This window comes from Polyodon spathula, chromosome 4 (genome assembly GCF_017654505.1).
Source record: "Polyodon spathula isolate WHYD16114869_AA chromosome 4, ASM1765450v1, whole genome shotgun sequence".
In the NCBI taxonomy this organism is placed as follows: domain Eukaryota; kingdom Metazoa; phylum Chordata; class Actinopteri; order Acipenseriformes; family Polyodontidae; genus Polyodon; species Polyodon spathula.
The window spans coordinates 88,979,452-89,036,699 of record NC_054537.1 but is presented as its reverse complement, the minus strand read 5'-3'; the positions used below and the strand labels follow the sequence as shown (position 1 = coordinate 89,036,699).

The 57,248-nt window shown below is 38.2% G+C and overlaps 1 pseudogene; it reads left to right on the top strand.

Moving 5' to 3' along the window:
- The first annotated feature begins 9,173 nt into the window (after positions 1 to 9,173).
- On the top strand, positions 9,174 to 53,933 carry LOC121314004 (annotated as a pseudogene).
- Positions 53,934 to 57,248: the final 3,315 nt, after the last annotated feature.

The following is a 57,248-nucleotide window of genomic DNA, read 5'->3' as shown; positions in this document are numbered from 1 at the left end:
ACATTATCATTACCAATGCTGTCTGTAGAATGAACTGTAACAGATGTCAGATATATATATATATATATATATATATATATATATATATATATATATATATATATATATATATATATCAGTTCTAATTTAACGGGCCCTTGCAATGCCTGTATTAAATGTCTCACAGTTTTTGCAGACTGTTTGGCACTTTTCCATATGGTCTTGCCTGTTGTCTGATACAGATATAAAACTGTATATGGCTAATTAGGTACGGGTCATGGCTGCTGAATGCAAGTCAAGAGTTAACATCCAGAAGTTTGACTTATTCGACTGGATCTTGAAAATACTGTATTGTATGTTTTTACTGTTTGAGACTTAAAAAAAGACAACAATATTTCATCTCTACAGTGCAAGCCAACTGAAAAAAATACACAGTAATGCAATTCAAGTTTCTGTACTGCCAGGTGTATCTTGCAATATCTTGGATCTTCTACAAAATAGCGTGCCAGAATTCTACTGTCCAATAATTGAGAAAGAGCCGATGACAGCAAACAGGAATATGGATACATTCATATTTGAGACGAGAAAAGCCAGAGCCCAGTTTCTCTTTTTATGACACTGTTATCTGCATTTATTTGTAGCTGGGCGGTAATCCAATGTACTTCGACATACTAATAAATATATTGAACAGGCAGGTAATTCTGATATCCAAGCAACAATAACACTTAACATATCCAAACACATACTAGAAACCATATAATACAAAATGTACCTTTCAAAGCAAATGTGGCTGTTTCCCATATAAATGAATTTAGCATTTTTGGGCATTGATTACATTTTAGCAGGGTTGGCCATGCTACAGCTCTGGGGCTTGGAGCTGGAGTGGAGTTTGCCAGTTTTCTGAGCTGAGCTCCGGAGCCCAGAGCAGAGCCAGAACAGACCCGGAGCAGAGCTGGAGTTGGAGTCACTGAAGCGCTCCAGAGCAGAGCTGGAGCTGAGCTGGAGCTGGGTCCCTGGATCGCTCTGGAGCAGAGCCGGTGTAGAGCTGGAGCAGAGTTGGAGCTGAGCTGGAGCTGTGTCCCTGGAGCGTTCCGGAGCAGAGCCAGTGCAGAGCTGGAGCTGAGTCCCTGGAGCGCTCCGGAGCAGAGCCGGTGCAGAGCTGGAGCTGAGTTGGAGCTGGGTCCCTGGAGCGCTCTGGAGCAGACCCGGAACAGAGCTGGAGCTGGAGCAGCTGGAGCTGGGTCCCTGGAGCGCTCTGGAGCAGACCCGGAACAGAGCTGGAGCTGGAGCAGCTGGAGCTGGGTCCCTGGAGCGCTCTGGAGCAGAGCCGGTGCAGAGCTGGAGCTGAGCTGGAGCTGGGTCCCTGGAGCGCTCTGGAGCAGAGCCGGTACCCTCCTCTATCTCCATAAATTTAACACAATACTTGGACAAGGCTTGAGTCATCTTATTTCGACTAACTGGTGTTATATGAAGTCCATGTATAATGCTATACTGCATCTCTTTTGCTATATTAGAAGCCAGACAACGAAAAAGACTAGACCAAATATTATCCCAGTCCTCTTTTTTCTAAAATTAATCTGCGATCACTTTTCCATATTGATTTGGTCGTATTTTCCTTGTCAGATGTGGAGAGAGCAGTAACCTTATTCATGTCTTTATTTTCTTTAAAAATCTGTTCCACAGGAGAAATAGACCCCCCCCCCCCCCCCCCCCATATTTTTGTCTTATTTGTTCAAAAGACATTAGTACATTGTCTTTGACATCTCCTACACAGTTAACTCCTTTCTCAGACCAAAAGGAAAACTCTGCATGGAGGAAAATCAGGATTAAAATGCATCTGAGTCAAAGGTGACACATTGTTCTCTTGTCCTTCCAATTTCTTGGCTATTCTCCAAATCTTGAATGTATTTTGAAGAAGAAAGTTCCCTTTTACCTTTACTTGTAACACAATTCAGTGAAATATACAATAAATTATGGAAAGTTATAGGCTCAGTGTCTAACCATGCGGACTCAGGGTCCTCTCTAAACCATTCCAGAATAAATCTAAATAGTGCTACAAGTTGGTAGCGTCTAATATTAGGGACCGCTAGGCCACCCAAACTCAAAGGTAGTAAACACGACAGCCTAAGCCTGGGTCTTCCATTTTTTCATAGAAAAGATGACAGAGCACTATTTAATTCTGAAACTGCTTTTCTAGCTAATATTATAGGAATCATTTGAAATGGATACAATAATCTAGACAAAATGTTCATTTTAAATAAGTGGATCCGACCCAACCAAGTCAGAGGAAGATTAGTCCAATGAGCAAGGTCCTCCTTAATACGACAAATTAAAGAGATACAATTTGCCCTATATAAGTTAGGGAGAGATGGACTAATGCGAATACCCAAATACACAAACCCAGATGGGGACCAATGAAAAGGGGACGAGACAGTAGGGAGCCAAGCCCTTGACTGATCCAATGGCATTGCCTCCGATTTAGTAGAATTCATTTTATACCCTGAAAGACTGCCGAATATGTTTATGATACCTAATACCCTAGCAATGGATGATTCAGGGTTACTTAAATAAAGCAGGATATTGTCAGCATATAGAGAAATGTTATGTCTCTTCTTTATCTGAATGCCTTTTACGTCAGGATCACTTCTGATCGCTTCAGTGAGAGGTTCAATTCCATGAGCAAACAAAAGCGGCGATAGAGGGCAACCTTGCCTTGTCCCCCTTCCAAGAGAAAAGGTGTCACTGCCTAAGGCAGGAAAAAAACAGAGTGAATATTGTGAAGCAAAGCTTGTGAAAAAAAAGAAAAACAAACACTTTGTAATAAACGTCATGCTTCAAGTGACCAGCTCCCCTCCCCAGCTTCCCAATCCCTATAGTACAACCAAAATATAACTAAATAACACTATTTAAAAAAATTAATAAAAGAAGAAGAAGAAGAAGAAGAAGAAGAAGAAGAAGAAGAAGAAGAAGAAGAAGAAGAAGAAGAAGAAGAAGAAGAAGAAGAAGAAGAAGAAGAAGAAGAAGAAGAAGAAGAAGAAGAAGAATGATGATGATAATAACAATGAACTAACTTGAGAAAAAAAAAATATTGATACACAGTCAAAGTCTGGCTGAATCAAAGTCTCAATCATTTTTCATTTTTTTCAGAACTTACTTCTTTAGTACTGTGGGTAGGTCAATAAAAGTAGCTGTGTAGTTTTAAATGTATAGGTTTCAATGTATAAAAAATCAACTCTGAGGTTGACACCTCTATGAAACATCCAGCTCACTTGAGGCTGCGGCTAATTTATGTGTGACATCACACCAGGACAAGCTCGCCATCCCGCCTGCTGCTTTCCTGCATTACCGCTCACCAAAACCTCACGCCAAAACACAACGCACCCAGGGGAGAGATACCATGGTAAATAAGTCTGTAGTATATGGTTGCTCCAGCACAGCAGGGTCATTGGTATCTCTCCATGAGGTTCCTAAAGAGCTGGTATGATGCCAGCAATGGGTGAAGTTCATGAGGAGGACCAGGGATTGGGACGTTAAGCCCAACAGCACCCACTTTACCGAAGTCAGCTTTATTCATTTAATGATGTTCAAGATGGGTGCTATTAAAAAAGTTAAATTAAATAAGGATGCCGTACCATCCATGTATCCGGATGGTACCTGCAGGACAATATCATCATCTTCTAGTAAAAAAAGGAAAATCACCAGGATTCGAACCGCTGCCAGGAAAACAGAGATGCACAGAGGGTAAGGGCATGATCTTATCATTTCATTATAATTATCTTTTACTGTTGATGAAAAAGTAATGCAATTATAGCCAACAACCTCCAGTGTATATTATTAATATGATAAAATGATCACGTTATGTCACGTTCACGTATGTATTCCTGTGAAGTCTCCCAAGTTCGTCGGGACACTCCTGCATAAGATCTTCTGCCTCTGGATTATTTAGATCGCCAATCTTAACGTAAACTTCAACTTTATTTATTTATTATTATTTTCTCCATCTGACCTGAGGAAATTGTCTTCGGCTACTTTATGATGTTAGTGTAGGTTATATCAGATTCTAATAGGCTACAAGTTAAGAATACATTATTCTTTACTGTGTATGTAAGAATTATTATATTCTTTTGTTCAGAGAAAGTTGTGCATTAAGTCTGTAAAAGGAGACCTCTGGTTCTCATATTTTCATAAGTTGACCGGTATTATTGTACTTGTTTTGCATGTTAAATTGCAGCTGATCTGTTGTAACAGAGCGCCGACACACTCTGTGTCTATTACTTGGCTTTTAAAAAGCCTACAGTAAAGAGACTGGCTATTTTGTATGGAGTTTCTGAGCTGGGAGAACGTACCTTTTTTTGTTCTTTTTGTCTTGAAACAAAGACGGTAGAGTCTGTATTATTTTTTGGTAATTTATTTATGTTTAAAGGGTGTCAGCCAACTGAATGACTAAGAACCTTTGCAACAAGACCGTGAAAGTCTTAAAGAATTAAATGCATATGAGAGTCTTTGTAGTCATAATCCAGAGTCTCTAGTAATAGTAAATTAACGCTTGCATGTTCTTATTTATTCAAAAGTTATTCAAAATATAAATACATAGCTAACTGGAAAAAAGGATATAGACACCTTTGTCCAAATGTTTCATAAATGTTTATATTTTAAAATTAATAATCGTTTGCCATATAATAATTAACTACAATCGTACCAGCAGCACAGTCTCCAGCGGCACCTCCAGAAAAAGCAGTATATTTTCAACCTTCTTCTGCCATTAGGACCTAAGGACCACGTGGCAAAGTGCCCTGCCCCAGGGCTATTTATTTGTGTTGTATGTTACATGTAGCGTGTTAATGTTGGTGTATAGTCATTGGTACACAGGATATAAATGGGTCTGTGTATCACAATTGGGTTTAAAATGTATATTTGTATTTAGGCACGAGGATTGTACAGCACTTTACGTGCAGGTAAAATGTAGTAATATGTGAGCATGGGGAATTGCACTTTTAATTCACATGCAGTTGCACTAAGACTCCAGTTGAATGATTGATTAGCAATCGATTCTCGGTACAGCTGCATAAAAGCAGCATGTTTTCACTCACTCGAGGTTGTGTGTTTGGTGAGTGGAGAACGGGTGTGTAGAGGAGAAAGTAAAAAAGTAAAGTAAATGATTGATTTAAACTCACCGTGTTTGTCTGTTCGTCCGCTGTTGGTTAGTGTCTGTTTCGTGTCGTGTTAATCCGTTTTCTTTGTCTGTTTATTTTGGCTTCAAGTTCCGTGTCCTGTGTTTTGTTTGTCTTGCAACCTTTTATTTTCTGCTCTGTCTAATTATTAAATGCTGAGTGAAAACAATCGCTCAGCTTCACCAAACTCCACCGCTCTGTTTATTCTGTGTTGGTTCCTATTTCTAGTCTGACGTCACCCACTGCAGCCGTCCTTGTGACAGACCGTCAGTTATCCCCTCCAAGAAAGACTTCCCACGGGGACTTAAACATTTTTACTGAGCCTCTGTAAAAGACCCGAATAGAAGCATGGTAAAGCTTTGTGTAGGGGATGCCCTGTTCTCTCAGCTCGCGGCGAACTTTTTCTGCACAGCAACAGAAATGCCCTTAAAAATAAAGATCCTGCTTTTCTCAAAAAACAGCTCCTTCTTTGCTCTTGCTGCTTGGAGGATTTTAACTTTGTCCTGGTATTTGTGCAGATGGATTATAATGGCTCAATGGTTTTCATTGGGTCTGGGCTTCCTAGTGAGAGCTCTGTGATTTTTCTCCATCTTGAAGCATCCCCGTTTAATTTATAGACCCAGGAAGTCTGGTAGCCGTTTTTTTTTAAACTCAACCGGTCGGTCTCCTTCAGTACGTTCAGCATCCATTTTTTTCTCCAACTCCGATATTTTATCCAAAGTAGCACCGTCTACAAACCCCAAAATACACTGTTCTGCCTTTTCAGTTTTACCCTCAATGCTTGTCATGGATCAATGGTTTTGGCTCTTGGCGAAAGGCGAAACCAGAGAATATTTTGACCTATTTGCCAATCACAGATTTACTTCAAACTTAATAGGAAACAAATTTATACCTAGCTGTTTAATTCTAAAATTAAGTATCCAAATCCAATCAATAATTATAAATTTCAGCGATATATAAGCTATATATATATCATATATATATATATATATATATATATATATATATATATATATATATCATAAAGTGGTACACTGTTGCTTTGACTTTGTAAACTGGTTTCCTGGTAAAATTATTGTTTAGATCAAAATCCAACCTAATATTCTATACAGAACATTCTTCTGCCTGGCATTTAGCCATCTGTACATTTTTTAAAAACATAAAAAAGCGAGGTATCTGCAGTGGTTGACAGATTAGTGCGTGTTATGAAGAGGACACCGAGAACACTCTGTTTATTATAAACATCTAACACAACGGAACAGTGATGATCCAGGGCAGCGAGGACAGCCTGAGAAACTTTGAAGAGCTATAAGAGACTCTCACACAGAAAGCCCATGAAAACAAATGTGATACACAAACAGCACAACCGTCTGAGAACAACAGAGCTAAAGAGAACACAACCTCCAGCACACACATACACACAAACACAGCCCGGCACAGACACAACACATACAGCTGGAGACAAAACACCCAGGAATGGGGGAAGATTCTGCTATGTGGGGATCTAAATGTATGGACAGGGAGACAGGGATTTCCTTCATACTGAGGGACAATGAAATATACTCCAACCATTTCCTTGAACAAAGAAATAGCTTTGACCATGTTATAAATAATAAAAAGAAAAAAATACAAAATCTTTGTAAAAGACTTGGTTTCTCAATTGTAAATGGTAGAACTAAAGGTGACTCACTAGGTCAGTATACTTTCCACTCTCCTTTTGGCAGTAGTGTAGTAGATTACACAATAACCAACATGGACCCTACAAGCATCAAAGCTTTTATTGTTAAACCTTAAACATATCTATTGGATCACACCCAAACAGTGCTGTTCTTTGAACACTCTGTTAAAACAGTAAAAGATAATAAGACTCCCCACTACTTACACACACTCCCTTCCAAATTCAAATGGACACAAGACAGCAAGACACATTATGAGATGGCTTTAAATAGCAATGAAATCACAACCTTAATAAATTATATCCTTCAGAAAAAATGTGTCCAAACTACAGAAAACATCAATCTGACTATTGAAGATATTAATAACATTTTAAAAACCACAGCAAATAAATAATTGACACATAATAAAAAATACAAAGAACATTGTAAAAAACAAACTGAGACACAAGAATGTTGGTTTGATAGTCAGTGTAAATCTCTCCACAAACAGCTACGAAATATCAAACCAGAACACAGAGACCTTGACAACCCAGCACTCAGAGCTGCTTACCAGCATACACTGTGACAGTCCAAATCAACCGCCAGGCAGAAAAAAACAAGAGTCTAAACAAAACACTGGATAGTAACTCTTTCTAGAGCAAGTGGAACAAACTCCATGATTTACTGATCTACCTATTCACTGTGGCTTCACTTGGAAAAACTGTAAACAACTGTTCAGAGCAATACCCAAAGCAGGGTTCGTAGACAAACTTCACACACTAGAATCGACCATCAAAGACTACTAAGTCATCTTGGGACACTCCTATAACTCTACAAGAGATCAAAGAACAGCTACATAAACTACAGCCAGGGAAATCATAAGGGACAGACATGATCCTAAATGAGATGCTGAAATACAGCACACTCAGACTGCAGCGGGCATTGATAAAAATATTCAATTTAGTTTTCTAATCTGGACACTTTCCAAAAATATGGTCTGAAGGTCTCAAATATAAAATAGTGGTAATCAATTAGACCCAAACAATTACAGAGGTGTGTGTGTGTGTGTGTCAGCAGCAACATGGGTAAATTATATTGTGCCATCAAAAACTATATATTACAGTTCCTAAAGATAAACATATACTACATAAAAGACAAATAAGATTCCTGCCTAACTACAGACCATATTTACACCTTAAACCATCTTCTAGACAATACCTACAAAAAACTAAAAAGGGTAAGATCTCTACTATGCACCTGCGATTCTGTACAGAAATGCTTCAAACAATGCTTGTAGAGCTGAGCTTGGGCGATATCCATTACTGCTCGACATTCAAATAATCAGTCTTTATTTTCTATAGCACCTTTCATAGTGGACCACCATCACAAAGCGCTTTACAAGATGCAGTAAATACATAATACTTAAAAAGCAGAGAAATGCATAATACAAGATATACAGTAAAAAAAAAAAAACTTTGAGAGACGAGTCGTGAGGTTCTGGTTACACCTGAAACCGAGACTTTGACTTTTAAGGTCCTTTATTTTCATATTAAAATCTGTCACAAATTCAAACAATTGGGGTAAACCCACAAAAGATGAAATTAAGATTCGTGCTTGCTTCGGGGATCAGCCAAAACCTCTCTAGCACATCAGCAAAAAACCCTAAAAAACACTATTTTTACCTTAAAAAAACTGATTTTAAAACAAAAAGCAAACGAAAACAACTGTCGGAAATACATTAAAACACACAAAAAGTTTTTAAATTAAATCAAAACAGCTTTTCCTTCCTCACTCACCAAACAGACAGCTTCTTCCATACACAATTTCTCCTGGAAGCCTTGTAGGTCACTAATTAATTTAAAATAGGTGAAATCCACCCTGAGCCTGCTCACCACCTGCACTCTGAACAGCCTCACTACCTATCAGCCCTTAGCCTGCAGTCTGTTTTTTCGGGACGTCAGAAAAGCTGGCTTTGCCTGCCCTAGAAGAAAATTAATTAGTATACAGACATTGCTGTGCTTCTGCTTGTAGGAGACCCCAAAAATGAACATCACCCAAGTAAAAGGTACTCCCAGCATCTGCAACAGGTTGCTGAGGACTTGGAATAGAGGCTTTAGCCTCTCACAGTCACTGTACGCATGGAACAGTTTCCTCCTACAAACAGAAAACGCAATACGATCTGATGCTGTGGTCAATTGTATGGAGGAGTCTGCCTGTGGCCAGGATGCCATGAGTGAGTCTACTGCAGATCTCCTGCTCTCTTATCCAGGGGAGGCTTGTACAGCACCCTCCATTCTGGGGTAAGGGGCAGATTCGATTTTTTTGTCAGCATTACACTCTGGATGCAACCAGGTCACGGAATGCAGCCATGACAGAACTGGAGAGAGAGATTGTTGTGTTAGAGAGCCAAACAAATAGTGACTCAAGTGAGACAGCACAAGATACCCTGAGGCAGCGGAGATCCACCTTGAGCAGCTTGCTGGAGGAGAGAATGCTGGGAGCACAGGTGCACTCCCAGTTCACAGAGCTGAGAGACATGGACGCCCCGAGCAAATTCTTCTTCGACTTAGAGAAAAAGAAAGCCAATAGTAAGCGGCTGCTCTGTTTCTGACTGCCCTGTGGCAAATAACTGTTCAGCAAGGAGGACATTAGTGTGGCGGTTTTGAACTTTTACCAGGACCTGTACAATAAAGAACAGTGCGGCTCAGCAGACCTGGAGATGCTGCTGCAGGACCTGCCCAGGCTGAGCAAAGAGGAGCAGTAGGACCTGGAGGGAAACATCACACTGCAGTTCTGTTGTCTCCCAGGTACATTGAAAAATAAGCAACTAGGCTTTCACTGAGTTGGCATCTTGACAAATCCACAATCATGGCAATCTAATCTAGTCAGTCTACAAACAAAGGTTTGAAATAAAAAAAAATAAAGATAAAAAATGTGTGCTAGGAGGAGGAGGCATGTCTAGAATATTTTATGTTATATTAAAAAAAAGACACGTATTGTAATGCATGGGTCACATTGACCCACATGGCGGTTCTGGGTAGAACTGTTTATAACTTTATCATTTTTGCGATTCTGGCTATCAAACGCCGTCAGGATGTTAAATTCATATATTTAGGAAAAGTAAAAAATGTACATACACATACAATTTACAACGGAAGAGTAATTAACATTTTAAATGCAAAATTGGCGGTTCTAATGTTAATTAAAGAAAGAGAGTGACTGCTTCTTGATTCCTTAATAAATATTGGGTGTGTTGTTTGTAGCAAATACAAGTACATTGGGCCTTGATTTGTTGTTTTAAGATGTTAAACATTGGCTTTTTCAGTCCTGTGCCTCACAATAGGCACACTGCTTCCTTAGTCAATACATGTGCTTGTTATTGGACAGTAAGCATTTTTAATGGCTATAAACTTTTTTGCATGAGATGGAACAATGCATTAAAGTGTCATAATTAAAACCCAGGCATGGTTGTAATAACCCATTTTTATTACAGAATAAATTGCAAGAACGTATGGTGTTTTAGTGAGATAAATAATGTTTAACATCTTGTGATTATTTGCTTCTGAAAACCAGTTTTGGAATGATCCCAGTTTAGTCCAGATTTTGGGTGGGGATGTTCAGAAAAGCACAAGAAGTTATTGCAGAATCGGCTGTAGATGTATACAATATTGTAGTCTCTACAGCATCAATCCTAATCCTTTTTTAATGTACTGTACAGTACGATCGAAAGGCTAACATTATTTCTACAATCTGTATGCTTCTGTAAGTGTACTAGGAAACAATACACATTTCCAATTAGGTAAAATCAAACTGGAAATCTTGCAGATTAGTTTAACTTTTTTTTTTCTTTTTCTTAATGAAAAAAATAAGATACGTGACACATAAACTGTTTTCTAATGTTTGCATTAAGATTGTAATGTTACATTCACTCTAGATTAATTCTTCTTCTATAAAATATGCATTATACCTAAGGACATGTACAGTTTAATTTGTTTCTTTTTTTTGCATTCTATTGTAAACAAGTACTTCTTTTTGTTGTTGAAGAAATTCAACTGGGAATACAGCTGCATAAATTACAAATAATTTTAACTTATTGCCAAATAAGATGCATCCGTTTAAGTTACAGGCTCTTCTACATGCCATTATTGAATTGGGAAAAAACTAAAATGTTTTAATATGTTAAATTACAGCAATTGACTGTAATTGCATTTGACCGGTGGTTGCAGCTGAACATGTACTACAGCTGAATGCCTTTGGTGAGTGCATTACGTAAGAAATTCTAATATTGCGCATCAATTAAATGTTTCTAGACAAGACATTAAATGACAAGTAGAATCTTTCTGTAATTGACGTTCGTTTCAAATGGCCATATTCTGCGATATACTTTCCACTTCTGATATACAGGGACTTTACAAAGGCTTGCATTGACAGCATTCCACAGCAGCTTGTCACTGAAAGCCTGATTCTACTGAAGCAAGAGGTTTGAAGTAAAACACAGACAGAAATCTGTCTTTCTTGCTATTGGGCCTCATTTTGACTACAGGGCAAAGAACTAACTTTAAGGGAAAGGTTGCTAGTGCCTGATTATGGGGCACTAAGTGGGCACAATCAGATTTTGTCTTATAAAGGGATTTTAGCTCCATGTCTTGCCCCAATCATTTTTGAAGATGGGGCACAGGTTTCAAACTAACCCTAGTGCAGTAATCCCATCTCTATAATGTTTTCTTTATGAATAGCTTAATATACAGCACACTACCTTTATTCCCTATATCTGGAAAAAACAAGTGCAAGAACATCTGCTGTACATCTGTTGTACTCTGCCATGCAAAGCCTCATTCAAAGCTCACAGTTTCTCAAAATCTCCTGACCATTTTTTTTAGAGCATAATATGTATTTATTGGATGTTTCAGAACAGTGTCTTTTAGTTTAACTTAGGTTGCAGAACTATGAGTATCTATCAGCACTCAACTATCAGCAAAGCCAGTTTTATATGAAGACCCAGTGACAGAGAAAGGATTCAAACTGTAAATTTCCCTCCCGACCAGAAAGGGCACTGTGTAAGGTTGGTGGTAGGCTTCCTCCTAGATGGACCACTTTGACGGTAGGCAGAAACTGGAAGGTGACCATATTAGGGGGAGTGTGTTGTTGTACGTACCTGAAAGGACTCTATTGCAATCAGCTGTGGGGCAGCTCTCTAGAGGACAAACCGTGGCGACGGGTTGATTGCAGGAAGTTTCCGGGTACAAAGGGGAAGCATCTACATCAGTGCTCCGCCTTCCGCTGGGTAAACACAGTCAGCCAGAGTATATATATTATTGTTTGGGATCCTGTCTGGACATTGTGTTTGTTGCACCGCAACCACTCACATCCTGTCACAGACCCGTGAACTCTTTAAAAAAATGTGTGCAGTATTGGACACAGAAAAACAGGTACTCCAGACTTGTTTTCTTGTACTGTAGAATAAGACTGCTCTATTACAAACATATCTAGTTTAAATGCATTACAGAATACAAGCTGTTTATTTTCTTGTGTTAATCATATATTACTGTGTTTTCTTCTAGGCTATCCCTTTCTTTATCGAAATGGTGGCCCCTTGAGTTCTTCCTGAGCTGGGTTAAGAATGAGCAGCCTGCCATCAGGGTTAATGATGGAATCACTTCATTTTCTGCAGGTGACCGATCCAGACTAAGTATTGCTGTTAATCTCTCTCTCTCTCTCTCTCTCTCTCTCTCTCTCTCTCTCTCTCTCTCTCTCTCTCTCTCTCTCTCTCTCTCGGAGGTATTTTACAGTATAAAACTCTCCTGTAAAACTATCTTAAAAGTGGATTGACATCTGATATTACGGGCCTTATTTATAAAAGGTGGTGGTAATTTCCGGCCATTAAAAAAAAAAAAAATACCTGGCAGTATTTAACACATAATCTACAGTATAAAACTACTGATTGGTTATTTTACCGGACAATAATTGGTGTAGATGTGATTTGCCATCACAGATTGTTACCGAGAGATTGTGTCTAACCAAATGTCAGACGTATGCAAATGAGCCGTGTCCCCTACTTAAGACGTCAATGGCATATAACGGTTGTCTGGAGACAGGCAGGTTGTCCGAAATATGGAGATGTCAGTTTTAAAAATAATAATAATTGCACACACAGGTATTGGACGCGAGTGAGATGTTAGGGTAGGCGCAATATACGATTTGATTAAAAAAATATGTAATTTTTTATATAACTTATATGCACATGCCTTCTTGAAATTAGAAATGTAATGTGTTGTCACAGTTCGTGATATTTTACTTTTGGTGGAGGAAAAAAAGGATTATCACACATTTCCTTTGTAGAGCACAAGAAAGTATTGTAACGTTTCACCTGAGGCATGAAATGGAGAAGACACGCTGCTTTCAGTTTAATTCTTTTTGCTCATCGGACACTATCTCCACATCCACTCAGAGACCACTGCTCTTTCTGCTTCTCTGCATGTCAGGAACCACACCATTGAACGGCACTGCAACCCTCCTTATAGGCTTAGCCCACCCCAATGGAAACAGACTAGGGCAGACAAACTAACAGCAGGTTAAATGGTACAGGAAGACACACAAAAGTTAAACAAGCAATGGCAGAGGGAATAACACAAAGGGTATGCAAACACTAAATGGTACTGTGGAAGGGGTGTGGGTAATTCACTGACTAGGAGACAGACAGGTGTACTTGAAAACACCACACAGGTGCCCAGTTTTATTTGCAAACAGTTCTTGCTTTTTCCGGCAGAGGGCACCGTTGACCGTGGGCTGCCTATCAACAATGATAGACAGCACCACGGAAATACCACAGCTGGTACGTGAACAGCAAGTGCACTCGCAGGTGCTCAAAGAAATAATATTGAAAACAGAAGGCGAAAAGAACAATGGAAAATAAAACAGTAATAAAACTACAAATAAAAGGTGCTGCACTCTGCAGCGTTATCCCGGTCGTCGCTACCCGCACGACCCGGATCACCGTCCTACTCTGTAGGCTAACTAGCCTGTTCTTTCACAATACGCTGGGGTCTGCCCAAGGGTTCCCCGCTCTCTCTGTCTCGCTATGAAACTCTTTGTTTCGCCTGATTCCCGGTCCTGGATCAGAGCTTCCGCACTCTCGTTGCGTCTAAGTGGGCAGACCTGAGGAAACAGCAGAGCACTTCTTTACAGGGCTAGCAATCTGCCAAGACTCGCCTCTCAGCCATTCAGAGAGGGGAAAAGTCCACACACCCACTTTCCCACCTCCCCGTGTCACTGCCATGACTCACAGGCGGTTGTTAGACGACTGTCGCCCTCTTCCTGCAGCCCGTGAACATGCCAGCAGAGTCAGCACAGATCTCTCCCTTTTACAGGTACATAAACACAAATGCATAGATCGCTACGGTATAGAGCAGCGCTTTTCAACCTTTTTGATTCTGTGGGCTGGCTTTTAAATTAGTCAGCTCTCTACGGCCCAGCCCCTATTAAGTTTTAAAAAAAATACAATTAAGATAACTTTGAAGTACATTTTTATTTGCTAATCAAAAAACAATATTAACTTTGAAACTTACTGTAACTCACCACAATTCTTTGGTGAATTAATACGAAACTTGAGCTTGTTTTCTTGTTGCTAAAAGCTCGATTCTTGGTTGAATTGTGGACAGAGCCACTCGCACAGGATTTTGGATGTCCACACAGTTTCTGTCCTTTGTTTTAATTGCTGTCATAGCTGAGAACCTAGCCTCACAACGATATGTTGATGTGAAGTATGACCAGGTGTTTCAGCTTGTTGTCACTTAGCTCTGGAAATTCAAGCTGCACTCTGATCCAAAATGCAGCCAGCGAGCTGTGTTGCTCAGAGATTGCCTTCAGGCCGTCGTCATTGAACAATTCAATTAGTTTGTCACCAGGCCTTTTGGGGGCCCTAAGCAGGATTTGATTTGGGCCCCCCCCCCCCCCCTCACTGTAGCCCACTCCACTTGGCACGACATCAAACCAACATAGGCTTAAGCCTACTGTCTTGAAACATTTGTATGAGCGCACATATGTACAAGCAAACATACAATGTACAAATAAACATTTAGATTTTTACTGAGATAAAAAAAAAAAAAAAAAAAAAAAAAACAGTTGAACAAACCTCTTGCAGATCCTGTTCATGTTACAAAGGTAAAAGTTGTCATCTTATAAAGCCTGGAGACTGTTCATGCAAACTGCAAAGCAATATTAAGTGATGTTAATTTTAAAATTTGATGGCCCATATTATTTCAAAGATTAAAACTGTTTCCCAGCAAAACCACAAAAACCTAAAATGACCATATTCACGCTGTCAGAAATATGTGATTTTAAAAGGGCAAGAATATAACATCAGTATTAATAAGTAGATGGGTTCATACCTTTATTGACTTGCATTTGGTTCACTCCTACTTAAGTTGCCTTACACTGCTGGGACTGGTAACTGCTGCTGACTGATAGGACTGGTGCTAACACTGACTCATGCATTGAATGAGTTTAGCACATAGTTTCTCATTCAATTCTGATATTCTTTTGTCAATATAAATCGCTGATAGGAAGCAGTACAGTACTTCAGGCAGGGGAAACTGGTCGCAGAGGCCCTGGTGCTGCTTAGCGCACAGGCTGGGTCGCTATAGATGCAAATACACAGCCACTATGCTATAATAAAATGCAATGCTATGGCAGGTAGGGCGATACTTGGATGAGCTGACTGTCTAGTTAAAGTTACGAAAAAAAAAAAAAAAAAAACATACAGCCAGCTATCCCAGTTTAGCCACACATTTAATGTCATCATAAAAATAGGTATTTGGATTTTTGCTGTGCTGGCGTCAAAACATTCTACATGAAAACAAAAAAGATTTATCAAAATGTATTGCAGCTAAACATCACATTGCACAGGGGGAAAATAACAGCATAAATGATAAATTCACTTAACATTGATTCTTACCAAGAGTTGGCTTCTTCAGAAAGAAATGTGTAATTGGTTATTTTTTTCTCCATTTCATGTTAGTGCTGCACTGCAAACCAGAGTACAGAGTAACCTAAGAAACTGACTAATGAGAAACTTCTTTGTGGCACGAATTTGACATACTCTTAAAAAAAAAAGTGGGGAGTTATTTTACTATTATTTTGGTCTTCACAATTAAGAATTGAGCCAATTTTTACCGAGGGCCTCGGCTACCTCAATGGACGCTATGTCTGGACATGGCCAGTATGCAAGCAAGCTACAGCAATAAAAACGAAGCAAATATATAAAATAATAATACAAATAATACAATACCTTTCTCTTGTTGTTTTCCTTCAGTTTTTCTCATTTTACGCTTCTTCACACCAGATTGGTATTGGTATTTATCTTTTTCAATCGCAATCCTCAAAGAAGCTACCAGAGGCTGATCTTTTCTCCCACATCCAAACATTACCAGGCAAACCAAACGCAATGCAGCCACAGGTGGCAGATGTCCAGCGCATGCATGAATGATGCATGATACCATGATGGCTCTGGGCCATCTCACAAACAAAATCTGTAAATTCTTTGAAAACTGATCACTGTGATCATTTATGAAAATCAATTTAAAAGAACATTTATTTATTTATTTATTTATTTGCTAGGGGCCCCCCTAGCGGCCCGGGGCACTAAGCAGTCTCTTATGCCTAGAAACGGCACTGCTTGTCCAAATGACAAAACGATGTTCTCGTGCATGATGAAAGGGTTGCATATCCATTCGCTTCCGATGTGATGGTCTTCAGCTTTTGGAAAGTACTTATTGAATTTCAAGAGGGAAGAGGGAAGCAAGATGGTTCGGCACAGTGCACGTCAACATTGCTCTTTTATCTGGCTCAAGTGTTCCTTCTCCCATTGCCTCAGCTAAAAAATATCAGCAAGATATGCAACCATATAAATTCGATCACCACTTAACACTTCTGCCAGGACAGATTTCTTTTGTAACAGAAACACTGAGCTGATTTTGAAGTTCACAGACACGATTGAGAACCTTTTCTCTTGATAGCCACCGAACCTCCATGTGAACACTTCAGGTATACATTTGCTTGCTTCCCGAGGGGTGTTCTCTTAACCAGAGAAGAGTGCAAAACTCACCAACATCAGAATCCTTATCATGCACTGATTTAATACTCATTAATACAAGGACCGCCTTGTTTCTAGCAGTTCAACTCCTCAGTACATTTTAATTCTCCAAAAAGGTGAATAATTGTGCTCCTCTTAAATCAATACATGCCATGAATCACATCATCAGAATAATACAGAGCAAGTCACAGATTAAATCTGCAGGGTTTTCTCACTTTTCTGGGAGGATCATGTTCCACACAAGCACACTGAAGCCTGACATTTTCTTAGAGCAACGAATAGGTTACAATTGTGATTTGTTTTCCTGTTCAGACGAGTTAACAATGCAATTTAATGTGCGTTACAAATAACAAAATACTTAAATTACTTAATTATTAGATCATTAAACAAACTTTTTTTTGGAAAAAAAAATTATTACCATTGGCTTAAATACATGTACACATTTCCTTCTCTGCCTGGTCTGAGGCAAGTGTCAATTATGATGCTGGTAATTAGGTTATGAATCAGACGAATAATATGCTAAGGAGAAAACTGGTCTCTAAAGGCAAATTATTCTAACTTTGCGATGAGCAATGTTTTTTGACGGTAAATGACGTTTATGCATCACCCACTGAAATACTGTGATGTTAAACACTATTACTGGCACAATAAAGAAGATAGTAAGTTTTATGAGTATGGGCCTATTTGTCTATTACAGAAGTACAGTATATTAGTTCTAATCAGACAGCACAACACATGCTCAACTTGGTAGTATTTACATGGATGTCAGTGCAGCTCCTGCTTGTGGGAGTTTCATCTTTAAGGAGTCACACAAAATCGAAATCCAGAATTTTTGTGGGGTTCCAGGAAGGCACAGTGAAATCGTCTCGTTCTATAACCTTAGGGCAGGGAGCATTGTAAGCACTCTACCTAAGGGAAAAAAAAAGGTACCATGAAATTCAAGAAAAGCCCCAAATTATCTGGAAGGATCCAGCAGAGGTCCCATGTCTCATAAAATAAAAGTGAAACTGACATTGCACTGCATGTACCGTTAGGTGCTGTTTTCTGTCACTTCCAGTATGCAGTAACTTGATGACGGGGAATTAAATTGGGAGTCTGTGCATAGGTTTGCACCTGTACAGGAAACTGAGCTGGATTTCAAACAAAACCTTTTTAGCTGAAAGTTTTTATATGATTTCCCACTTTTATTGATGCCCTATTTGCAAAGTGTTTTGTAATAGGCCGCCATTTTGTACTTAACTAGTGCCACACTTAGGTACATTGCTGTTAGGAACAGACCCCTCACCTGTTCTTGATACAGTATTTGCAATTTATTATTATTATTATTATTATTATTATTATTATTATTATTATTATTTATTATTATTATTATGCTTAATGCTGTCTGGGTTATAGATATTGACAGTAAATGCATCTCCACTCTTTAGGTTGCCAATACAAATAAATTCCAGTGTTTTACCCGGCAAGGACAAAATATAATTAAAGAGTTGGAACATTCGGTATGTAAATGGTTGATAGCTTATCTCTGTGAATAGGAGAGAATAACAGGTGATCTTTGGAGAGCTTAACCAGTTTGCTGAATATCTTCCAGTGTGACACCTTTCTGGCGAGTCACTGCTTCAAAACATTAGCTAATGTGCAGTGTCCGATCATTTTCACTGTAGTATTTAGTTCTAAGTTGTTCAAAATACAAGTGCGTGAGTAAACAAGTTTTTCTTCAAACAATAAAAAAGAAAAACTTATGACAATTTACATGCCCCTAAAAAAAGTATCTATTTTGTTTACTACAGTATATGTTTTAGTACTGTAAGTAACTTATTTGGTGCTTTTTTTGTTAAATTGAAGTGAAAGGCTTTGAGACAAATCTACAGTAACCCAATGTGTTATTATAACAACAACATTGCAATTATATAGCACCTTTCACAACCAAAAAAGGATGTCCTACATCCATTTTTAATATTTCTAGACATTGTTAAATGTCTTCAAAGTAAAACAAAAACCTCTTTCATTGTTTTTAGAGTCTTGGCAAAACATTTGGAGCTGTCTATATAGATCTATGTTTGGAACAACTAAAGAGGACTCCCCTTGGACTTGGTGGCTGACCTTCCTTGGAGTGAGCTTCAGCTATTACTGGGTTCACAGTTTGTCCCACGGTACAGTGTTTATTTCCCATGCTATGTTGCTTTTTATACTGTAGTACTTTTATAGTACAGTACAAAAAAAAAATAATGCCATCCTGGCGGTCCAACACCATAGCAAATTTTTTTTTTTTTTAATCCAATTACCCTGTATATTACAATTCTAAGGTTGTTATTGAGAGAGAATTATTTCACTCTTCACTTTGCACTTGACAGTGTACATCAATTCATATTAAAAGTAATTGGACAGAAAAAAATGAGCCATCCAAATGGAGGTCAATGTGAAGTACAGAGAAGAGATTACAGTGGTAGCCATGGTGAAGTATAGCGAGAAAATGGAGGTCGATATGATACGAATTTCAGTAGACCTGTCCCATACTTGCCAACATTTGGAAACTGTTCAGCGGGATGCTTCCCACAGGGGGGGGGGGGGGGGGGGGGGGGGGGGTCATAGGCATCATACACATGGGAGGAGAATACAGAATTACAATGATTCATATTTAAATACAGTATAGTTTACAGTAAGTGCAATCATACTACTAGAATACAATGTGAACTAGGGTGTTAGGATTACAACAAGTTATATCTGCACTGATTTAGTAGTGCAATAGTGCATTATGCCTGTAATAAGTATGAGACTTGGAAGATGTATCGGACCTTGCTGTGCTGTTTCCTATCTTCCTGGATCAAGTAACCTAACTTTCAGTACTTTTTCGGCATTATGAACTGTTTCAGGCAATTCTATCCCAAAGCTAGGTTGTCTTGTTTACATTTTTGGCTGCATCCTTGGAATTAGCATCTTCATTCTTTCCTGTAAGGTGTTCCCCAATAAAAGTCACCTATTATTATTCCCAGAGTTAACTTTTACAGACAGTAGCTACTTATGTTGTCTGCCTGGCGTCACATACAGCAGTGTTATCTGGGATAAATTAACCCAATGGCTTATCGGTTTTTGACAATGATACTAGATCTTTAAAATGCCCAATTCACAAACATTCCCATATATATTTTAATGTGTTGTCTCATGCATGAAGCCAACTGACAAAATGACACATACCAGGAACAACAGGGTGACTTAAGTCTTGGAATAAACCCTTAAAGTTTCCAGGGGGTTTCAGCGGTGAACCCGGATACAAATAACAATTGGGCATTCCAAAGTGGGGGGAATACCAGGATAAAAAAAAAAAAAAAACCTAACATTGGTGACGACAACTACATTTTTTATAAAAAATAAATAAATAAAATGCATCCCTTGCCTAAATGGACTTCATCGGAAATACCTGTGGAGACAACATAGAAGATCAATTTTTGTTCCCTCCACTGGCATTTCCTGAATATGGTCCACTACATATTTTGTTACTTTCTGATGTGTTTATGTACATATACACACTTTGAAATGATATACAGTACTGTGCAAAAGTTTTAGGCAGATGTGAAAAAATGCTGTAAAGTAAGAATGCTTTCAAAAATAGACATGTTAATAGATTATATTTATCAATTAACTAAATGCAAAGTGAGTGAAAAGAAGAAAAATCTACATCAAATCAATATTTGGTGTGACCACCCTTTGCCTTCAAAACAGCATCAATTCTTCTAGGTGCACTTGCGCACAGTTTTTGAAGGAACTTGGCAGGTAGGTTGGCCCAAACATCTTGGAGAACTAACCACAGTTCTTCTGTGGATTTAGGTAGCCTCAGTTGCTTCTCTCTCTTCATGTAATCCCAGACAAACTCGATGATGTTGATATCAGGGCTCTGTGGGGGCCATACCATCACTTCCAGGACTCCTTGTTCTTCTTTACGCTGAAGATAGTTCTTAATGACTTTCGCTGTATGTTTGGGGTCGTTGTCATGCTGCAGAATAAATTTGGGGCCAATCAGATGCCTCCTGATGGTATTGCATGATGGATAAGTATCTGCCTGTACTTCTCAGCATTGAGGAGACCATTAATTCTGACCAAATCTCCAACTCCATTTGCAGAAATGCAGCCCCAAACTTGCAAGGAACCTCCACCATGCTTCACTGTTGTCTGCAGACACTCATTCGTGTACCGCTCTCGAGCCCTTCGGTGAACAAACTGCCTTCTGCTACAGCCAGATATTTCAAATTTTGACTCATCTGTCCAGAGCACCTGCTGCCATTTTTCTGCACCCCAGTTCCTGTGTTTTCGTGCATAGTTGAGTCTCTTGGCCTTGTTTCCACGTCGGAGGTATGGCTTTTTGGCTGCAAGTCTTCCATGATGGCCACTTCTGACCAGACTTCTCCGGACAGTAGAGGGGTGTACCAGGGTCCCACTGTTTTCTGCCAATTCTGAGCTGATGGCACTGCTGGACATCTTCTGATTATGAAGGGAAGTAAGCATGATGTGTCTTTCATCTGCTGCAGTAAGTTTCCTTGGCTGACCACTGCATCTACGGTCCTCAACGTTGCCCGTTTCTTTGTGCTTCTTCAAAAGAGGACAGTACATCTGGAAACCCCCGTCTGCCTTGAAATTTCTACCTGGGAGAGACCTTGCTGATGCAGTATAACTACCTTGTGTCTTGTTGCTGTGCTCAGTCTTGCCATGGTGTATGACTTTTGATAGTAAACTGTCTTCAGCAACCTCACCTTGTTAGCTGAGTTTGGCTGTTCCTCACCCAGTTTTATTCCTCCTATACAGCTGTTTCTGTTTCAGTTAATGATTGTGTTTCAACCTACATATTGAATTGATCAGCTTTACTAAGCCACTACTTGAGCACTTACACTCTTTATAATGAATTTAATTGGTGTGTCCTTCTGCTGTTTTAAAAAAGAATAATCAGGTGACCGGTGCTGTGTGTGTGAGCTACTATTACATTACAAATAGTAATAATAACTATTGATCCCATGTGTATTTTAATTAAGCAATAGAACCCTATGAAGGGGGCTTTCCATCAATTAAGGCCCGCTTTGTGCCATTAAATGTCCTTTTTTTAAATGAATACTGTTTCTGGAATGAAAATGAAAACTGATTTGGAACAGTGATTAAATATAGTTTGAACTATAACGATAATTAAGGACCTCATATTAACTAATACATTTTCTAATAGAATACAATTTTACTGGAGAATATTGGATTGCTTATTAAGAACTGTTGCTAAACATGTATATGCATTATTTCCAGTGAGTAGGTGATGCTGTCGGAGGTGCAGAGGATATAATTAAAAAACATGTACATTTTCTGGTATTATGTTTATTTTTCTAGTGAAAGTACAGCACAGAGTGGATTACTAAAATCCTTGTTCATAATTCTACAATTTCTTTGTTTCAATATGGGAGTTATGATTTTAGTTTTTTTTTTCGCAGAATTTTAGCGTTGTATATCCTTTTCCTGACTCGTTGTTTTTATTGAAAAGTCGTCAGGTGTACCTGCTTTATTGTAATGGGAGGGGTGCAAGGACTCCCCATTTTCTTCAGTTCCACCATCTCCTTTTTGTTTCTATTTACCCTTTGGTGTACTCATTTAATTATTGATATTTTGTAGTGACACTCCAGCAGTGCTGATCTTGTAAACAATTTCAATGGATGGAATGTGTGATTGACCAATCAGAGAGCAGCATCTCTGTTTGGTGTTTTATAAGTTTAAATAAATGTGCCATTGAGCCTAACAGCATATTGATCTTGAGAAACGTACATCATAGTTTATGTGCTATGTCAAACTCATGATCTATATTACAGATGTTGTTATCTTCCATTCTGCCTGGTCCTATTGGGCTAGTGGTAAATAACTTTTAGTCTACATTCTTTTATCTTTGGAAACTTCTAGAACCACCCCCTTAAGTACTGATGAGTAGTTTTTTCCCCCGATAAATAATGCTTGATTTATAGGTTTCAGTGAAATGGGTGATCATGTCATCAACGTTTTTCCCAAAAGTGGTCATATTGCTGTAAATCATCTTTTGGCAATATCCTTCCTTGTTGACTTTGAAAATAGTTCAAAACTAATATTTTAAAAGATATTATTCTGTCTGGGTGCGTAACACCATTTAATTTACTTTTACAGTTCCGTTGTCATACTGTGATAGTATCTAAGACCTAAATATTTTCATTGACCCTTTGTTAAAGATTTTTTTAGACATTTTGTCTGTGCATGTGCCGTATCCAAATAAGCATTCCAGAATACACAGGCAGGACAACCCTGAAGAATAACTACTGCTGCCATTAATCTTTGGTTTCTAGGCAATATATATATTTTACAATTCAGTTAGCAGCTCCAGCCCTTCAGCTTATAGAAGGGTTAAGTAGAAACAGGTTAGTTTTTTATCTTATTTGTATGCGAACAGAGGCCTTTAGGGGTTTCTCTGAGCTGAAAAGGCACACAACTTTTTGGATTTACAAAAGGAAATGATGATCTATGATAAATTTCCAGATGTGCTCTGCAAATGTATTGGGTTACAGTTTGTAAGAGCTGTTTGTTCTACCTGTGTCTTCTAAGAGGAAGTTGTCCATAGTAAACACATTAACTTCATGCTCACAGCAGGAGGCATTGTCAGCACTCAGTACTATTTTTCAAACTCCTTCCTCTGTCTGTCTTGACGGCCTGCAGTTTGGTTCCTCCACCGGTCTTTCTAATCTCCCTTCTGTCCCATTCACATGCAAAAATCTTCGTTCTGCTTCGCCCGAGCCCAGAATCACTGAGTCTCTAATTCAAGGGTAGGCGGAAAAAGAAATCATGGCTGGCCCCTTCTCAGCTCCACCATTCCCCATCTTCAGGATTAGCCCTATCTGAATAGAGACCAGCAAAATATCAGGAAAAAAAGTACCTAATCATCCATCTTTCTGTCCCAAGAGGCAGTTCCATTTCCAGTCTCAAAGCCCTTATTCCCTACGATCAATTCTAGCTTCATTATATTACGGTTTCTGACACTATTAAATCCATCAACACAGCAGGCCACGGTGCCTGGCTCACAAAAGCAGATATTTCAGATGCTTTTAAAGTCATGCTCAATCTTCCCTCCCTCCGCCACCTGTTCAGGATCTGTGGGGAAGACAAATACTATTTTGCCATCCAACTTACCTTTGGGTGACCCAGCAGCCCCAAAATATTTGACACCTTGTCCGAAGCCCTCTACTGGATCCATCTTAACACATACCAAGTGCCTTTTCTTCTCCATCACCTTGACAACTTTCTGATTATATCCCCTCCTTCAGAACCCCCTGCTCAAGCAATCTCCAATTTGTGTTTTCTTCAGTAGGTGTCCCACTCTGAAGATAAAACCATCAGCCCAGCAACCTGACTAGAATTCCTCGAAATCACCCTGGACACCATCAAATTCAACGTCAGCTCACTAACAATTTCCAAGTATCAAAATCAATCTCTAAACACAACTTGTTATCTCTCATCGACCACTTCAATTTCACAATTCTTTCGGACACATAATGAGGAGAGAGGACTCCCTGGAAAAAAACCATTATGCTTGGAATGATGGAAAGAAAATGATAAAGAGGAAGACCAAGATCAAGGTGGTTGGATGCTGTCAAGAACGATACGAACATGAGTTTCCAAGACCTAAAGAATGCCATCAATGACCGAGACCAATGGAGGAACTTTATACATCGGATCACCAAGAGTCGGATACGACTGAATGAATAAAACACACACACACATGTGCTCAGAACAGGATATCCCCCACCCCCTTTAACAAAAACAGGTCTTCAGCAGTCAACTCCTACATCCGATCATTGCCATCCGATATCACCGCAGCACACCCGTCTATAGCTAGCATGCCTGGAGTGGGGGGGTGCCCTCTCCACCAGGACCACCAGAGGTTTTCCCCTAATAGAAGGGTTTTTTCATCTCCACCGAGTGGATGGCCATCACATAGCTTGTTCCAATAACCATCTATTTTTTGTTATTTTTTTTGTTTCTTCTTGTTTGTCTCTTCTTTATGTTATACATAGGCAAGCGGTCTTTGTTTGTCTTCACAGGTGCAGGTTCAGCAAGGAGCCAGTGGTCCACCTCTCCCTTGTTCTAGAAGTGAAATATTAACTCTAATTGGGTTCGGGGGGGTGTGAGCCAGGGCTTCGCCCCTTCCTAATTTCATCTGCCTATCATTATTGACTCCCTATTTAAACCCATGTGTTTTGCTTTTTTCCTCCTCCTCCATCCTCCTCCTCACTTTTTTCATATGCTCCATGTCTATGTCAGTCCTCTCTGGGGGGATGCGGAGCCTCACTTCCTCGACCTGGAGTTCTAGTAACTCCACAGGTTCTTCATGTGGTCAGAGGGAACCACCGGCCACGCTATTCTTTCGCAGCTCTTGCGCTATATCATGCATCAAGAAAGAAGGCTCTGTCTTACATCCTCCTTTATCCTCCTGGGATGTGGCCCTCATAATCTCAGTGCTCAAGTCCCATAACTAACAATTATTTGTGTTATTTCAGATTCTCTTTTCTTCCTTACATCAAGGCTTCGTATAAGCCGTTCCGTCCTCGAACCTGGTCGGTAACTGGGACCCAGTTGCAAGGCATCGCCTATAACGACTCTCCGAGAAGTCAGAGGACTCTATTAGTCAGAGGTGTTTTCAGGAGCCCAGAGGTGTATTGACATACTTCAAAAAAATACTACTGCAATCCATAACAAAGAACTAAAAGGGAAATCAAATTAAGCAATATTTTTTTCAAAATGGTAAATGTTTGTATTTAAAAAAAGAAAAACATATGAGTTCTGAAATGCCTGTTATGTGGGGTTTGCCTCTTAAAAAACATTTTATGTGTTGTGGGCCACAGTCCTTTCCTGTTAGTGATTTTTAAATCTGTATTTTAAAACAACCCATACAACTAATATTTTGTAACATTTCACATATACTTCTATAGTGCTGGTTTTGCTTAGATTATTATTTGTCAGGTTTAACATGTTTTTCTCATCACAGCAGCTGCATCTAAAAATTCTGAAGTCAGGGGACACGATGGTGTAAGTTCAGCAACTGTGGCCATTATGAGTAAGCAAATGAATAAATATATCCAAAATCTCAGTTTTACAGCCCCTAGTGGCCATTTTAACCACCTCACGTCAGTGATCCAGCTTTAGATGCAAAGGCTGAACAATTTCCTGATATCGTTAAATAATGATCTCAGCACAAACAACAATAAAGAGTGATAGATAACACTCATAATAGGATATTAAACAAGAAAATGTAGATTAGATCAAATATTCTTTTAAATACAGGTAATTATGAAGTCAGGTGACCAATACTTGCCCTAAGCACTGGGTGGTCTAGGAGGCTTCAACTTGGGCTCTGTTTCATTGAGATGCTGGGTGAAGACAGGTACAGGCACAGAGCTAAGACTGTTTAGTCACAGTGCTGATGCTGGAGCATAACTGTGTACACTAGAATGGGGAGATGCTTTTCATTTCACACTTCTGTGATTATAACATGATAACCAACTTCACAATATGCGTCCTGTCACACATTTGGAATTTATGTTAAAAGGTGTACTTTTTTTAAAATACCATTATAATACACATTAGCTTTCATAAAAATAAAGAGGAATTACTCAATAGAACTGTAATTCCCTTCAAAGGAAAATTACACTTCTTTATTTCTTATAGTTCTTCAATAACAGACTCCTCGTGTTTCTACAGAGATACAAACTAATCTTGATTTGGAGCAGTAAGTATTGCAAATAGACTCTACACACCAATGTGGATCGCTCAGTTAAACCACAGGGTTCAGTCCCAAAATAATAATGGCGTAATAATAACACACAACACACAACACACACACGATCACTTAGCCAAACAGTGAGTGCTCTTTGTGTAGGTGATGCTATACAACAATTGTGAAACAGTGGTGCATTGTAGTCCGGGTTCGGTGCTGGCCTTTAGTGACAGCTCCTGGCTAGTGTTAGCTTTATAACAATGACAAACAATGACAGCTGAACAACAAACAAACAAAACGCGAAACATTCAGTTATTTTATATCTGTACTCCTTTTACAGGTCAGTCCATAATCATAACAAAGGAACAGATCACTCTGCCACATCCCCTGATAAACCTTTAGTTCCGCCCCCTTTTGTAGCAAGTGCAATCACGCCTTCTCCGATCCATGACTGACACATCGCCTACCGCAGTAAGGCGCTGAGTATTGTGGCTTCGTCCCCTTTTTGGATGGCCGACTTCCGACTGACCCTGGAATGAACTGTCAAACCATCCAGTCCGGGACTCACTGTTCCTCTTATACCGTGCCCTAATAAGTTGGGAGAGAGATTGTTGACTCAGATTCATTCGCTCTCTGTCACAGTGCTGAACAAAAACAAAAGTTTCTTTCTAATGATCACCAGGCAGCATTGCTGATGTCCGACTGCAAGTTTCAACACAAGTGACAGGGCATCAGAGAACATCAAATATCCAGTTGGAAGTGCCTTTCATTTTCTTTTCTCTTTTCAAATATGTAATTCATCTGTGCAGCATAGACTTCCCTATCATATAGTGAGCTGTCATTTACTACTACAACTGCCTAATGTGTCATTAGAAAAATCATTATGTACATTGTCGGCACCAGGTTTAAAGATGACACTAATAGCATTTTAAATACACTTTTTACACTTCAGTATTTTCCATTAGAGTAATCACACCTCATAGCAAACTGGTGCAGAACTGAAAATGCAGTACTATAAAAATTTGCTTACATGCTGAATACTGTATTAGACAGAAAACTGCATTCCATCTGATCTACACATGAATGCAAATACCATACACCAGCTTTGAGTGAAAGGGTTAAAACTGTATGCTTAGCAAAAGGTCACAAGTTACCTTCATTGTGTATCAGGCACCGTATCTATTCACTAGTGTTGGATAAGGTCAAGTAAAGCACTTTTTAATACAGGCCTGCAAATGGGAATATAAAGTTCCATGTAAAGGAGTGCCATAGGAAATAACACATAAAATACTGGATTTCTATTCCCACCATTAAAATAATTGACCTTTAGTCACCCATTTTTTACGGTTTTAGGGAAACTTACACACCAATCCTTTTATAAAAATAAATGTTTGGCAACTGAAAGCTTTGTTCTGATGTTGGCATAAGGACAGTTCATCATGAACCTTTCCCGTTTCCTCTCCCTTCAGAGCTCAGTGAAAGGAGACCATTCACTCAATTCTCTAGGTACTTTCATACAGAAAAAACAATCAAATGCATAATACCACATCATCACAAGCACTGGATTCCTGAGTAAACCAAAAGATTGGGGAGCTTACTGCTCTCTGAACTTCGACTGGTGCTATTGCAAATGAATGTGCGTGACAAATATAGTACAACATTTCTCTATTAAAAAGTTAAAAAGTTAAAATTACCTCTAAACTGATAATCAGGCATTGTCATTTGCAGTAAAATCATGTCTGTGTGTATATATATACACATATATATATATATATATATATATATATATATATATATATATATATATATATACAGCTCTGGAAAAAATTAAGAGACCACTGCAAAAATCTTTTATTCTATAAACTACTGACAACATTTCTCCCAAATTCCAAATAAAAATATTGTCATTTAGAGCATTTATTTGCAGAAAACGACAACTGGTCAAAATAACAAAAAAGATGCAGTGTTGTCAGACCTCGAATAATGCAAAGAAAATAAGTTTTTTTTTTATTCCAATTACTTTTGAGGTACTACTAGCACTGTTTTGCCTTCCAGCTGGTCCTATTGCAAGACGATAGTGATGACCACAGGAGTGGTTTTTATACTTTTCCGTGTTAAATAAGATTTGGTTCAAGTGATCCCCTAATCAGTATCTCATTCAGTAGAATGAGGTGTGCCTGTGTTGGAATTCCATAGACAATGGAATGGAATAGCTGCCATACATGTAGACATGCTGATTTAAGAAAAAATTGCAGTGGTCTCTTAATTTTTTCCAGAGCTGTATATATATATATATATATATATATATATATATATATATATATATATATATATATATATATATAATTCAGAAGAAATTATTTGGGTCTGTAAATCATGTGATATCCAAATAGGTTTATACACTCCAACACCAACGAGAAAATTCACACCTATCAAATGTGCTGAGTGTTAGTGTTTCCCAAACATGCCTGTAAGTGATACTTGAACATCAAGTAACCCAAGTGCTAATTTTCAGTGCACACTTCAATTCATAGTCCTGGCTGGTCTTAATAATATATTCCTAAAATGCTAGCCTTTTACAAACTCAAATTTAGTTCATATAAATCTGGCAAACACTTGGAAAACAATCAACCAAAAAAATGTAATTCACATATAGTATATTGTATACGATCCAGACACACTGTTTACAGGGTGAGCAATCACACCTGCCTTTCACAGCAGGTGCCAATTAGGATTTGTATGGGGACAGTTACTAAAGTTTACGTCAGAACAGCATGGTCAAATTGCCATTGACTTGTTTTTTATTTGCATTGTAAGCCAAAATCAATTTATTTGAATTAAATTGAGACTTGCATTATACTCGTATTTTAATATGCTCTAAACTCATTTTACTTGGAAGTTGTTGTGATTTTTTTTTTTAATAGGAAAGGGTTAAAAAATAAAACATTCCATTGAAAATACATTTAAGAAGCAATGTCCAGTTAGCAGACTATGTAATTTGCTAAAATTACTTCAGTGTTTGTATTGGATGATGAGATGCCAGAGATCGTGGCCATAGGCCTAAGAGCAGTTGACAGACATGCCCTCTGGATCTGTGAGATGTGGTGTGCGGCAGTTGTGAAGACAAACAGATAACTTTAATACAAGAAGAGGCTGACCCATGGATCGAGGGGTGGGTGTTTTTTTTTTTTTTTTTTTTTTAAAGAAGAAATCCTCTCGTGATAAAGCAGGGTTAACCTTGTTGGTGGGGGCTTCATAAATCTTGCTCTTGACAGGAAGTTCCTGGCGATGCAGGTTGGAGGGTGTACAAAAGAATCAAAAGAGCCAGGATGTGAAGTCTCTGTACTGTACATGTGAGGATTGCCCCGGGGACTGTATAATAATATTAGCAATAGCCAAGATTGAAAGGCATGGCTTAAGTTCACTTTGTTTGCGTTCTGCTGTCTTAAATAATGGCTTTTGTGAATTTCACCATGCCAGTAACCTCAGCTTTCATAATGGGATCATTTTGCTCCATTTATTTCACAGTAGTGGATTTTACTTTGTTTTTTAACTTTATAAATAATGTATCTCAAGCATCATTATGGCATACATAATGGATGACATCTGCTATTACATGGGGTTCATTTGTTGAGGAGACAACATTTTCTTTGTTGATGAGTTCAGGGAGCAGTATAATTTGTTTTTAAATGAAAATGCGTAAAATCCTTGGACTGTGGTCACCAGTACACATGACAAAGCCACAGCATAACTGGATGTGAAAGTCCCAAACAGTAGGCCTCCACAAACCAGAGTCCTGTGCGGGCCAGATTTTTATGACCCACTTTTCGACCCAAACCTGCAACAGCACCATTGTCTTACCCACGACTCAAGTTGACCCACTTTAATAAGACTTACAACCCGACCAGAACCCGCAAGTGTTTGTCCTTTACCTACTGTTTGCATTGACTGACTCTCTCGCACTCTCACATTCTCCACAGATTGAGTTTGTACAACAGACTATACAGTGTGATAGCTTTCTCTAGTGGTCTAGATATATTTTCACATTTTAACATATTAATTATCTCTACTTACTTTACTATAAAATACCTGTCTGTTCATGCCACCATTTGAAAGGGAGCTACACCTGTGCTTTCGCAGAGAGTTTTGTGGCTGTCGTTTACAAAAACACAATGACAGGTTTTACAAGCAAGGAGTCCAGTCACATGTTCATTATTTTCATTGGCTATGATTCCAAAATAATTCCACACTATTATCCACTACATGATATAAACCCGGAGCTATATTTTGTTTCACTTTGTCCACATACATTTTTTATATCACTAAGCAGACGTGATAAAAGGATCTTGCAACGTATCAAACAAGCGGCAAAACAAACCCTAATCGCCTTGTGCTTTAGAGCAGGAAATAGCAGCACATTTACCTTCTAATAGGTTACTTGGGAAAAGGTTACTTCTCAAGGGCAATAACATTTTTTTTTTTTTTTTATGTGGGATATAATCAATTAAATGATTCTGGCAAGGGAGTGGAGACAGCATGAAGTATTGTGAAGACAGAAAATGGTTTGTCCAGTGGCCTTTGGTCAGTCTGATGTTTAGCTTGGCTCTATATATGTTGGCTCTATGTAATGTTAGAAATACCAAACATTTTTACACCACATTGTTAATTTGAGTGACAGGGCATCTAGTCACTCAGCAAATTACAAATCAATGCCACATTGAACCTGTTGCATACATGTACCAACATGTAACTGTAAATTCAGGATCTGCATAGGCTAGATTATCCAAAATATATTAGTAACCTGACAACTGGTGTTTGCATCTAAAGAGACACTGGCTAACCTAGCCTATTTTACTTATAATTTTTATTTTTATATAGCACCTTTCATAGTGGCCCACCACCACAAAGCACTTTACAAGCTACAAGACTAGGGTGTGTGAACTATACATCAGCTGCAGAGTCACTTACAAGAACGTCTCACCCAAAAGACGGAGCACAAGGAGGATAAGTGACTTGCTTGAGGAACTACAACTGAACTTTGCTTGAGGAAACTTCCGGTGAAAAAAATACTTTGAAAATGTTTCAGGTGCTTTTCATCTTGAGACTTGCCTTGGGACTCACCCAAACGTATTTATTTGTTATTATTCATTCATTTTAATAATGTAACTCTATTACATATAGGGTCTGGTAACGCAGTCATCTGGCCAGTTGCTGTTTCCAGGACCAGCACTTTGGTTTATATGATAACATCATTATTTGTTTGCATTTTTTTCTTTCAGAAAATCCCACTCAAAGGCAATACAGAATTTACAGCAGCCATATTGAAAAGTTCCAGAATACCAATCTTACGTTTGGAGGTTTGAGTTGAATCCCAAATATATCACAGTCAGACGGCAGCGATAGCTGATGCAAGACTGTGCAATCATGTACACATTAGTTAGTATTGCGTGACTTGCGTTATATGTACAATATGTATTTGATGTTCTTCATTTACGCACAGTAATAATATTAAACAAGTCCACTTCATGAACTCCTAAAACAGTAGCCTATCTGCATATCCCAGCTTGCTTTGTTTGGTCACTGAGAAACATGTTAAAAAAATAAAAAAATAAATCAGAACTTTTAACTAGAATGTGTTTTTACTTTTACCTCTTGCCTTAGTAAGGCAATAACATTTCTGCAAATCATTTTACAACACTGCTGTTTACATAATAGGTTTATGTGATTTTAAAATATATATATATATATATATATTAAGTATGATTTTTTTTTCAAAGGATAAATAATTTTTCTTTTTATAAATTATTTGTTTCACTGCTCTAGAAATATATGTGGACAGCTTTTTCAGCCTTCATATATTTCATGTGTATAAATGTGGTGCCTCTTTGAATGTTTGCTTGTTTTTAAAGTGGTGTTTATTCATTGTTTTTTTCATGATATCCCACAGGTTTACAATTTAATAAGGTCAGGTGACTGGGAAGGCCATGGTAGCAATATTTCTTGAGTAGATTCAAAATGTGTCTAATACACTTTGACACCGGTATATTAGCAGCGTGTACAAAACTCCTTCAACAGTACTTGACCTATGGACCATTTGTAATTCACTTCCAAATGACTGGCAAAATACATTATTAATTTAAACTTGTATACAGCTCACTGTGTATATCAACATACTTTCCAAAGTAAAGGTTAAAGGCTGCTGAACTGTTAGTATTGTCTTAGACGAGTCTTATAAAATGGGAGTAGACAGAGTCATTTATCAGTTGTGCATGAGCATGTAGAGGGATTAAGTCAATACTGCCATCCACTGTAGAACTGCTGCACACCCTAAGCACAGTCCAGCCTTCTGTGACTGAAGCTTTGTCAGGCCTATTAGCCTTGTGTCGACTGCACGAGAGAAGATGAAAAATAAATCTCTCTCTTTGGTTTCAGAAAATCTGATTTACTTAATGGTTTGTTTCCATTTCAATGCTACTTGATCTCATCTGAGTTATTATTCACAGTTTCTCAGGGTTTTGCTGTGTCAGGCAAGGAAGAAAGACATCTTAACTTAGCAGCATTAACTTAGTTTAAAGTATTTTACAAACATACTGCTCCTTGCTTGTTGTGTATAGCTGATATAAACAATCACAATAACGCATACCTACCACCACGTCTTTAGCGTAATTGAATATATATATATATATATATATATATATATATATATATATATATATATATATATATATATATATATATTTTCAAACTTAAACAACAACAGCAGTCTGTATAGCTATATCTACCACACTATCTGAAAATGCAAAATCTAAAACTTTGTTGCTAATTATTAAAATAGCAAGTTTTCAGTTTAGCAATTACTTTTCTTTGTGTATTTATGATTATTATTGAACAAATATTACCTAAAGGAGGGGGCTACATTAGGCGGGGGTCCAGAGGAAGCTCGTGTTTTTTTCTGCAGATAAAAACTTAAAAATCTGTTTATTATGGAAGCATTCTCTGTTATTAATTCCTATATTTTTTATAAATCATACAAAAACAACATTACCAACACAGGACATGCAAAGCTAAGCAGTCTGCCCCCGTGGCGGTCAGACCCAGTGCCAAATAAAGCCTTATGTTTAACATTATATATAAGTTCACAACACACAGGAGATTATATAGTCAGGTCTCACTGATCCCACAGCCTTGATATATCAATCTCAGATTCTTAACACAGATATCAGTCACACAGTTTGATATATTGTGCAATATTCTCAGTAGAGATGAAGAATTGTGTTTTATAAAATAAAATCTACTTACCCCTGCAATGATTGTTTTTATAAACTTCCAAATTGAAGCATTTGTGTTCATTCATGCCAGCTGACCTCTCCCATTATGTAAGTAATGTAATTTTTCAAAATGTTTTTTTTTTTTTTATTGTTTACTGTTGGCTGTACAAATAAGCAATTAGTGTATTAGTTTTGTTACTATTGCCTTGTAATGCATGTTTTACTTATCAATACTAACTATTCTGCAGTAACACAGGGCAGAGGGATCGCAAAGTAATTTGTATTGGTAGAAGGGGGTCGCAGTACCTTGAAGTTTGAGAACGCAGTGCTTGTTGGTTTAAAGAGGTCTCCTATGACATCATGTTTTTTTTTCAGATGAGACTCAAGTTCATTAGACTACTGTGGCAAAGTGCCCCGCCCTGTGCTATTTATTTGTGTTTTATGTTGTATGTAGTTTGTTAATTTTGGTGTATAGTCATTGGTACACAGGATATTAGTGGGTCTGTGTAACACAAGTGGGTTTAAAATGTATATTTGTATTTAGGCACGAGGATTGCACAGCACTTCACGTGCAGGTAAAATGTAATAATATGTGAGCAAGGGGAATTCACTAGATTAATTCACGTGCAGTTGTACCGAGACTCCAGTTGAATGATTGATTAGCAATCGAGTCTCGGTACAGCTGCATAAAAGCAGCATGTTTTCACTCACCCAGGGTTGTGAGCAACCAAGCGCTCAGCTTCACCAAACAACACGTCTCTGTTTGTCCTGTTTTGTTTTGCTCCCTGTTTCTGGTCTGACATCATCCACTACAGCTGTCTTTGTGACAGATACAAATACATTTTATATTAGAGTAAGAAATAATTCTATCAAATGGAAGTTTTGGAAATTATTTTTCTGAAACAAAAAGAAAACAATTAAGGTTGCATAAATATCAATAATCACATTGTCTAAGGCCTATTTTTTATTTTGTTTTTTTTTTTCTTTAAGAAAAACAGACAAAACATGGGGAAGCTTTACACTTTAGTTAATATTTAATGGATTGTCAACAAGTAGAGTTAAAATACTTTTTTTGAGTGTCACTGGCTTTTTGGTGTTTTTGTGTTTTCTCATTTTTACCACGCATCTCCTAGTTCAGGCCCTGGTACAGTCCTGCCTCGACTATTGCAACTCCCTCCTGGCTGGCCTTTCTGCCTCTGCTACCCGTCCACTCCAGCTCATCCAAAACTCTGCTGCTCACCTTGTCTTTTCTCCTCCTTGTTTCTCGCACAATACACCGCTGCTCTGCTTCTTGCATTGGCTCCCTATCGCTGCTCGCATCCAATTCAAAACTCTTGTACTCGCTTATCGCTGTCTTGACCTTTCTGCTCCCTCCGATCTCCAGATCATCATTTTCCCCTACACTCCCTCTCACCCTCTCCACTCTTCCAACTCCGGCAGATTAGCTGTACCCCCCCATCCCCCCTCTGCTCCCCTGCTTCCAGAGCCCGCTCCTTCTCCACCTTTGCCCCTCAGTGGTGGAATGACCTACTCACGGATATCAGGACTGCTCAGTCCCTAACCACCTTCTGGCACCTCTTCAAGACACACCTGTTCAGGAAGCAGCTGTAAACCTCAACTCTCGACTATACTGGACTATATGGCACCCTATTGTACCAATTCTTGCATCAGCTTGTACTTGCACTGCACTGCTCCATACATTGCTACATTCGACTACTGCTCCTGTCTATAACTGTATCTTGTATTTGATTTTACTCTTATAGGTAACTGTACTCATGTTTTTTGTATTTGTCAGTCAATATGTTAAAATTGTCTGTAGTCCAAAATAGCTCAAAATGATGCAGTGGAGTCTGCCATTTTAGCCTTTTTTACTTTGTTCGAAAAGGTTTCACTGGAATTCATTCTCATCTTTAAGAGCTTTCCATCTGAGTATCAGCTGCCAAACTCTGCGGTGTCCTGTGGAGTAAGAGGGCGAGGACATGGTTTGCGATGGAGCTTAGCAGTGTATATACTTCCTACCAATGACACAGAACATCCATCATCTGTAAGATCAGCTGACAGAAATGAACACGGAACTATAAAATCAAACAATAGAGGGATTATCTCTAGCGTGTTTTACTGTTATCGGTACTGACTGTTCCTTCATTTGTTTCTGACAACTGGAAAACAACAAAGTCTTATTCACTTCAAGGTGTTTATTTTAACAAGTTTACACTTTAAAAGAAGTGGCTTTTAAAAAGTACAATAGAAGAAAACAAATACCACAGTGAGAAGATGAAACTGGTGTTTTTGTATTTTAAGCAGTGTTAGCATTCCCTTCTAAAACTCAACCAGCATTTGTCACTGTGTATTATGATCCACCACTGCCTAGATTGTGATTCCCAGAGTCCTTTGCAGCATTTGTTTTATCCTTCTCATACACTTGTGTAAGTAAAAGTTTGTACAAGCAAGAAAAAAAGACGGGGTATTTGTAACAATTCATAAAATTCTCGATGATCCAGACATATGTTTCTGACCCTAAATGAATTTTTTTTCTTTTCTCAGACTACAGATTCTTTTTTTTTCCGGGTCAGTTTCTAGAGCATTTACACAAGTTTTACCTAAGGATTTTAATGACTCTGTGTTTAAGGGGCTAATAGGTTTGCTGTGCGTGTTTGCAATGGGGTAGAGAAGAGTTCAGTTTGTGTTACTGTAGCATGAGGCAACAAACAAACAGGTCTGTACAAGAAATCACTACAGCTTTAACAAAAGTATACAAATTACACCTGTAAATCCACATGGTGTTGTGAGTTTTTTGTGTATTTTTAAATTTATTTTACATTTGAAGTTCTGTCATAAACATACTGATTTTCATTTTGAAATACTTTTTCTTGTGGATGAAATATGTTACATAAGGCAGATTATAAAGTATTAATAATATACAGTAGCATATTAAAAATATATTCAACAGCTTCCTTTAAGAAAAAAAAAACTTTAGATTGTTGTCAATTCTCAGGAGAAATTGATCAATACATATTAATGGCGAACACTTAAGTTTTCTAAAATTTACTTTAAGCATTTTTACTCTTAACAGTGTCATCCAGGCCAGCGATGGACCTAAACAAGGGCATAAAAATACACAGGCTTCTGAATCGGTTAATCTATGATGGTCTACAACCATTTCCAAAGTACTCAGAAATACTAACGTGTCTTGTTGATTTGGGTTAAACAATCCTACTTTCTTAACAAGGGACTGTATTTCGTTTTGGGACAACGGTATAAATCTGGTAGAAGTGGTAATTTGGTAGCAGAACTACAGCTCATTAGAAAGGAAAATGTTGTGATTCTGAATCAGTTTTGCTGCCTGCATTGTCTTCCCAGTACAAGGGAAGTGCTCCTACTGCAGCAATTTTCCCTATGTACATCGTGTCTTTTTCTTTTAACTGCCGAACCACATTTTATCGTTAGGCCTGCTTCTTGCCTTGCCTGCCTTTACGTTTAAACATATCTCTGTTAAACAATCATACATGCTTTTGTAACTCTTTTTTAAGAGTCTTAAATTGCCTCTGCAATTCAGAATTATGTCTGTCTTACACTGTCCTGCTACTTCGTCCTTTCCTCTTTTAAATTGTTTAAGCTTATCTTGACATATCTGACAACTTTCCTTCAAACCACATATCACGAGAGCCAACTTTTGCTCCTTATTTTACTTTCTGAAAACTGCAGCACAGTCTTGAAACAAAACTATACTGCAATTTGAAACCTACAGGGCTCTATCAGTGGAGAAACATTCACTGTGCATAGTGCGCATTTGATAGAGCCCTTAAATACAGGTTTATAAGGGTTTATATACAGAACAAAGTCCAAATCTTTGTAGAACAGAACCAGCTTCAGCTGGCTGGACTATGGTTCATACCTGTGATCAAAATCAGCATTTTAATTAGCAAAGCAACTCATACATAAACATGGGTTCTCGGCCCAAGGTTATAACTGCTCTTTGGATCATAAAAGAACCAATTTCTTATCTTCTTTCTTTGAGACAAGCAGGTACCACTTGCTTGGTGCCAGAGCACAGGGACTGAGCCTCAATGATTATTCTTTCCTGCCATATAGAGAGTTTGTAGAATTGTCACAATTTAATACAATCTTATAAACAAGTGCTTCATTTAGGACTACAGACATAAATAGAGGATGGAAGTAACAATCCAGTTGTAAGGAGTCATTTCATAACCTCGTAATGGTCGTCCTACAGTTTTAATTTGAATGGTACAGCATTGAGTACAGTGGCCTGATCCCTCATAATTGCTGGCAGGTACATCTTGACATTCATTTGCTGTCCACTTGGCCAGTTGTCAGATAAACTGGTTTCTTCATAGATAGGATGGTGGGATTTCTACACAGTTGTAGTCAAGCTGAAATTAGGCGTATATGTGTAGTTCCCTTCATAGCACAGAAAAGAGATTTACTTTGCCAAAATGCAGTGAAATGTGTGGTCCGGAACTGGAAAAATAATAGGATTGTGCAGAAGAAGCCAAGATCTGGGAGGCCTGTGAATGTGAAGAAAAATCCCAAGATTAATGCTACACATATCACAAAGGAGATGAAAATATGAGGCAGTGCTGATTTATCTGCACATCTGCGATCTAATGGTTTCAGTGGCGAGTTATTGTATGTCACAAGCATTTGTTTTAAGCAACTTAAAAACACAAAACAGGACATGATTCTCTCTTGAAGTAAAATGTTATTATGCGATGGTGAAATAACATTTGTATTCTTAAAGAAGGTCTGTTCGACAAGAAAAAACATACACCCTGTTTTTGGGTGACTTATGTTCATCAGTTATTTATCGCTCACATTTCAAGCTTCATCCCTTTGGTAAATTATTTCTTTTGACAGTGGTATCACATGATAGTTCGATAAACCATCTCCATACCTCTTCCCTTTTCAGTTTTATGCTCCCCAGTTCCTCTCCTGGATACCTGTCTTTCTTCAACAACCCAAACAAACAGATCCACTGGTATGCCCAACCCCGCCAGACAAACACTTCAAAAACCAAAGTAAGAGAGACAGGGAAGCGTAACAAATTAGACACTTGCCATGTCAGTGTGTTAGAAACATATGGCTCTATTCAAGTATAATCTTCTTAAAAATGTTCCTGTTACTATGTTAAATGACGAGCCAGTGACGCTGTCTTTATATCATGCTCAATGGGCGCTTATTGCCATTTTAATTTGGACTTTTTGTCTACAGTTTTCCTATGTTCAACAGAAGTGAATATAATGTGGGTTGCTCACCAGGTGCATCACAGTAAAGAATATTATAATTTAACCACTGCCCTGTCATTAACGCAGCAGTATACATCATGGGTAAGTGTTTGGTGAGAAAAAGCATGCATATTCTGTACATGTGTACCTACAAACATAGGTATTAACACTTTGGCTATAGTTGGGTCAGAATATATTTAGATAGATGTATTTAGCTCCACTTTAAGTTTGATAATGAATTCCAGCTGAAAGTTTTAGATCTATGTTATCCCATTATTCCTTTTCTGCTTTCTGCAGTATCCTCGGTCACATTTATGTCAGGAAAATAAAATAAAAATTATTTCTGTTAACTATCTTTAAAATATGTATGACATTATTAATTTCCCAGACAATAAGGCTGCAATATAAATATTGCAACATAGGGGAGTTTCCTATTGGAAGTGACTCTGCAGCTGCAGTTGTGATGCATAGTTCACCCCCTAGCCTCTGTAAGTCACTTTGCATAAAAGCGTCTGCTAAATAACTAACAATTATTATAATTATGTATTTATTTATTTGTTAAGCTGTTCTACCTACCAATGGCATTGACAGAGCCTCCATCTGTGTTTGCTGTTCATATACAGTTCAACCAGCTCTACCAATTCTGGATTCGCACTGAGGTATTATTTTGGTGTATGTTTATCAGTTTTAAGATTTTCTTTTTTATGTATGTCTTTTTTTTAATAAAACACATGAAAATTGCAATCTTTATATCAAATTTCACCACAGTTATCCACCAAATAAAACATTCTACTGTGAATTAAAGTCTCATCATGTCTCCCAAATGTAACCTGGAAGCTTACCGGTAATATCTTTCAAAACAAAACCACACCAATGCAGTGTATGGCTTCTTGCCCTGATGGAGAAAGAAGACTTAGCCCTACCTTTTTTTTTTTATAGCAATTACTTCACCGATACTATCTTCAAAAAATACTCAACTATTGACAAGCATTATGAAGCATGGGGAATATCAATATAACCTTGGCTTGCTGTTAAAAGCACAGTCATTATTTTTTAGTAAGGGAGCTATACTGCAAATTGAAACAATCAGTATAGTGAACCCAAGGGAATGTGTTCTTCTGTTCTGACTGTGTCTGGGGCTTCTTAGAAAGCCGACTCCCTCAGCTGTGCTTATGCAGTGAAATGCTTTTATGTTTGTAGGCATTGAGTCAAAACCTGCATTTAATAAAAAATAATGAGACTTTACAAAAAATTGCACACAGAAGCACAATGTCACACATATATATTATATATATATATATATATATATATATAATATATATATATCTATATATATATATATATATATAAGCCTGGACAGAGGTTCAGACGTCAGTTTCAGTCCTGTGTGTTTCATAGTTATAAAGTGGTTCTTTAAACATTGTTTTCTCCCAGTTCAGTTACAATACAAATAAAAATAAAAAATAAAAAACTGAAATATCTTGCTTGCATAAGTATTCAACCCCTGTGCTGTGGAAGCTCCCAGTTTGCACCGATGAAAGAAATTGCCCTAACGAGGACACAATTACCTTACAATTGGCTTCCACCTGTGAACCATTAAAGTTGCTGTCACATTTTTTAAATAAAAACTCAACTGTTGAAGGATCATTGGTAAGGCTGTGAATCTGAAGGAAAATGAAGACCAAAGAGCATTCTACAGAAGTTAGAGATAAAGTAATACAAATGCATAGATTAGGGAAAGGGTACAAAATAATATCCAAGTGTTTGGATATCCCAGTGAGCACTGTTGGATCAATAATCAGTAAGCGAAAGCTGCATCACACCACCCAGGCACTGCCAAGAAAATACCATCCCTCAAAACTCAGCACTCAAACAAAAAGGAGACTTGTGAGAGAAGCCACAGAGAGGCCAACAATCATTTTGAAGGAGCTACAGAGGTCAGTGGCTGGGAGTGGAGTAATGGTGCACCAGTCAACCATATCAATAGCTCTGCATAACATTGGCCTGTATGGGAGGGTGGCAAGAAAGAAGCCATTACTCAAAAAGTGCCATCTGAAAGCACGTCTGGAGTTTACCAGAAAGCATGAGAGTGACCCAGCTGCGATGTGGGAAAAGGTTTTGTGGTCAGATGAGACCAAGATAGAGCTTTTTGGCCAAAACTCAAAGCGCTATGTGTGGCACAAACCTAACACTGCCTATGCCTCAAGACACACCATCCCTACAGTGAAGTATGATGGTGGCAGCATCATGCTGTGGGGATGCTTCTCATCAGCAGGGACTGGGCATCTTGTTACAATTGAAGGAAGAATGGATGGAGCAAAATACAGGAAAATACTGCAAGAGAATCTGCTTCAGTCCGTTAAAAAACTGAAGCTTGGGAGGAAATTCACCTTTCAGGAGGACAATGATCTTAAGCACAAGGCCAAAGCAACATTGGAGTGGCTCAAGAATAAAAGGGTGAATGTTCTACAGTGGCCCAGTCAAAGTCCGGATCTCAATCCCATTGAGAATCTGTGGCACTATTTGAAAATTGCGGCTCACAAGCGTCGTCCAACCAACCTGAACAACCTGGAGCAAATCTGCCAAGAAGAATGGACCAAAATCACTCCGACACTATGTGCAAAGCTGGTACATACTTACCCCAAAAGACTTAAAGCTGTTATTGCAGTGAAAGGTGGCTCTACCAAATATTAATGTGTGGGGGTTGAATACTTATGCAAGCAAGATATTTCAGTTTTTTATTTTTCTTAAAAATATTTCCCAACATAAAATCAATGTCACCTTACAATAATTGATTCTGAGTTTCAGTGATTTAAAATAAAATATCGAACAGAACGAAATTTAAATGTACCATTTGCATTTCAGTAATATGAGAGAATTGGTCAGGGGTCTGAATACTTTTGCAAGCCACTGTATATATATATATATATATATATATATATATATATATATATATATATATATATATATATATATATGTTAAAGGCATATAGAGGTATATGTTAAAAAACCTAGGTACCCATCAGGTTTTAAATTACCCAACCAACCAGGTATCAATTTATTAATATTTTCTCTTTAAATTCTCTAATTAATAATTGATACCCGGGTAGTAAAAAGAGACCTGAGTCAGGTTGGATAATTTAAAACCCGACAGGTACACAGGTTTTTGGGTACCTGTGTCGACCTCTAATATATATCACTTTTAAAGTTTTGGAAAGTTCAGAAAATCTCCTGTAAAAGCAACTTTTTGATGCTCTTAGTAAAATCCATCATAATAATTTGAAAAGAAAGAGTAAAACAGATGCCTTCTTAAACTCAGATCTTATTTGATTTTAAATGTGTAATTGGCATAAAATCTAGTAATTCTGAGTTATAAATATAGTATTCCACGTCTAGTTTCACAATAAAAACTTGGCTGTGACTGAAGCCTTGCATGGAAAGTTTTCTCTGAAATCAAAACTTGAGTCAGGTCAAACTTTTTCATATTGCCCCAGTATTTCAAAACAGAAGCGCCTCTGTATACAGCTATTGAAAAACTTAAATCTTTATTTCAATTGTAAAGCATAATTCACGAGACATGCAGAGATCCAACTGTGTAACATTGTAAAGATACAAATTGGGAAAAAGCCGGGAGAAATATCAGCTTGTGGATAAAACAAGCATACTTCAAATTAGTATTCAATAGTAATGCATCACATTTATATACATTGAACATATTTTAGCAATTCTATTTTCAAGTGAAACTTGAGTATTAGGATGCAGAATTCTTAACTCACAAGCAAAATTAACTCACAAGCAAAGCAAATGGAAATCATCCTGGCAGTGTTTAGTTTAGATAAACTGTTCCTGTACTGCACCACATTAAAGCTCAGTTGCTATTAGCATGCTAAAAGAGGGAAGTGGGGATTGTTGCAAGAATGTGTGTTTCACAGCATCAGCTTGTAAATATTATTTATTGGCCTTTTCTACTACAGCAAAACATTGTATTCAGACTTGGTTGAGATTTGTTCCTAATGCAAGCCCTGATGCAATGAAATGAAGATACATTGAGGCACAAGTTTTTTTTTTTTGAGGACATCTCTCTGATTGGAAGAACTCTACTAAGATTGAATGTATTTTGAGCTGAAGTCTACAGCATGGTTTTAGTGAAGCATTGTAATAGAGCAAGCTCATAATAAGGCTGCAGCCAGTTGCAGTTTCTGCTTGTGTGACAGAATTATCTGCCATTCCCCCCCTGCTGAGTTCTTTATGATCCTGGCACTCCCTTGTTTCATCAGATTATTTTATTTCAAATTTATAAATATTGTTCTTTCTGTCTCTATTTTGGAAATGTGGCTACCTCACATTTTCCATGCTTATTTGAGTTGAGAAAACACTTGGCCAGGTATAAATCGCTGTGGATTTCAAAGTTTTAGATCATACAACAATGCGGAACTGTGGCAGAGCAGGGCTCTGCCCTTAGAAAGAATGGCAGGGATGGAGTTAAATTCTCCTCCCTGCCCAGGTTGATTGCCCCAGGTGGGAGCAATCAACTAATGTAAATATTCAATTATCATTTAGCCACCTGGCATAAAAGGAGGCCTCAGCCTCCCAGTAAGGAGGAGGGAGCTGAGGAAGCAGGTTGGTGGTTGTTTGTGATTTTTGAAATTTTGATCCAGTGAAGGCATTGCCCAGCCTGGAAATCTTTATTTTGTAAGTTTTGTTTTGTTGTCTTTCTATTTGTGTTTAAAGATCTTTATTTTGCCCTTGTGTACCTTTATTTTTTTGTTTATTTATAATAAAATTAGTATTTTTTGAACTGCAGTCTGTCTCTGGGCCTCTATTCACTTGCCAGCCTGCCACAGGAACTCTTAGAGATCTGGTCTTCCCCAGTAACCTGCCGTGCAAGGAAATCAGAAGACAGCTACAGCCACCAAATCCATCTGTATGAATATGCAGACATACTGTCAAGAAATAACAGAGCACTGAAGTGCGAAATGCATTAACGACAAAGACATCATGAATCTATTTTCTTTTTTTTCTTTCACTGCAGCTTGTTAATAACCTTGGCCCTGTGGAACTAGTGATGAACACTCCAAGTCACCATAGAGTTCATCACGGTGAGTACATTGAAATTAGTACATAAAGTGCAAAAGTGCAAAAGTTCACAGAATTTTAAATTAGTTGACCATGGAGCTCCATGTGACATTCTTGGATTTGGCTATTGCATATGGTCCAGTGCCACATGAACTTCTTTGGGCAGCATTTGATTTTTTCAGCATACCGATGACAATAACGCATTTAGTGAAAGCCTACTTTGCAGATTTGCAATTTAGTTTTTCAACTTCAGAATTCAGCACTACATGGCAATGCCTAGAAGTTGGAATAACGGCAGGATGTACCATTTCTCCACTGGCTTGTACCATGGCAATGGAAATAATTATTAGGACATCAAAATGGGTAGTGGGAGGAGAGAGCTTGGCTTCTGGAATGCGACTACCACCAATTTGAGCATACGTGGATGACATGACAACAATGACTACAACAGTAGCCTGCACTAATCGGTTATTGGGCAAATTAACCAATAACATTGAATGGGCACAAATGCAATTCAAACCCACTAAATCAAGGAGCATCTCTATAATTAAAGGTAAAGTAGTAGATAAAAGGTTCTACATTAATGGTGAGCTAATACCAACAGCGTCCGAGAAGCCAGTGAAAAGTCTAGGGAGATGGTACGACGGGGATCTAAAGAACACAGTTTGTGTGGGAGAAGTTAGACAACAAGCAGTGGAAGGGTTGAAGAGCATAAACATGACCAGTAAGTTGCCACCAGTTCTATCAAAGCATTACACAAAAGACAATATTCCTCCATCCAGGAGAGAAACCACCAGGAAAAGATGCTAAAACCAAGCCTCGCCCAGGACATCTGGAAGCTGATACTGGAAGATGCTGGCAGATGTTGGTCAACGGCTTATTTTTCCACCTGAGATTGACACCACTAACCTTCGACCAGACACTGTTTTGTGGTCTGGATCAGCAGTGCCATGGGAAGATATTGTGGATGTTAGCTGCTGAAGCGGAACAGCGAGGATGGAGAGTCCGAGTTTACCCAGTGGAGGTGGGTTGTTGAGGATTTGTGGCACATTCTACAACCTGGTTTCTCAGTGATGTCGGGTTCAGTGGCCAAGAGTTGCGTCACACAATGAAGAACTTATCTGAAGCAGCAGAAAGGAGCAGCAACTGATTGTGGTTGAGACGGAAAGATTCTGGATGGGGATCTCAAGCACAATAGAAAAAAAGCAACTTATGTATGTACAGATAAGTAAGCTGGGCTGAGCTGAGTGGGAGATGGAGGGGGTTGATGCTGGGACGCCAGAATCACTGCTGAGCCCTCTTGAGGTGTCGTGAGCTAGTCAACGAAACACCAAGGATGGAAGGTGCCCACTTGAAGACGCCAGAGATGTACCCTACTTAGCTCAATCCAGACGGTTGTCATGCTGATGCGCTGGGGAGACGCATTGGGTTGATCCCCGGAGCCAGCATTGCAGCCATTGTGTGTACTGATGCGCTGGGGAGACAAAATGAGCTGATCCCTTGAGCCAGCATTACACTTCAGCAATCAACACCAGACAGAAGGATATCTACATCATCAGATGGAAAACAATGCAAATGGATGGAGATGCAGATGGATCACATTAGTTTACTGCAAAGCTACGTCTTAGTTGGTGCTTAGCTTGGCGAGAGCCTAGTTCAAATCAGCATGAAGTTTAACATGTACTCTCATGTAATGGAAATCATGGCTGTGGAAGCATGACAGGAATATACAGTATTTGTTTCACTTTAAAATTGTTTTTTGGTGATGAAATATTCCTAATGACAGTCATTAGGTTATTATTTTATTATTATTATTATTATTATTATTATTAGTAATAGTAGTAGTAGTTTAGTAGTAGTGGTAGTAGTAGCCATAGTAGTAGTAGTCTATATGGTAAGCTATTGCTAGTTCTTTGTAACAGCTTGTGGCAAAGTGGCTGGTGAAGGGGAACAGGTGTAGCGGTGATGCGATGCAGGAGTGATAGGTAGACAACGATATCCAGTGAAAAAGTGCTTTTATTTGTAATCCAGGTCTAGTGACTGTAAAATAATAAATCCCCGGCTATACACAACAATGTGTAAAGCATGGGAATAACAAAACAGGGCACAGTCCCGAACAAAAACAAACACACGGTCACCAGTCCTGGGTGAGTGCAGTCATGCTGGTGATGAGTGCAAACACGGGTATTTCGTGATGGCAGTGCAGTGGTGATCCGGATCGTGCTGACCCTCAGCTACAGCTCCGGATTTGTGCTTCAACTGTCTGGTGGTGCAAAACACAAGCAATTATTACACAGACAAAACACAACACAAAGCACGTAACACGTCTTTTTCTCTTAATAATGAGAGCTCCTCTCTCGGTCCTTTTCTCCCCACGCGTATACCCAAACGAAGGAAAAGATCAGCCTTACCCTGGCCCCTATATGTAATCCTGCATGACATCTAGGTAAACGATTGCAGCTGTTTTATTACTTGCAGCTGCCCCTCATTTACCTTTCAGGTCAATACAGTCTTACAACAGAGTCTCGCTTCTTTCCAGGCTGACCGACTTCCCGGTCCTGGAAACAAACTGTCAGGCCAGCCCTTCCAGATACTTCCGTTCTTTAGCGCCCTCACTGGTTGGGAGGGCGATTTATCACCAGAACACATTGTATTTCTGTCAGACAGCCAAATAAAGTAGCTAACAGACCATTATACCCTACCCACAGCTTGATCAACCCACATTGAATCCATGTGAATGATCATTCTAAATAGTGTGAAAAGGGTACTAGTGACCTGTTGTACCTACTGATTATATTCATCCTACAGTGTAATAGTTTTAGTAGTTATGTCAACTGTCATGTATTTTTTACTTGCAGGTAGAAACTCCTACTGTATTGACAAGAATTATGAAAGGACTCTAATTACACCGTATAACAATTTTTGGTTCCTGGGTAGTAAGTGTTATTTCCTAATTGCTTATGCCTCAAAAGTATAGAAAATGGCTATTATTCCCCACAAACTTTGCTTTTGTGACCAGGACAGTGATATTTTGAAATGTACCTATTTTCCAGAACATTCCAGATAGATTCAGTGCTGAGTAAACTTGGAGTAACTTCTAGAACTTTCTAGAACTTTCCAGTAATATAAACAGTAGTATAAATACAGGGGCCTTAAGCCCACCAGTTCAGTTTAGTTCCAGCTGCCTAAGTGGATACATATCTGCATTTTTCTGAGATGGCATCAAGAGGCTGCAATGGTGGCATTCCTGATGGGCCTCTGTGGCAAAGTGGTGAATACCTGCAGGTGAGTGCAGTGCAGAGTGGATAAATGACACAGACGATGATATACAGGTGCAAGGGTGTTTATTAAATGAATTCAATGTCCAGAGCCTTATAGCAAACCTGCAAATAATAATAATGTTGGAAGTGGTACAGCGGCATGTATCACTTCTAATTTATAATCCCACAGGTTTGACCCGTAACCCAAAGTCCAGTTCTTTCACCCACACAAAACACAAAACACAGACACAATTCCGAAAATGCGTGATTTTAGTGCTCGTGGTGCAAAGAGACGGTTCCTGTAGTGGAAAGGTGAGTGGTGATATCCGGGTTTTACGCTGGCCTTCGGCTGCAGCTCCGGATCGTGCTCAGTAGTCTTAGTGAAAACAACACAAGACAAACAGTGTTAATACACAAACAAGCAGGACACTCACGGTTTCGGTATACAAACGGGCTCCTTCTGGGTTATTTAGCGTAACCATCTGCAAAGGAACAGATCACAAAGCCACGCCCCCCCTATTTATACCCTCGCCCATGATCCCTAGGTTAACAAGTGCATCTGCTCCTCCAATCCTCAGATGCTACGTCGTTTACCGTCCGGGTCAGTGAGCTTGGGTGCCGTAGCTCCGCCCCTTTCCTAAATGGCCGACTTCCACCTACCCTTCGGAATAAATTGTCTTGCCATTTGTTTAAGGTTACTCTGTTCCTTCTTTCTAGTGCCCTCACCGGTCGGGAAGGAGATCTAACACCAAGCGTCATTTGATCTCTGTCACAGTCTCCAAGGCGGTTTTACCAAGTTTCCCTGCTATCTTTGCCTTTGGGACAGCTGGGACACCAAGGCGCACTACCACAGGCGGGACTGGCCAAAGCGGGCCGAGTTCTCTGTGGGGAGGAACAACGTCAAGTGGGAGCCACTGGTGGACCCCCGGAAGGTGCTGATGCCACCACTGCACATCAAATTGGGCCTTATGAAACAATTTGTCAGAGCTCTAGATAAGGAGTCAGTAGCCTTCAAGTACCTTCAAGACTTCTTCCCTAAGCTGTCTGAGGCAAAGGTCAAAGCCGGTGTCTTTGTCGGACCACAGATAAAGAAGATCCTGGAGTGCAATGAATTCCCCAAGAAGCTCACTAGTAAGGAGAAAGCTGCTTAGAACAGCTTTGTTGCAGTGGTTCGGGGCTTCCTGGGCAATCACAAGGCCGAAAACTATGTGGAGCTGGTTGAGACTCTGGTGAAGAACTACGGCACAATGGACTGTAGGATGTCCCTCAAAGTCCATATCCTTGATGCTCATCTTGATAAATTCAAGGAGAACATGGGAGCGTATTCGGAGGAGTAAGGCGAGCGCTTCCACCAGGATATACTGGACTTTGAACGTCGCTACCAAGGACAGTATAATGAGAACATGATGGGAGACTACATTTGGGGGCTGATTCGTGAAAGTGATTTACAGTATAATCGTAAATCTCGAAAAACTACTCATTTCTAAATCTTTTGTAGTCATGTTTGTATTACTTTATTATAAATGCATGTTAATTTGGATTCATATGTTGTTTTTTTCTGACTTCATGTGAACGAAAAGATACAAATTCGCCTGTTTTCTCATTGGAAATAGGTAAATTTCAAAATATCACTGTCCTGGTCACAAAAGCAAAGTTTGTGGGGAATAATAGTCATTTTTTATACTTTTGAGGCACAAGCAATTAGGAAATAACACTTACTACCCAGGAACAAAAATTGTGTTACATAGTGTTATATGGGATAGGATTTTTGGTAAGTATTCTTTCTGATTATTTACTGTCTTGGTAAAGAAATAGATAAACTAATTTGCAAAATCTAAACTTAATATGCATTTATTGTGTTGGATTTGTTATTGATATGTATATTAATAAAGTCTATTATAAGTTTTAATTATGGGATATGTTGCTTTTTATTCACAGTATCTTTCTATATATGATTTCCTAGGCACATTTGCACTGGAAAGTGAGAAAGTTATTTATGGCCTAACTCATCCAATCAACACATGTGACGTCCTTTGGGTGCAGATATAGACTGAAGATATGTTTTGTCAATGGAAGAACCAATGCTTTTTCCTATTTGTAGTTGTTCTTGCTTGTTTATAGTTTCAGCACTACATTTATATTTGGAACACTCTCTAGGATACCTCTGGCATCACAAACAAGCTGCTTGTTATTTTCAAAGCATTACAAAAAAAAAAAAAAAAGTCGTCTGTATGTTTCAAGATTAGATGTTTGACTCCTTGTAAAATGATATTTCCACATCCACAAAAATAAAATGAAAATACTGGACAGAATTTGATTGATGAAAGACTTTCTAGTCTTCTGAATCATTGCAAGTAAAATGTTTTATTTCCAAATCACTGAAAAGGAGGTCTCACAAAACCCATCGATACCAGTAGCAGTGCAAGCTCATGTTATGTTGCAGTTCCTGTTGATGCTTGGCATTCACCATGAGGTATTTGCTACCAGGGCTATAAGTAATCTCATTATAGTGCTCACACAGTGATAGCAGCTTGTAGACACTATGAACGTTGTTCTGTGTAATTTGCCGGGGTTGACTTTTGCTTAAAAATAATTTTTCCTTTCACTTGAAACAGAACCATCAGTTCTAAAAAAAATGGTATTTGGAATTTCACAGGCATCTTTTGTTTGGGAAAAATGTGGTGTCATCACTCCCCTAACACACACACACACACACACACACACACACACACACACACACACACACACACACACAAACAAAACAGTTACATGAGGTGACAAGCTTCCAATAAGTTTTACCTCCACCACAGTACTTTCTTTGGGGCTCCAAATAAGTTAAATTTGGTACAAACCATGACCACTAGTGATTGAAACTAATATTGGTAGTCCAATGGTAAACACTGCTCCCCCAACTATTAGGGTTATGGTGATCCATGTGGAGTTTGGAATAGTCTACACCTTGAGTTAATGGAGGGTAGTAATGCACAACACATCTGCAGCACCCTGCTATCTCCCATGGTGGAAGAATATATCGTTTTTAGCCATGTGTGGTGCTTCCAATGATAAGAATATATTTCTCCATTGTATAAATTGCATATTTAAAACTTCAGCACAAAATGGGCCAAGTTACAATCTCAATCCCCACAGAAACCTTGTAAGAGGAAAAGAGTAAAGTCAACCAGGGATGTTTTAATTTACAGCACTCTAACTGAACATGTTACTAACAACTCTTATTCAGAAAATCATTTTCCTGAATATGCTGTATAGATTAGATCACTGTAATATATAACAAATTAAAAATTAGCATGCTGTGTGTATGAAAATCCGATTTTCCAGATTTTTTCCTGCAACTCTCTCCAACTCAGAGCTGCCTTAGTTTTGGAAATTCCACAACTGGAAATTTGGCATCTCTGAATATATCCCTTGGGTTGACAGTTAAAATAATACAGTAGTAACAATTCAGAGAAGAAGAAAACTTAGCTAAAAACAGCTTGGCCCAAATAGTTGCCTTCAGGACAAATTGAGCTTTTATACGATTTGACAAGGTTGCTCAACTCTGGTTATAAACTCTCATGCAACTATGCATTACAAACTACAACTTCAGCACTTTCTTTGACATCATAGTGAATTTCCCACAGCTCTTGATATCTGGGGCCTGGTCTGGCTGCTTTTGGATTGTAGACTTTGTCCCTCAGAACTATAGCTTTTGTCCACAACCAACACTTTTCTGTAGCTCAAATATTCCTCTATTATCAAAAGAGCTTCAATGTGATTGTGAGGAGCACCAGAACTGTTATTAAGTGAACTATTCTAAGTTATATAAAAAATGGAAAATTGCCGGATAACATTCTGGTTAAGGTTTCTGAAAACAGCACTTTATTACTTAAACAAAGTTGTACATACATGAAACGTTCCTAGACTGTTGTTGGCTTCTTTAACAAGACTGGAATGGTTTAATGAATATCAGACTTTATGTATGGATCAAAAACAGATTTTTTTACCACTATTTAATGAACTTTTTAAACAGGGCCATATATATATATATATATATATATATATATATATATATATATATATATATATATATATATATATATATATATCTCACGTTTTTTAAAAAACAAACTATATATATATATATATATATATATATATATATATATATATATATATATATATATATATATATATAAGCAAACATGTGCTACATTGTTTTGTTAAAATAGCAAGTTGCTGACCTGGTTGTAAAATATCTGCTTCTAAAAGCACCATCTCTCGCTCTAAATCGCCCGTCAAAAGTGGAAGGCAAGTCTGTACTGCAATAAACGCATAGGAGTCATTTAAAAAGGTTCTGTGTGGTTTATAACATATCAGAATATGATCATCACACGTATGAGTGCCCCGATGATCCAAACTGCCCCATCATGTCACTGGAGAAATATATAATGAAATGTCTGAAGAATCTGCCAGTTTCTGTCTTAATCAATGAACCGGACTAGATCCAACCAATGCTAAATATCTGGTATATTTGCAGGTCATTAGGAAAAAGAAAACGGTAACATAATGGCAAAAATGTATTTATTTTGTAGAACTTAATTTTAGTGTGCTTATGTTGTAAGGTTTATGAATTGAGGTAAACATAGAATTTACTACTTTGTTATGCCGTAAGGATGAGACCAGAGCTTGTTTCAAATTTTAACAATGTTTACTATTTATTAGTTCCACATTACTGTACATTGTTTAGTTATTTAGTAGACGTCTTTATCCATGGCAACTTAGTGTTTTTCAAACATTAAAATACAATACACTATATACACAACATTATACAGTGTAACAACAAATTCTGCCACATTATAAAGTTACAATGCATTTCTTTAGACAAAAATATTAAGTACAATAAATGGAAAATATGTACAGTATTTCAAAACTGATTTTATTAGAAAACAGGCAAAATATAAAATGATCAGACGAATCCAAAATATAACTTTTTTCACCAAGAAAGCACCAATATGTTTGGAGGAAGAGTTCCTCTAAAGTTCATCTTGCCCAGTGTTAAACATGGTAGAGGTAGTGTGATGGCATGGACTTGCTTTTCTTTGCGATCTTTGTATTGTAGAAGGATCTATATTGAACATTATTGTTTTAACACTATATGTGCCACTAGTATTAACAAAGATAGACAATTGATAAGATTACCAGAGATAGCCGTCAGACTAATTTACAGATGGTCCACGATAATCCTGGAGGTTAGAGACCTCTCTATCTGTGTCACCTCCATGACATGTTTATATACTATATGGGCTTAAGACATGTGTGACTACAGTACATTTTTGTTATCTTACTAATTATCAGTAGAATTTACTCCTTTAACTGTGACTCCATTCAAGTGTAACTGACCTTTAACCAATCTCTTTTACAGGGTTACCATGTATAATTGTTTACCATACATTTCTGCACATGCTTTATCTCTCTAATCATTTTAAAAACAGCACCTTTAGTAAACTTGTTTGACATTATACACTGTACCCTCATATGATATTTCCATCCTACAATGTGGAAGGATACATTGTCTCGGGCCCCATTACCAAAAGAGTACATTTATACTCTTATTTCTTATTGTAACTCAGTATGCCAAAAGCAGCTATTTTTTTGATCAAATTCAGGCCCTGATCTCATTTTTAATTCCTGTGATGCCAGCACCAGGCTGTTGTATCTCATGGGTCAGACCTGGCATTAATCAAATTTAGAAAAAAAACACTGTTCATTTGTTCACTTTTAAATATTGGCTCCAGTGTTTAAAGAAGTAACAAGGGTTTGTTAACCTTTTGTCAGGGTTTCAAATTCTTAAGTCATGTGGCAAAGTGGTTGCAGTTTACAGGTGTAGGATTGATGCAGTGCGTAATCAGGAGACAGACAGTTGTAATCCACGCAGAACAGGCTTTACTTATAATCCTGGTCTAGTGATGAAACAATAATTCCAGGCAGTACACAACACTGGTATAAATAAATGGGTTGCAATACCAAATAATAATTACAGTTCCACACACAATACATCAACACGTTCACCAGTCCAGGGTGCTTTAGTGTACTGGAGGTCCACCACCTTTCTAGATGACCAACTTTTTTTGAACCCTGGAATGAATTGTCAGGCCATCCAGCCCAGGGGACTCTGTTCCATTTATTTACTGCCCTCACAGGTCAGGAGGGAGATTTACCATCAATAATCATTCTGTTTCTGTCACAGGTCGTTATAATTGTTTTGACTGAATTGTTAAGCAATGTTTTGCTATATCAAAAAAATATTATCACAGATAACACTGCTCCTGAGGACTGGCTACATTACAATGATGCTGACATGCCTCCAATTCCTGATAAACAAAGGCAAGGCTTGTTTACTCGCTTATGAACTTCAAACCCCAATTATCTTTGGGTAATATATGTATGATTATCTTTTAAAACACAGTACCAGTTTAAATGTTCAGTAGACTTAACATAAGGGCATGTGATGAGTGTTAATAAGTGCTCTTGCGATGGCTGCGATTACGATAAACAAAGCAGGGCAGCTCTTTAATAATATGTTGAATTTTTCACTACAGACCTGATGCAGCTATCTGGGAATTAGTTTAGTGTGCTACATTTCTTGCATTCCATTGATTTGGCTATGTGAAAATGTTCTTGGTTTCCTTAGCCATAACCACTGAGGTAGGTGTTTATTACTAAATGTGTTCTCATTGAAATGTAGTTATGTATCATTTAAAATTATGTCAATGTTTTTAACAAAGTGTGATGATGTTAGTGGTGTGAGTAACCCTCCTATCATCAGAAATTGCATGCCCACCATATTATTTAAAATGATTCTTTTTCTTTTATGTAAACGTTTATCATATTCCAAAAACATTATTTCAACAATGGAATACATTCACAGTTACAATAGTATACTGGTGGTATATGCAATATTAAAAGTATACTTTTGTATAGGAAGCGTTGAGTTAATAGTCCCCTATTCATCTTTTGTAATGGTATTGGGTGGGCAGATTAAGAGCTGTAAAAATTTCAGTCCAATTATTCAATTGTGGATATTTCTAATAGCTGCTGCCTTACTTTGTAAAGGATATGGAACAGTCTTGATTCTTAACATTCTTGACAGCCACCCTTTAGAAATGCGTGCCGTTTTCAAAGAAATGTCTTGTTTGCAGAGTTTCATTGATTAAGTTGGTTTGTGTTTAGGTGTGACAGCAAATCATTACTGAGTTCCTTGAGCCAGTGTGTGATCTGGCTGCATTACTAGCAGCTTGTGCTGTGATGTATAGCTCCAGATGCTTGGACCAATTGACCATAAAATTGCTCTTTGTTTCTGGCAGTGCAGAGAGGCTGTAGCTTGCAGCCGACCCCCTCATTATTCTCTTCCTTCCCTGCCATCCCGCCTTTAAGAAAAAGTCTGGAGTCAATTAGAAACGTCTGCTGTTAACTAAGGGGCTGATGAGATTTGCACGTGAATTTGGAATTGCCCCGCCTTTTATTGTGTCCATGGACAGCTGCAGTTTCAGGTGGTCATTTTTTTGGTAGAAATTTTCCAGGATTTATTTACAATAAAAGCAACAGTGTTGTTAAATCATAGTTTGTTTAACAGACCACTAACAATCAGTGGAGAATTAACTGGGGCTGGAATTGTAACTTCTACAGACTTCAAATGAAACTTTAAACATTGAAAAAGAACAAGGCTGTCTCTTTGCTTGTCTTCAAGTCTTGTTGCATGTATCTGCTGTCGATATTTCATATATGATGTTTGTTTAGGATATTTAACATTAAGAATGTCATTTTAAAACAAATAGAATGGATAACATCAGTGACATGCTTATCAAACCACTGGGAGACCACATATGCTCTGCGGATGGGGGCATTGTCATTCTGGAAGACATCCCCCTTCTGGGGAGGAAAGAAATGCTGCAACATGGGGTGAAGATGATCACTCAGTACCATTAAGTAGCGATTAACATTGACCTTGCCTTCTAAGGGAATGAGTGCACCCAATCCATGCCTGGAAAATGCACCCCACAACATTACGGAACCACCAGAAACCTTCACTGTTGGAACCAAGCACTCAGGGCTGTAGAGTTCTTTAGGTTGGCACCACACGTGCACTCATCCATTTGTCAAGAACATGGTGAATGTGATATATATATATATATATATATATATATATATATATATATATATATATATATATATATATATATATATATCAATGATGTACATGCAGTACACGCAATTGGCAACATTTTAAGATGTAAATGGAGATATAATTATATAATTAAGAGGTTGTTTTGGGAATTGTAACTTTAATCATGACAAACAAGCTGGAGGAAATTAAATTTCCAAAATAAATGTAGGAAAGCTAATGATATATAGACAAGCTGCTAGATATAAATGGTCAAGATTTTTTGAATCAGAAGAAAAGCATTTTGAAGTTGAGCCAATCTATTAACAGTGGCTTAAACTAGGAAAAAATGAATTTAATGGCACTCATAATGAAACGCGAGTCAAATGAAAAACTTTGTGCCAAAACATTTAAAAAAGATTTCTGTGATATATGGCACCCTAGTAAAGTGCCAGCAATAGCCTGTGAATTTATAACCAAGTGGTCTCTGCTATTGTTTTAAATGGTACATATGGAACACATGCGTTGTAATTTTGTTTTAATGATGTAGCACTTGGGTTTGCTAGACAGATTGAAGGCTGAAGGAACACAGTGGTTAAGTGCTTCAGACATTGCATGCCCCACAGTAATTACCGGCTGGTTCCCAATAATGGCTATTGGCAGAGATTCACAAATGAAGTCATAGCAATTTAAAGGGAGAGCTAATAAAAATACACCTGCCTCATAGTATAAAACAAGTCTTTAATGTTGGTGCTTTGAACTTTTATTTCCAGCCCAGTGTTAACCAAGCTACATTATGATGTAGTTCTTGTGAGGGCATTGTCTGAGGTTACAAATGATCTATGACCATTGTGACCATTCAGTTTTTTGAGTCATGACGACATCATCTGCTGTTGCTGGAATTGTGCTATTGTGCAGCTGATGGTGACCCATTCTGACCTGTATGTGTCTATGACTGGGATGGAATTCTGGAAATGAAGGGGGGGAAACATGTATTTGTTGTGAAGGGGAGGAAACATGTATTTGTTGTGAAGGGGAGGAAACATGTATTTGTTGTGCAAGTTTACTTTCCCATGCAATCCAGAAGTGGTCTATTTTTCTTGCTACTGACATGCTTGGGTCAAGGTTGTGAAAAGCCATATGGGAAGAAGCAGTTTTAAAAGATTTCCTCATATGTCATTCCCAGCATCCCAGCTTTAACAAACTAGAGTAAAACAGTTAGATTATAGCATAGGTGACAAAATATCAGTAAGGACTGAGTGAAAGACAAAGTACATCACTGAAAATTGTATTTAAGTCTTGACTGGGAGCCCAGCCCATACAATGGCACTGTGAGGTGTTTAGAGGTCACGACCACATAGAATTACATAACTGGCAGGACATTTCAGGTGACAGTAATACTTTATGGCACTGGCTGGAAGGACAGAGATGAAAAAAAAAGTATAGATCACAGGAGGAGGCCATGGAATAATAAGGTCTGGAAAACTTTTTTTTTTAAATTACATCATTTGAATGCTCTGAGGGATTGAGAGGAAATCTCTCTTTTCCCCCAAAATGAGAAATTTTAAAAGTGTTTTTTTTCTTTTTTTTT